The sequence below is a fragment of the Anticarsia gemmatalis genome, chromosome 16, assembly GCF_050436995.1.
Source record: "Anticarsia gemmatalis isolate Benzon Research Colony breed Stoneville strain chromosome 16, ilAntGemm2 primary, whole genome shotgun sequence".
Taxonomy (NCBI): Eukaryota; Metazoa; Arthropoda; class Insecta; order Lepidoptera; family Erebidae; genus Anticarsia; species Anticarsia gemmatalis.
Genome location: NC_134760.1, coordinates 12,265,263 through 12,337,351, shown reverse-complemented (window position 1 = coordinate 12,337,351; position 72,089 = coordinate 12,265,263). Strand labels below are relative to the sequence as shown.

The following is a 72,089-nucleotide window of genomic DNA, read 5'->3' as shown; positions in this document are numbered from 1 at the left end:
AGGCTATCATCACGCTACGACAAATAGGAACAGAGTAGGTACCTACCAGTAAAAAATGTCACAAAAACAGGGAAAATTTTGACCCATTCTCTCTTATGTGACGCCAGCGAAGTTGCGCGGGTCAGCTAGTTACAAATATTTCTAGGAATGGTAAACAATATGTTACTAATATATAAGCTGATGTATGCTGTTATAAACAGCTGGATGGAATGTACTTACTTACTAATATAATATCTATGTAACCCTATTTACTACAAATAAAGGTTTATTTATTCATTTTCTTAATTATATAATATTTTTAAATATATTCACTATAAAAGATGAAAAATTTCAACTTCCGCGTTCAGGAAATATTGAACTTTTCGTTAAAAACTACTTAGTTTGGTCGAGAAACTTAAAAGATTTAGCAAAATACCTCGGGCTTCATCTTTGGAAAAAGTCTGAAAAGGTTTCAACAAGTCAGCTCTTTTAGAAGTAATTTGTATAAAAATAAAATGATCAAATTGGTCCTAGTCCTAGATTCTCTATAAAACAATGAACCATTTGTTGGTTGGCGTCACCACGGTGTTTTTTAATGAAATATGGCCTTTTTGTTCTGAAACCACAACCATGTGCCCGACAGGTAGCCCTTAAATAATAATTTTACAATGACTCTTCAGTTATATTATTACAAAATTATTTCATTGTATGCTATAGATTCTTCATAAAGGTACAACTTTTGCCCTAACGACGTTACAAATAGTTTCCGAGAACGTGATTAATACACGAACTAAAACGATTCAGTTCCTCGAGTTTTCGATTAGTTGATTGTATTTCTTTGAATTGACACTATGGTCTATTAATTGAAATGACTATGTGTTTCTGCTACACTCTATGGCACGGTCGGTAGTGTACATACGACTGCTGATCGTGACGTCTCGGGTTCGGTTCTCGGGTCGAGCAAAGTTCTGTTGGTATTTTATAATTAAAATATTTCTGCCCCCTATAATCTCGCCCCCTATTACATGGAACTGACATTGTTAATGGCGAAACGCGGGTGTATTGCATACACTTTTGCTTACACCTTAGGATATAACAGTCGTGATATAATGTATGAAGGACTAGCCATAATTGTGTTCAATAGCGTTTTTTTATATGAATTTTAACGCTATTGAATAGATAAACTACCGCTAAATGTGCCTCAGAAACGGGGGGCCAGTGTTACAGTTATGTATGTTTCCATTAAAAGAGCTCCCTGCTAAGGGGCCAGTTAGGTGATGTAATAGTTAAATTTAAAAATATGTTTCATTAATAAAAGGAAAAAATACATTATGTATTAAACATCCTTTTATATATTACACTAAAACTTTTAGGGAAATACATGTAAATTCACCGTAACTGTAATATTATATTTCGTCATTTACACATAATTGTATATTATATTATAAATGACTATGAAGTAATTATACTCAGTTATATGGTACGAACAGTCTGTACACGATTCATATTTTTATCCAGATATGATCAAATCATTATTGGTATTTCAATTGTTTTTTTAAATATTACCATTTTTTTACTGTTTCTGTCCCACTGTAGGGTAAGGGACTCGTTTCAAACTAGGAAGGGGTTAGGCCTTGAGTCCTCCACGCTGGCATAGTGCGGATTGGGGACGTTGCATGCCCTAAATAAATGTATTAAACAAATTTTAGGCATGCAGTTCATCACGATGTTTTCCTTCACTGATAGAACAAGTGATAATTATTTCTAATACACATGTCATGACTTCGGAAAGTCAATAACCGGCTCCTGACTGAGAGAGCAGCCTCGCGAGGCAATGTCTCGATCCCGCTTACTTCGATCTAAAAGAAAAGAGACCTAGATATTGCCTCGCTCAGTCAGGACCCGGCTATTGGTGTGTTGCCTCGGGTTCGAACCGTCGACCATTTGCGTGGAAAGTGCCAAATTACACCACTCGGCTTGTGTATAAGTTGGCATCGTACGAGTTTTGTATTTTTATTACCCTAGATAAATAATAGAATAAATAAAATAAATAGCTATGTATTATCCCTATATCATCATAGTATTTAAAAGAACAAGGTGAGTTAGAAATAAAGGGTAATAAGGTAAAGGCTTGTGTCAGTTAGTCACGTGTTGCGTCAGTGCATCGTACGATGTGACGTCGATTTGAAAACAATAACTCCAGCAATAGTAGTGGTTCAAGACCAGCTATTTTTTTCTTTTGAAAGAAGGTTTTAGGGTCATAATATTAAGGTTGGCTGTACTCTTTTTGACTGGATTCTTTAGGTCGTGGTTATTGATGTATCTTGCCTTTCAATTAGCAAAGTTTTAGTTAAAATGTCGTTAATGGTTGCCATTTTTGGTTTTTTAACGAAAATATCTTTGGGATGTTTAGACCATATCAGGCTAAAGTTTAATTATCTTATAGAAAAGTTCAAATGCTCCGATTTTCGCCTATTGTTTTGTTTATAATTTGTATAATGATTTATGACTAAACTGCATTGAATTGTTTATCGAGGCATTAATGATTGGATTTCATCACGTCATGCAATTATCCATGTCGCCAATACTAAAGTTAAGTTAGTACATATTAAGTTAATTTTTAATTGCATTACTAGTGTATTTTATTTTTTACATACCCTGAATGAGGAAAATACACTCAAACGTAGTGTAACAAAAAATTCTTAAAAAAAAAATCGTGTCCCAAAATTCTTCAAATTATATTATAAATATTTTTTATAATTGTCAATATTCTAGGAAAAAAGACCTTCTTATCACCAATAAATATAATATCATAGGTATTAAGTATGTGATAGTAATACTGGTTGGATGACTCGCGGTGCCTGCCTGTCCGAGCGTCACTGCACCTACAGGGACTGTGTACCTAGTGGTCAATGATAAGATAGCTTGTATTTTTGATTAATATTCAATGACACTTTAAATTAAAATGTGATCTAAAAGGATGTAGACATCATTTGTTTTTTTGACCGTATTTTTGAAAATAAGTAAATACAGTAGCACAAGACAGATGATAGACCAAATGTTAAAATTTTCTTTTACGATAAAATTTTTGTCGGTTACCGGACCGGGGATTTCCGCCATACTATAAAAAGTAAATGCTGATTTACATACACACATACATAATATCACGCCTGTCAAACCTGATGGTGTAGACAGAGGTGTATGAATATAGTTTACACATAAATAAATTATCTGATGTAATAAGGATGTAATATTTCAGTACATACTTCTCACGGGAAACAAATAGTGACGTATTGTTTTTGAATCAATTTCAGGAAAACGTAAAAATGGAAATCCCTTGATCACCGTTATTTGATACATTGAACATTGCATCGCTGACATTAATACCTATCTTAAATTAATTATATTCATTTATGAAACCGCGTTTATTGCTAATTATGACATCACTTGGAATTTACAAATATACAAATCTGAAAAATAAAGAAATTACATATTTCATTCTCTCTCACTCCCTGTCTCTTCGTTTCATATGGTGGGGTCAGCCTTCCATAAACTCTCCATGCACTTCGCCCTATTGGTCACTGGAAGACGACGTCAAGGACACTTGAAGTCGTCTTCTTCCTCACATGCCTTCATATCTCGCCGCTACACTTCTGTCCACGTGGTCTTGGGTCTTTCTCTTGGTTTTTCATATGTCATTAATTTAGGAAAAAAAAATTATGAAACTCATTTCACCCCCTTCGGGTCTTTGGGGAGGAATTTCGTAGAATCCATTTTCAGTGCTGCTCTACACTTCCCAAGGAACCTTCATTTCAAATTTCAAAATTTTCCAATTTCGGCTGTATGTTGTCCATCAGTCACTCATACATATTGATAAAGATATAAAATAACTACGAATAATATATTATCACTATTCTATTCCATTTATTGTACCAACTTTTACCATTACCTAAATAATACCTATATTTGCCACGCCTATTATCCGGGAAACACCTCTAGCGGCTGACGCAATGAAACAAAAGCTATCGTATTGTCTTCACTGACTCAATGACTCATGAACTACGTCAAATGACATGACACCTTGCCGTATTGCTGGAGACTTAGCAAATTAATGACTGTTAATGGAAATGAATAAAAATGGGTTTTGGAAACATAGTTGGGTTAGTTGGAATTGTTTCTTTTTGTTTATTTAGGTCGCTATTATGTAGCAGGTACTTACAATTTTCATAAGCACAATTACGGGCTGGGTTACTATAAAAAGCGGGTTTTGGAAAATTTTGTGGTTGGCGAGGAAATATTTTTTTGGGTTTTATTTAAGTTACAAACAATAAAAAATAAGAAATGGCATAGTCGAAGTGCAATTTTCGAGCTTATGTATATGAAGAAGAATACAAAGTCACATTAATTAGCTTCTTGAGGTCACACTAGATGTTATATTTTTTGATGTTTTGTTCAAATAAGCTCAACTATAGGTACACTACCGTCTATAGTTTTGTAATTTCAATCATCTTGAAAGAGTAAGTTTAATGCGATATTTAAAGCGATACGTTTGATATTATTTAAAAACTTTTCACTTGAGTCGGGTATAAACCCGATAGTAAAATAAACTATTGCACCACAACTGGAAACAACTACAGCTACTAATGCTTCATATTGACATTCTCACATTAACTTTGAATATACTTTTTGTCAATATTTTTACTAGCACCCATTTATCTGCCAATCTTCTTGTAGGCTTTAAAAACTCAATTTACACATTACAAGAAAATTCTATCTAAAGTATGAGGGGTCAAAGTTAGTCAAGCTGCCCGAAGGCCTTTGACGTGGCTAAACAGCTGATTTAAATAGACAATTAAATAACCAGGATCTACTATTTACGTCCCCTTCGAAGCACGAAGACGCTCAATTGAAATACCTGTTTGCTTAACCCACAGATCGACCGGTAAGCGCAACTGTCTATGGGCGCCTCAAAAAAATCATACGATAATTTCTAAAAGTGATGCAACAATATAATTTTATTTGCCTGCCTAACTTTTGAGTCATGGTTTGTGAAAGTCATATAAACCTATGATTCATGTCATATGCACTACCACGTGGTCGCTTATCAATCGTGTAGGCTTATCAGTGAACAACTAGTTTCAGTTGAAACCTTGAAGAATTATAGGTAATGAGTGTTCCCGGAAGAATAGGTAATGTGATGCAATATGAAATTTTCAACTCTTCTTTTCCAGTCCAATCTGTCTTATTATGGAACGCGCTCCCTCTTGAAGTCAGGATGTCCACTAACCGTCTTACGTTTAAGAGCAAAGTTCGGGATCTCTTGCTAAAACAAGTTGCAGAATCGTCACACTTATCTTAGTTTGTATTTATGAGGTATTGTATATATTATAAGTATTATATTTAGTTTATTGTATGTCTTTAATATCATCTATTTATATAATATATTGAATTACTCGTATTTAATATTTTTATAAATGTAAATAATTATGTATGTATATACTCATCTATATTTATGTATAGTCACATGACCACATCGTTATTTATTTGTAAACCTTTTTCTCAACTAAATTTTCCTCCTTTATAATTTAAACACCTACTTCATTTAATCTCTGCATCACCCCAAGGTAGACTGGCAGAAAATGCCTTAGGCATTAAGTCCGCCTTTATACAAATTGTATAAGAAGTTTAAATAAATAAATAAATAAATATGACATTGTTATTGTAGGATTTTCCTTTGTGTCATTTTGAGAGTGATAATACACCTCTGGTAGTGGGTTCTATTGTCGGTTACTATATGATACTAGCATGATGTGGTTTTTGGAAATCGTTAAGACTACCGTGTTACTAGGGTGTGTGTACCTGGTTCAAAAATGACATTACTTGCTATCATAGAGGCGCAAACATTTGTTTATAATAATCAACCTGAACGTTACAAATTTTAATATTTGTTAATTCTAGCGACAATTAGATAAATTATTACTGCAACACGACTTTATTCAATCAAACATTGTAATTTGAAACAAAACTACCATAAAAAATGATTTCATTTAGAAAATCTCACAATAATAATATGTCACGTATTATCCCTCAAACATAATTCATAATGGTCACATTTCCTTGATCATTCGATAACATTTTATTTATCACATACGTACAATAAAACTTAAAACTGTTATCCTTATTGACTGTATCAAATACATCGGGAAATACGTAACGGATATTTCAAAAGATATAATGATTACTTACTGACTGGTCAGACATGGAGGTGCCTCAGAGTGATTACACATCAACTACCTATTTTAATTTTACGCAACGAAACATGAATAATAGAGTTTATATACCACGTGTCTGAAGCCTATTTTTTATGCTGTATATTATTATATATATAGCCGTTATAGCATAAAAAAAATTAATAACTGCTGAACTGATTTTGATACAATTTTACGGTGAAATAAATAAAGACAATGTTTTTTAAAAATCAACCTTAGTATGTCATATTCTCTTTATATTTAGTTCTCTCGGTTGTAAAGTAGTTCTTGTATATTTTTCCTTTACTACATGCGAGTGAAAACGTGTCAGTCAATTAGTCCAGTTTTCATAAGTTTCACGACGTCGAAAGGAAGAGTTTAAATAGTCTTAAGTTCATTACCAAAGACTAATACCAGCGACTTCATATGTTATTATTAGTCATATTTAAATCTGCAACAAAGTCAAAACGTACATCCGTATGACAAATCATTTACTTTTTGCTAGCTAGACTGAAAATACGCTGACAAGCCGTTTAAACAAGCTTGCGTATATTTTGCTAGTTTAGCTATATTTTGTGCTGATACAGGTTTAGTCATTACTTTAGTAAAGGAAGTTATTGATGACTTTTGTATGTATGACTCAAGGCGAAGGGTAATTTGATGAGTGAAGAATTTGTTCAATTTTAGTGTCGTCAATATGACTGGACTTTGTACAATGGAAATTATTTGTTCAGTTTTCCACTGGCAGACACATTTTACCTTCGCTAAAGATGTTTTTTAGACAACTGCAGACTTAAAATTTATCTTCTGTTACTGGGTTTCGTAATCAGACCCAAAATAAGCACCTACATATTTATTTACGGATTACAGAATATTTAATTTGAAAATCGGATCTATATTTAAAGATCGGAAAATATTTCGTCAAAAATCAAATCTACGCCCATCATTTACAATACTAACATCTTAGCCACCACGACACAAAAATCACGATAATCGAAACCTGAAATCTATTTATTACTAGTACTTCAAAAATGTAAGGACTTCCTTAGCCACTGTCACTCGTCATAATAGAAACTCACTATCTAAGTACTTCAACAATATTACCTCCTTAGCCACTGCATCACGAGCGATGACATAAACCTACAACAAGACCCGAGAAACACCCGGCCTCATTACCTCCAAATTTTAAAACGAACATCCTTCATTATTATGACGAAAGCTCAGGAACATCCTCAATTCACCTCACCTAATACATCAAACACTAATCTCATCTTAACGCGTCTAATTTTGCAAATCTTACTTATCCTACTAATATTATAAATGCGAAAGTTTGCGAGTATGTACCTATGTTTGTTACTTTTTCACGCAAATACTTTTGAATCGATTACGATGAAATTTGGTATGTAGGTAGCTGAAAATCCAGAATAACACATAGGCTACTTTTTATCCCGGAGTTCCCTAGAGATCGCGATTTACAAGGGTTTCTACGCGGACGAAGTCGCGGGCGGCGTCTAGTATTCCATACTTCATTTGCATGATGTGCCAGGAAGAGTCAGCCATTAGGGGCTATAACTCAATGAGATATGTGCAATAACCCCTACCCCATTAGGGGTTACTTTATCTCAAGGTGGGGTGCACCCCGTGTGATAGCTCATCTCAACCTTATGAGAGAGTTAACTGGTGTGCATGACGTAAAACTGTTCTTAATTAAACATGCTGATGTTGGTACTGACAGTGTCGATAATTAATTAATGTGTGGTATTTGGATGTGGTGCTATGAACAGGTGAAATTTTATGTTTGTAAAATTATTTCCTATGACGTACTTTACATGCAAACTGTACATGAAATAAAACTGTACCTAACCATCTATAATACTTTAGCTTCAAAATAGCTGAACTGATTTTACATTTTAGAATTTTTAAATTCGGACAGTGCGTTGAGAGCTGTTTTTTAAACTATCATGCTAATAACGTTGAAATATGGGGTTTTTCTATTATTTCTGTGTAAATTAATGTCAAATCTTTGAGATTTTTGTTAATAGAAAATAATAGATTTTCTAAACCTAATTTCTCCGTCATCGATAAAGGTGTTCTCATTTGTAGGGGCAACTAAACTAGTTTTTACAACTAAACCTATATTAGTTATGGTCCATATTTTATTCTTAGACGTAAAGGGCGGAGCAGTGAATATGGCCAGGGGCCATAGTTATAATTACAGAAACCGGATCACTGTGATTTAAGACCGAAACATTTCTTATTTATAATGGAGAGATAAAAATAGATTACCGATATACTGTTTTAATTATATCGACTATTAATAGAACTACCATTACTTAGATGAATATGAGCAGGTTTTCATATTGGTGGATAATTTTATTGGGACGAATAATTTTCTCAACTTGCATAAAGTGTATGGAGAATATGTAAAATCATGACATAATTTATCGATGAAAAGAAAATTAAGTAAGTAATTACACAATTGTAAAAGTTGTGTATAATAATAATATAAGAGTATTTTTTTAAATCTAAGTAGCCATACGATTGCAGCCTTTTTTTTATAATCAAAGCAATTTTTCCACATCAAAAAATCAAAATCAAATCAAAATCAAATCATTTATTCATTTAGGTCAAGTGCTGACACTTATGATAGTCAATGATACAGAGAGTGAATTTACCGCCAGTTCGGAAGGTAGGGCCAATGAGAAGAGCTGGCAAGAAACTCCTGGTCACTCTTTTTAATCGCCAAATGATTTTAACAATATTTATGCTGGTATAAAACATTGATGATGTAAGTAGCTGCTACCTACCAACACTACCGAACACACTTTGGTCATAAATTAAATTAAATCAATATATTAAGGTGCTAAAAAACAAGATATAAATAGTATTGGAAGCATGATGGGAGCATCTACCCACATAGAGTAATGAAATGAAATCATAAGAGGCATTTCAAGAGCATACTGTGGTAAAGGAAGTACAGTTATTGAAACGTAGTTACTTTAAAATTATGGCAGTCACCACACCCAGGACGACCAGTCACCCCAAGCAGCACCCGTTCACGAGTATGACGCGTGGACCAGCCATCACCCCCTTCGCACATATTAGAGGGAAGGGGGTCGTTTTATTCAGCTATATTTCTACCAATTCAAATATGAATTCATCAAAAGTAAATGGTGTGTGTGACATAATAAAATAGCGTGAAAACATTATCAAATGCAACGTTTGAGCGTCATCAATAACACTTAAATGATTTAGGGGGCGCCCCCTATTTCACTCACCAGTGATAAATCAATGAATTTGATGCTTAACTATAAATAATTTCGAAAATATGTTGACATGTACAATTTGATTTGATTCTTTTTGAAATCAATCGGACGAACTGTTTAGTGATAAATAATGTTCGAAATGTGTTTTGCAAAGTGTTTTGAATGTCCTGGGAAAAAAAATATTCAAAGTTAACGACTCAAAATATTTATACCAAAAAACATGTTGTTTATATTTGTGAATACACGATGATTTCCGTTGAGTATTTGGAAATATAAATGTTCATTTTCGGGAAATCAGTTGTTTGGTATTTTCTTAAGTGCTAAAATGTGAATTTTAAATTCGTTCTGCATTAATATATAATTTTGTTATTCATGCCTTTTCCTCATGGGAATAGGCAGAGCCCAAAGAACGCATTGCGTTTATCAAATAAAATAACAATCAAAAAATAAATAAATTTAACCCATTAATGTCCCACTCCTGGGCAAGGGTCTCCTCCCATAATGAGGGAAGGGTTAGGCCTTGAGTCCACCAAGCTGGCCAAGTGCGGGTAATAAAATAAAAATCTTAAAAAAAAAAATATGTGTTTATTAATGCTATATAAAAATCTTACTGACCTACAAATCTAGGTGGTAGGTATTTCATAAAAAAACTTAACTTTAAAATCAAAGTTACATAAGTAACAAAAACAGTTTAAAATTAACTGCCATTAATTAAATACAAGTCAGTTTATTTTTAACTCCCATTATATTAGGTAAGCGAGTTAATTTATTGATGGTACATAGTTATAGTCATTATATGTAAATAAGCGTTTAGATAATGTAGGTGAGGATTCAAGGACGACTAGTTTTTACAATAACACTCGTTTTATTAGCGTTTGTATCGTATGCCACGCTAAAACTAGTAAAGAATTTTGTTTGTTAAAACGGAATACTTAGTAGTAGGTATGTTGAAGATCTTTTGTTGTAAGTTAAGTAAATAAAGTTAATTCTACAAATATATAATAAATGCAAAAGTTGTAATGGATAAATTTTTGTTTAATTCGAATCTTTTACTTAAAACTTTTGAATGTATGTTGAAAATTAGCCACCTAGATTTTTACTACGGAAGCTCTTTTTGATAGTTTAGTATCATAAGTGGACGAAATTGCGAGTACACTGTGTGTTAGCTCATTTTGGAGTTAAGTTTGGTATACAAATGGCATAGAGACATTAAAGAAACACACATAAAGATTCTTTCAATCTAAAACTAGTTTCAAAATAACTGCATAGTAGCAACATTTTTCACGAACACGCTGAAATACTGGCAAAATAAAAACGAAAGGAAAATCCATAAATTACGGAAAAAAATATCGCAGTAGGCGAGCGCAGCCGTGGTACATCGCTATCACGCTATATACAGGATGGTTGGGAATAGGCGGGGTAATATAACTGGTACCGTGGTGCCACCTGTGCACAGTCGTAAATTCTCGAATCATTTGTGTGATTGTTGGATGAAAGTGTACAGACGAGCGGGATTTTACTAGCCATTCTTTATATCAAAAATTTAGCCTATTAATGCCTCACTGCTCGACAACGGCCTCCTTCCGTTATGCTGGTCAAGTGCGGGTTAGGGATTTACTCTATATAAACCTGCAAAAAAATCTTTGAAACAATTACCTATATTTGTACTATCAATTACTATCAACACTTGTATCTTGAAGACATTTTCGCTAATTCGAGTAACAAAAGGTAAGTTTTCATTTTCAATCAAAATCAAATCATTTATTCATTTCGGTCGAATATTGTCACTTATGATAGCCATTACAAGATGAACAAAGTGATGAAGGATTTAAAGAAATCTCAACTGAACTATGTATCTAACTAGTATACGATTTAACAGACATAAAGAACAATCGTTCCCTGAATCGAACCTAAGACATCGCAATGCTTATGACGATGGTAATTGATCATATTGTCTGCGCGCACCTTGTAAGGTAAATAGGTGAAACTTTTGATCGAATTCCTTATTTCAATTAAATAAAACGTCAATTATTTGTGGTTAAAACACGTGACTAATTAAAATAATTAATGTGACAAATGTCCTTGATGCGTCACCTAGATTATCGTTAACTTGTTGTTTTTTCGTTTATTTGCATTAAATTGCTATTCATTTAATTAGCATGTGAAATAATTTATTTGTAGGAAATACAATATATTGTGAAATAAACTAATATTGACTGATTACTGTATTTGCATGAAACATCACTCTGTACAGTACTAGTGATGAGACGAGCACTTTATGAGTTAATAATCTTATTATTTTATTTGTACCTAGATCAAAAATATGCTTTAGCAACCCTATAGAATATCGATAACTATTTTGACAACAACAAATACATTAATTACTAAAAATACAGTTGTTTTATTTTGTTTCGTTGTTAACAGAATCCAAATTTATCTATTTGGAATCGAACCCGAGACACTTAATATAATATTCTCTTTAACCATACCTACTTACATAAAACTAGTGAATCATTCTACTATTTCAAATCCGATTCATTGTCCCCATTTCAATAAGGTCACAAGTTGCATTTAACTAGAGCAACAAAACCGCAACCGCGTTTGACCCGCCCGTGTACGTGCTTTCAAGGGTACGTACCCTTAAATACCGGCTGTTCAAGCAGGCCTGATGATGCAATACCCTCGATATGAGAAGCAAGGAACAGTAATGAGGATCCTTCAGTAAGATGGAATTGTTTGAAAAAAGTTTCACTCACAAATTACTTTGGGATACTTGGAGAATTTTGAACTGGCTATTTCCAAATTGGAGTTGACCTGCGAGTTAAGTTTGTCTTCATATAATGAGTTGTTTACTTGAAAGATGTAAGAAACGTTTTCCTAATGAGTTAGATGCTTTTGATAATATAAGGGTAGTTGATTATCTGTCTTTAAGAAATTATAAAATGACATTTTCGTACGGCAATACGATATATTGACGTCAGAATTTCGTATTTTCGTTCAAATAAGTGTTGAGTGTTGAGATTATACATTAAATAATTTTCTGCCAAAATAAGTTAACGTAATAAGTGTCGTTCTTTGGTCTCTGCCTACCCCTATGGGAAAAGGGCGTGAATTGACGTGAACTCACGGCTTGCTCTTTTCGAATGTCAATATTTAAAAGTAAGGATGATATTAAAGATGTTAGTTTCACACCTAGAGCCTCTCGTAAACAGGTTGAGAGCTTACGTAGTGGTTGCACACACGAGTGACCCGGCGTGATCTCTAGAAAGTGTCCTGTACAACTAGTTTTTATATCTACTGTTTGAGCTAGACGTGAATACTGGAAATAGGGATGTAATGCATCGATGTCGAGGATGATGCCTCCATGTTTCGGAATGCACAAGAAAAGTCAGTCCCGGTTGAAAGTCCTTAATCCTATGTTAAGGAACTTTGGGTAGCTTGAATAACTTTGATTATAAATTAAACTTGGACATCGATGTTTTTCTAAGTGATGCAATGTTTTAAATGCCCCTTTATGGAAGGAACGATAGTCTGCTAATGCTATCACCTTAGTGACAAGATTGACGCAGAAAAGACGTGCGTGGTTTGCTTTAGAATACATAGGTTGTTTCTTTGTGATATATCGATATTTTTCATTCTGATTTGTGCATCCCTAGTTGGAAATGGAAAGTGTGTGCTAGGAAACCTTATTAAGAGGGAGTTATTTAAGGTTTTTTTCATTAGATTTAATGATGATGAAAGGTTTGAAATATTCCTTCTCATTTTAAGGATAATTCGTGTCTGCAAATAAATGTTGTAATTAACATCAGACCACCGTTTTATAAAACTGTATTATTTTTCATGACTCATCTTCAACAAGTGCTAATTGTAGAAATGCTAAGTATGACTTTTTGAGTAGCAATGTTTTACTAAATATTACATCTTTCAATCAGATTTCCAGAATATTCCTTAACCGCCATTTTTTACTCTGTTTTTTTTTTCTATTCTCTTACAAATATTTTCCTCAGAGTTCTCGAAGATTATTTTCCTCCTTATATACTAACACTAACTAGGAGGAGCTCGTGGCTTAGTTTACAACAGCCGCACGGATCGATCTCTGAGGTTAAGCTACGCTTGCCGAGGTTGTTCCGTGGATGGGTGACCATCCTAAACAAATCGAGTTTCTCCGTGTTTCGGAAGGCACGTTAAATTGTGGGTCCCGGCTGTCATTTTCGAAGATCTTTGACAGTCGTTAACAGTAGTCAGAAGCTTGAAAGTCTGACAACCAGTCTTACCGAAGGGTATCGTGTTAATACCTAAGTAACTGGGTTGTGGAGGTCCGATAGGCAGTCGCTCCATGTAAAACACTGGTATTCAGCTGCATCCGGTGAGACTGGAAGCCGACTCCAACATAGTTTGGAACAAAGGCTAAGCGAATATATATATATATACTAACACTAACTAATAATATAATAATCGGTAGGTCACACAATGACTCACCGCCACTTTTAAATTGCACCTCGAACATTTCCACACCTTGCAATATTATTATGTTATTTTTCCATTTAACCGGTTCCAAAGGAAGCTGTTTTAGATTATTTAGAAGTTATAGATAGTTTTTATTGTTATTTTATGTATCTTGTTTATAAATAGGATAAAAACCGTCCACCCAAAAACGAAATGAAGAACTAATGTCATAATATCCTTCTTAAATGCATAGGAAAATTCTTAAATAGCCAATAGTCAAGTAAGACTTTATATCATAGTTTAAGAAAACATCGTGTGGAGACTTTTATAGTTAAAAGGTTAATAATTCAGTCCTTGAATGGTTGTTGTCAACCAGCACTTGGCTAGGCAGGGAAGGATAATGCCTCCACGCCGGCTGAGTACTGGTTAAGGACTTTACATTAATTTAAGAACTGTGTTAAAGAATTCTCAGGAAAGCAAGATTTCATACGTTTTTCTTTACCGTTACAAAAGTGCTAATTTTTCTACTACATACATAACTTTGAAAAGACAGGTGTTGCTTCGGGTGCGAAGATCACTTGCCTGGGAAGTGCATGTTTAGACCACTCAACAATCACTGTTGTATCACGCATGTAATATCAATAACTACAAAGTATTTAATGCATTTTTACAACAATAGTAAATTACACGGCAATACGTGCCTTGCCGAATCAATTGAGATTCTTGACGTCAAACATTTGCCACGTCAATGGTTGATAAGGTGAAGAGAATTGTATAAAGGAATAAATAAAATTGTGTATGTTATCTTACGAGTAGCGTGCATTCGCGTCAATGATAGCGCGAGATGGGATTGTTTGTTCTAGGGTATGTCACGTGCTGTTTAAACCTTTTGTATTAAAAAGACAAATGGAATTAACTAGAAATAAGTTTTGGATAGAGAATTGTGTCACTTGTAATCAATAAGAAATCTACTATTGTGGGTGACGAGTAATAGAAAAGACTAATTGTGTGACACCATTTTCTGAGTGGTGGTAACGTTTAAAGAGTTCAAAAGTAAGCAGTCTTTCATGCTTTTTCCGTGTTTAAGAGACCATTATAATCGAAAAGACATTTTCCAGAAAGAGCTTTGAAAAATGGCGGTTATGGTTTTATCAAGACAGCAAGGCGTCACAGCAAAATAAGGTAAAGGCAAATAAGGTAAGGTAGATAAGGCTTGAATATCTTTGAAAATAGCTTTAACCAAACAACAGAATGAATGGTTTGGCAACTTGCAGTTAAATACTTAGGTGTCAAAATTGTACAAATTATTATGGCGGTAGGAGCTTTGTCTTCGTCAACCGTATTTTAAAAAATAACAGTTTTAAACCAGTTTCATACAGGACCTTCACGAGTTATCGTTAGTTCTCTCCGAGTATTTTCCTTGCTTGCAGCCTTGCATTCAGTTTCACACACGTTTTCCTTCACCAACTGGAGCTAACGTGGCGACTGTGACATTGGACTGTTGCTATGAGGATTAGAAATAGGTCTTAATAATGCACCAATTTACGAAATAAAATTGTCTTGTAGACTAAAACTATGTAACGTGAGGACGCCATATGCATCATCATAACATAGTCTAAGGGACTGTTTTAAGCTTGTATGGTTGCAAGGCAGTGAAAATGTATCCATGTAGTCCTTCATGCTAAAATTAGTAAACGGATTTTGATGATTTATGACATTTGGCTCACAGGCAGTCTGTAACTGTGATGAAAATATGTATAGGAAGGATACGTTTAACTTAAGGAGTCTTTCCAGCTAAAGTCATGGGTATAAGGTACCTAGTCTGTAAATAAACTTTCATAATATCGGTTATTAACGGTTTGTAAAAATACAGGCATATTATGTTTAGTCTTACTTAACGTTAATATGCTTTGAAACCCTTGAAAGAATAGACTAAACAGTAGACAAAAGGAGTCACAGACGAAAGTGAAACAGGTTAAGTTGTTATTAAAATTCCGTGCACCGTCGTGAGGAGGCGCGAGGCCGCGGTAATATAACAAAAACACATCCACGAGTATCCATAAATGTTGGTACTATAGAGTGTTAAGCGTTTGGCACAGATCAGTTTTTCCTATAAGATAGTCGATAGCTATACTATTATTGTCGCTAGGAACAGAAAGTCGAATTTTGGATAAAAGGTTATTTTCGCTACTTTAAGAATAGTAAGTACTCTTATGCTAATAAATTTAAAGAATTAAAATCTGAAAAATTGTTGAAATGTTTACCCCATATCGGTTTCTATTGCTTGAAATTGATGCAGAATGAACAAGATTCTGGTCATCAAAATGAAAAATTATGTAGTTCTCTTATATTTTCCTTAACCTTAGTCCAGTGGGCTGCATGAATATTTTGCGTTAAGTGACTATTTCACAGTTCTGACACGATTATAAGACACAAACAACTACTTCATCTTTAGACTTAAAACCTATCTAAAATACCTTCTAAAGTTAATTAAAAGTGTCAATAAACTCATGTTTTACCAACCTGTTGCTGTACTCTTTCCTTCGTGCCCTGGAAGGTCCTCATCTAGCAAAGTATCAGTAATAATTTAACCATTCAACGTATAAGACTTCACGTTGTCAAGCAGCTGATCTGACCGCCAGTGAGTGATGTGCAAGAACAATGTTACAAAACATGCTCTTCCGAGAAGCGTTGTTATGTAAACGTCACGGCAGCCGGTTCAGTTCTCGGTAGTAACAACTGTTGCTAAGTGTGGAAGGCTTGAGAAAATTCACAGTATGGGAAATTGAGTTGCTTAAAAAGATAATGATTACAAAGTTGTTTTAACAGTCTTGGTAGAAAATTTATTGGATTTACTGTAGCTCAATCGATTTCCAGATTAATGTGGACGATTACTGTCCCACTACTAGGCAAGTTCAAAGTTAGCTTTTGGAAAGAAAGGTCTTCCGGAAGTAGACCCAATGAAGACCCTTGACTCTACTTTCAGAATAAGGGAAGCGTTTCATTGCCGTCGCCAGTGTGGGCACTGGCCAATTAATAATAGTAATATGTTTTCCCTTAATAAATGTAAACATACATACATAAGAACACGCTTTTCTTCTCATAAGGGTAGGTAGACACTGAAATACACCAATACGATCCGTACAAACTTGTCTTGCTTTTTTCACATCCAAACATCGTGTCATACAAAACTCTCGGACAAGACAAAGAGGAAAACTTTCAAATGAAATATAATATTTCTCTATTATCAAGTAGATGGAATAAACGGAATTTTATATTACCCACTCATTCTTAGTAATAGCTCGGATATTGGAAATGTCAACGATTGACCTATCACTGATATCAGCTGTACATTTTTATTTATTTTACGAAATTCCCCAATTATTAATCCCCTGAATTATTATACTTATATATACCTAAATTTTATATATTATAGTCATACTTGAAGATGTAGGCAGGTGCATACCAATACAATTTATTTTAAAATTACATACATACATAGCTGACCCGCGCAATTTTGCTTGAGTCACATATGAGAGAATGGGTCATAATTTTCCCCGTTTTTGTAATATTTTTTACTGGTACTCTGCTCATATTGGTCGTAGCACGATTTTATATAGCCTGTAGCCCTCCTTAATAAATAGGCTATCTAACACTAAAATATTTTTTCAATTCAGACCAGTAATTCTTGAGATTAACGAGTTCTAAAAATAAATTAACTCAGCAATTTTATAGTATTAGTATAGATACACAACAATGAAAGTCTCGTGTAAAAGGGGGCGAGCCTTTTGTTCTTTACCGGACACGCTACCAAACTCCAGACTACTAACGAAAATCTAATAACTAACTAACTAAACTACATTACAACAGAATTATATGATATCATGACAATAAAATTCGCAAAACGGAAATGCCCGGATAATGGCGAGTTTTCCCGGATACTAAGATTTGTGCAAGATTGAAATGATTGTGAAATATTTATTAATAGGTACATGTTTCGACGTGCTATTGTTACTATGTGGCTTATCAATATAGGTACAGCCGTTTATTACTAAGGAAAGTAGTGTGGACATAACTTAGTTAAATTAAATGTTTTCCCTGAACGGTTATGGATAGGTGGTTAATACATTTAGTCAGTAATATTTTTGGAATTATTATATTGTAACGAGTTTATACCCGCGACTTCGTCTGCGTGAAAAGATTCCTAGAGGTCATAAACTTATGTGTTAATACAGGTTATAAGCGATGATTATTTTATATTATTATTTTATTGAAATCCGTCCAGTAGGTTTTTGTAAAAGAATAACCAACATTGATCCATACTTATAAATTTTCACATTTATAATATAAGTAGTACTTATATAATAACTAGCTGACACGGCGACGTTGTTTTGCCATAAAAATAAAAAAAAGGGTCATTTAGGGGCATGAAAAATAGATGTTGGCCGATTCTCAGTCCTACTCAATATGCTCACAAAATTGAATGAGAATTAGTCAAGCCGTTTCGGAGGAGGACGGTAACGAAAACTGTGACGCGAGAATTTTATATATTAGATATGTAGGTGTAATGGTAGGAGGTCAATGCCCTTTTGCCTAATGTGTCACCTAAGTTTAAAAAGGACTTCTTGTCATTTTTAGCGACCACATAGCTACATTTGCACTGGTTAATATAAATATAGAGCTGCCTACTTTAGGGTACATGACTCATACAGAGAAAATATATATTGCAATATTGCCATGGTTTTTCAAATTAAAATGGATTATTATACTTAGTTTTTACAAAACTTAGACTTGAGTAAAGACACTTTCAGTTACATTTTTTTTCCAAATATCAACCCTTAAACGTCAGAAAGAGGCAGAAACATTGTAGACGAGTAAAACCACGTGGTTCTGCTAGTTCTAATTAAATCTAAGAGCATAAAAGATATTGCCGTTAAAATATTACTTTATCATACCTACCTACTTATTTCTTCTTTTATCAAAATACTCCGGAAACAAAAAAAACTTATCAATACAAAGTTCCTTATTATGTCTACTGTAACAAGATAATAAGAACTTTCAAGAATTATTACGTAATATATGGCCGCCCCTTTTTAATAATTCGTCATTATTAATACATTATTATTGATAATAGTCGTGATACCTATATTATTACTCATGGTCATAAAATTTTATATGTTATGACGAAATATATGCTTAGATATAAGAGACGGTTATTTGACGCTTAACGAACAAAATAACGGTCGTTTTGCCGTGTTAGTTAGTTTCAGTAGATTTTATTTTCATTTTCAGTAAAAATTATAAAAACACTAAGACGGTTGTATCATACTAAAGCAGTCCAATTTCAGCATTTGCAAAGTTAAACCTTTCTTTTTAAAAATATTTTTTCTACTACACGAAGAAGGTTTTTAAAACTAATGGATAAGTAGTAAATTTAATAACCTATCCAATGGATAAAGAAAGGCCCACATTTAAAAACATCATCCTCTCATCATCATCATCAATCCATTCATTTCAACACTGTATAAGTGTTGAAATGAATAGTGAAACCAAGTTTCAGTTCATATTCCATTTGATAACCTCCCGCTATTTATCCAGAAGTAAAACATACCATTAATGAAAAAATCATTAATGTAGGTATGATATATAATTATCATCCATATTGATAAAGAACTGGTATAATAATCGTTACAACCGGTTGACGACAGACCCAAGAATCCGTTACAAATGACTCATTTAGACATGTCGGGTCATGTCTGTTTTATTATAGCTCTATATTCATCGTGGTACAATGTTCGATCCCCGCGTGAAGCATTGTGACTGACTCATAGATATTGTGAAAGAATTTTCACTTGTACGTGATAGTGTAATTGTAGTACAGTCGTTTTACTTTTCGACCTAGATTTTCACTTTAGGACTTTTTCAGACCTCCATTTGAATAATAGGGAACCCTTTCTAATGCCTGAATTAATTTCACTTCGGGTTGTCAAATGCTTTGATGTAGGTGTATTGCCTGAAATGTAAAAGTTTGATAAAACGAATCCTACGATTTAAATTAATTTTACAAGATAACACCTGAATAAATATGTAGAACACCTTTGTCCTGAAAACCATTGAAATGAAAGTCAGCAAGAGCTATAATGAAAATAATTACTGATTCAAAGTTTCAGCTTCACTTTCAGGCTGTCAAACGCCTTAAGTTTGATTTCAATCATAACTGAAAGTATATTAATTCTCGTTAAAATTGTGTTCGTAACATACTTATTACTAATCACCGTGTTTGAAGCGCTCTTACTAACAAAATCACCCACTTGTGGTGGTAATTCAGACTGATGCAATACTTTCAGTTATGTCTACAACTGCAGATACACTTGAAGAGAAAGGCGTAACACATGCGGGTACAACACGTGCTCCTTTCATCATACGAAAGGAATGAATAGTCAATCGTGGTACTTGACTATCCTAGTTTTCCATATTTTGTCTCTATATATAGAGTATGTAGAGACAAAAAGTCGAACCTTAAACCGCTCATATTTTTTATTCACGATAGTCATGGTCTATGACCATTAAGGAGTGGTGATTCCTGAAAAAGTATTGGTTTACATAACAGGCGAACTGTTTAAAATTTTTAATTTTATATTTCTGCGGTCACTTTACATTTATTCATAAGCTGTGTGTTTATTAATTAGTTAGTTATGTATTCGTTTTTGAACATAGAATAAAGATATTTGAAAAAAAAAACGACTATTCATGCCTCCTTAAGTCTCTATCTTTACATGTCTGCTCAGAATTGCAAAATAATAAAAACCATTCTTCTCAACATACTGCAACAAACGTAAATACTTTGTCCAATACGGGCGCCCTCATATGAGCATAGTTGTTAATACATTTTATAAGATTTATAATAAAATTTTTTTACAATGTTTATTCCATATTTTTTATTTATTTCTGCAATTAATCCTTCCCTAAGAAATAAGGTAAAAGTTGCAATTCTCAATTTGCATTTAAAACAGCAATAAAACATTCCAGAAACTGACACTTTTGACACTTAAAACTGACTATAATTACAATATTAACAAATAAAACCAGTAAATCATGAGATATTATATCTAAACTAGAAATAAATGGATTCAAGGCAATTAGTCCAACTAGTCGATCACTAATGACTTTAGACTACGTGACTAGTCGCTTGTAGTTCTTTGCTGTAGGAAATGGACTATTTATATCGAGTTTAAAGAAGCCAAAATAACAATAGGAACCCCCGCGGAGGGGTATACGTGACTACTAGCACAAGCATAAAACGATTATGCGACGGCCTGGATAAAAAAATGAATAACCATTTTAGACATAGTTTTGGTGGTTAGGAAAATTGCAAAAAAAAGCTTTTTATTTTAATTGTACAGGTTAAGCTATGAATATTAAACTACTTATTTATAATGTCCGTAGCCCTGGTCTTGTGATTGAGAGGTTGTGGGTTTGAAACCAAATGATTACACTGTCGATGTGAACTGACTCTTTCTTTTCGAACTTGCCTTAAGATGTTACTTATTGCTAGTATTTCGTATCGCTAAATACTAGAAATCATTTATTTTTATCAAAAATATTAACAATATGCATTACAATATTGAAAAATACTCTGAACTATCATTATTAAATAGAGTAACAAAGAAAAAAATCAATAGTAATATGTTGTAATAATCTCTCAAAATGATGAAAACCCACATAACGATGACAAATTGTCAAACAATTTAATTCCTTTGCCAAGTTTCCGATACATTTTATAAAGACCCTCGTCATGCGCTTACTCTAAAAAGATAGGTAAAAGGATGTTAGTCATGCTCGTTACAATGACGACAGATTCCTACGTCAAGGGTTTGTTTGATATTTATCATAACGACACTATCGTCATTGACTATCGAATGACTATCAAGTAACGGTGATGACGTAAATAGTAATATTTAAATTGTATATTATTAATAGAGAGTTTTGTTTTTGTTGAGAAATTAGAATAAATTATTATCATTCGAATCTTTATAAAGTAGACTAGCTTTCTGCCCGTGGCTTTGACTACTGGAATTTCAACTTCGGGGTGGAATATCCAAAAATTATCTTTTAGTGCTCTTTCTTCTACACTCTCTTATCTTTATCATGAAAATGCCAAAATTCAGCGTCTTGTGGTCCGTAATTTCGGCTGTGCGCTGTCCGACAGTCAGTCACTTAGTAACAGAAGAGTGTTATCTATACAAACCACTTGCATTAGTGATAATTTATTTATTTATTTTAAACTTCATATACATGTGTATATAGGCGGACTTAATGCCAAAGGCATTATCTACCAGTCTACCTTAGGGTGATGCAGAGATTGAAAGAAGTAGGTGTTTAAAAAAATAAAAATAAAGGACGTTAAGAACCAGGTTTACCAATAAATAAAAATACGGTCATGTATGTACGTGTACTTAAATATAGATAGGTTTATACATACATAATGATTAACAAATAAGAAATATTAAATACATATATATACCCATATACATAAATAAATAATAAAATAAACTATATACTGAATTATACAATATATATATTATGAATAATAAATATACATGAATAAAAACTAAGACGAGTGTGACGATTCTGCTACTTGTTTTAACAAGAGATTCCGCACTTAATGTTAAGATAATCTAGCCCGATCGGACCATAATATAATATATAAAGAACTAAATGTTAGTACATTTTTTTCTCTCCGGGGGAAACCGTCCAATAAATTAACACAGCTATTATTCTAACAGGTCGGACAAAAATAAAATTACATAGACGTGTTTCCCCATTCTAAATTAAATAGATTCTTACATTTTTGTACACTCATAAAGAAAACGTGGAAATCCCGATCTCGTAAGTTCGGCAACGTTCGGCAGTATTCGGTAATGTTCGTGAATTTTCGCAGTTTCAGTGTAATGCTCTCACGCATAGCAACAGTGGAATGAGTCAATGTTTTACGTCATTACACGTGTAGAGACTGCACCTAGCACGGGTCTGATACGAGTTAAGATAGCGATAACGAGCATGATTATTACTTAAATTTTATTTTTGCTGATAAATGCTGCATTTTAGAGGCCTTTTGGACTCATTTTGTTTAAGGTATATAGAAATGAGTAGTTTTGAAAAATATGCTTAGCAGTTGGGCATTAAATGAAAACTTTTTTATGTTAATTTCTCGCCTGAAAAGAAATATATAAATACACGTGTTTCATTTTTTAAATAAATAATATTTTAAGTGTTAAGCTGTTTTGCCCCCACCAACTTTTCAAACACAGCACTTAACTTAATTAATTAATTTTGTGACATGTAATAATATAGTCTTATATGTTTTAAAATTGTAGTGAGCATTATTTTAAAGATATTCTATCGATTACTGAGATACATCGCAAATTTGACGAAACTGTTACAATTAGTCATCACTTGAACCGTCTTCTTTGTCATGACTTCGTACAATTTGCACACATGACTTTCATGTTATAAAACGTGTGTCATCAGCTTTTTAAACTGAATCTCTTACCTACTATATATTTTAAGAGTCATTTTCCAAACAGCTGCAACAAGCAAATTTTAACTCAGCATACACATTAAAAATATACTTGCAATTGATATTTTGAGAAAAAAGATATTCTATCTTTTGTGTCTTAGGTTTTAAGAAAGAAATTTAAACAATTAACTTGCCAATAAATATGTTCGTGACTTCATAACCTAATTGTCCTGGAATATAAGTTGTCACTGTGTCAAATTTCATCCAAATTTGTTTAGCAATTTAGCTATTCAAGCGGAACACACCAACTGGTTTAATCCCACATTTATGGTTGAATTGATTATAATTTTAATCAGGTTCTACAAAAGTATATTTATATTTAAATACAACCTTGTATACTATAATTAAATATTAATATAATATAATATATAATTATTTGTCTGTCTTGACGTCATAATACGGTATAATTGCGTAAGTATTTCAGCGGTTAATTAGTTATTTGAACAGATGTCCATTTGGGGTTGTTTTTCACCAACGTTTTAATTAAGATTGAAATAAGGACTTATCTACGGAAGAAAATATATCATTAAGTTTCTGATACAATAAAAGTGCGCAATGAATAATGTTGTCCTTGGAAAACTGACAGTTTTTCCAACTAGGTATGTTTTTGAAAATACTTTGCCAGGTGAATAAATTTACAAACTGAACAAATACAGATGCAGTGGGATTTACCCGTTTAAAGAATAATACGAAAATTTAATGCTTTTTCCTTTCCTTGAATCAATTTTACTAATTAATTCCAACGGAAAATAAACCTCTCTGGCTTGCCCGTGATTTTGCACAATAAAATATTTTTCTACCTCTTTCTGCATATGTATAATCTATTGCTCTACAAAATTTTAATCCTTATCGGTTGAGCAGTTTTCACGTATTCTACGTTTTGAAAAAATTCGTACTACTGAATATAATGTAGGTATCACTTCACAATTTTTTTAATCCAAATTGGCTAACCCGTTTTCACTTAAAAGTACAAACAAACAAACACACATTTATTAAATTAAATACAATTTGCTATTTCAACAAACTACTTAAACGGTAACAAGTATAATTAAGACAAACTAAGTACATGACTAATTGCCATCACGTCGGTAACTTTCATCATGTTTCGTCACGTCAGTCATCGAGCGAGCATGACGTCATGACGCACCGTGTTGCTAGGCGCGAGTCGCGCGTCAAGCACGCGCAGACCGCGGGCCGAACGTCATGCTCCACACATGGGCGACACATGCCTTTGTTAACTGCAGTTTAAGGTTAAGTCATTATGATAGTCAGCTTCTTTCATTTTTATTGGAATTGGTAAATTGCTGTGTATCTAAAATATAATAAGAATCATATCATTCTTGAAATTTATTTTTTCTTTTGTAATCAGACTGTCAAGTGGTATCTATAGGCATTCAAATCTTATATTAGGCAAATTGTATAGGATCCGGAACCTAGGTAACACATTAATTATCGAAATATAAGCCGAACCCCTCCCCGATATATAACCCTGGTCCAACAATAGTTGAAAAAGCGTATAAATAAGAAATTATAATCCTTTGTTTTAACAAAGACGACAAACAACCAATGTATTTACATAAGAATACAAAAAAATATCTTATTCAAATAACCAAGACTCAAATGGAGTTAGTGCGAACCTATATAAGATTATGTTACTAAAAAGTCTTAAGGGAATTTTAATGTTCCCTACCCAACCAGAAATTGATCAGCAGCATTAATTCAAGGCCTTATTCTATCTCCATCTAAGACGACACCTTTGCTCAGCAACATATTAAAAACAACAAAAATGTTGACTACATATTATTTTCCGATAGTACTCACTTGCGAACAGCAACGAATGCAACTGAATAAAGGTACTAAGTTAACGTCTCATTAAAAACGAAAATACCATTTAAAATCTTGTTTATTTATCATAATTAAATAAGTAAAGATTAATGGATTCATATCACATTCATGACTGTCAGTCTCACAAGCTTTTTCATACAAATTGATTGACGCACGTTGAAAATTTGGCACACAGTTACTTTGACGTGTATGTTGACTAAATTTAGTGACATAAATATAGAAAACCCTTTGAAAATTTATACATAATTATACCCTTTTGTCGACGTTGACGTGAAATTAAATGTCAGCTTTTTGGCAATGACATTACGTCAGAATTGAAAACAATTTTTGAAGTATTTATAATCTGTTGCCATTGCAAACCAATTCTGTTAATAAAATAGTACGATAATTACTTACTTACTAACTGTTCTTACAAAAATGTACTAACTGTTACTACATTTTTAAAAACTAATTATATATCACTAAACTACTAAATCAATGGCATAGAAATGAATCAACTATCGTAAAGATCTAAAAAAAATAGCTATATAAGCACTGAAACCTCAATTTCTAGCAACATACGTGATAATGTATAAAATATATATTTTTAAATAACGCTAAGGTTTTCCGAAAGTTGAACCGAAAATAACTGTGTTACCAAAATAGAACAGTTTAAATCTAAAATGTACATAATTAACTGAAAAAGTAACTGAAACGCTGTACACATGTATATTTAACATAGTAAATGTATAAATATTTGAATGGCACGAGTTAACAATGATCGCTTGTATTTCCTTCTACGATAGGTCAGGGCTATCCACCTGCTATATTTGTATGAATATTTAGAATACTGTTTAATATTTCTTTTTAAAAATTAATTTTGTAAAAAGTTTGTTTTATATATTTTATTTTGTCTCAAGATATAGGAATTTTGATGTCTAGTTAATTTACACTAATATTATAAATATGATGAAATACGTTTGTATGGGTGTTTGTTGCTCGGTCACGCCAAAGTACTAAACGAATTTTGATATTTGATTTTGATATATTTATTTTAGCTTATAACTTTATATTATTAAGCATATGGAACACTCTTTTCCCGGAAAACATTTTCAAGCGAATGAAGTCGCAGGTAAAATCTAGTACGTTACATAAAAATACGACTGAATAAGTTATATAACGTAAGTAATAATAACGTCACTGAAATTTAAGTAAGGCTTAGCAACAAAACTCTTCAGTTTTATCAAGGATTGAATTTCAGTGTTTGACCATTTGACACTTGGCCGTACATATTGAATTAGTTCCTTTTACGTAATCCAGGGGCGCTGCTTACGTTCTCATTTAATTTTGTAATATTAATATGGATACCCTAGTACTATTTCCTATACTATTGTGCTTTTGTGGTGAGGATTTCACTTTAAAAATTACGAAAGAATATAGTGCCTTTAGAATATGATAAGGGCGCCAATATTTTTTTTATGTAAAAAATGGATAGAATCAATATAGTCAATTTAAAGTAAAAGCAATAGTAAATTTTCCATGCAATAAATCGCAATAATTACACAAAAAAAGGCCTTATTACTCTCGTAATTTGTAGTTAACTAAAAATACGAATAATTTAATTTTGACCTCACGCGAACCAACATCTACAATATCAACTATATACTCGTATTTTAACATACAAAGCGATACAGCATGTCTTAACATTCGCCTACACTTTCGACCACGACTATTTATACGACTAGTGGTATAACACAGGGCCATCTCAAGAAACGTAAATTCAACTTAATAACGTAGCTGTAAAATTGAGGCGTTACTCAAACAGTAGCTCTGTGAGGTTTGAGTACTAGTTGTGAGATGCAGCGGATGACATATTACGGAATTCGTTTGAAATGTAAGATGAAGATAAACTATGAATGAAGAAATGTTAGTTTTATTCAGAACTGACAGGCTTAAAAACTTAGACAATTATCCCATCCCAACCCCACAGCTGGGAATGGTTCTTCTCCCGAGATAAAAACGAATTGATTTAACAAAAAAATTGAACTTATTTTTGAAATAAAAAAACAATTTGCCAAAGACCATGGACCAAAGGCGATAGCAAAGAAACTGCCAAATGATTGTCAATATTAGTTATTTTTTTTTAATTTTCTAACTTTGGTCTTAAAAAATCGTATAAGAAGCTAAATCTTGATTCGAAAGCACATGAAAAAAATTACCCTGAAAAATCTTACGACAATCTGCTGATCGAAAAAATGCCCCTGTTCTTCAACTCGCTTATCCTCTTATCTTGTACCACAGTATCAAGTAGGCGGTATTTGTACGTGGTTTTAGTGTAGTATGGTCCGTTAATTATACAAGTTGGTGTGGGAAGCTGGCGTCGAACCCACTACCTTCAGGGAAATGACACCGTGACACCACTCTCTAAACATCACTCCCGAATTATGAATTAATCTTGTAACTCTGTGATAGTTTTACTGGCAAATAAGCAAGCAAGCATTTACATAGAAGTGTATGTACATTTGGGGCTTTCTTACATTAAGTCTTTTGATTTAATGAAATATAGTATCTAGGATAAATCGTTCATGAAAATACCTCTACCTGTGCCTGTACTATTCTGACCATAGTACGTCGTGAGTAATATCATTGTTATATTATGTACGTAGGTTTAATTTAGTACATAAATCTAAAGCTTTTATGATTCCTTAAACAACTTAGACACTAGATCATAAACCATTAATATTATTTGCTAAAAAATCTTTAAAATGACAAGCCTATGTATTAAAAAATACATAATACCATGAAAGATTATAAGAATGTTAAAACAATATTACAATATAACAGATATAGGTAGGTCAGGTAGCAACAAAAAGTTAGAAAGCTAGTATATAAAGACCTGCCATTTTATAACAAATAATTCAAGCAATAGGTCAAGATAAACTGGACTATATTCGCCAAGTAATTGACCTCAAGTTATGTTCATTACCTCAAAACTAAGGTATTTTATTAAGTTTATAATTAAAGTAAAGAAATGAAGACTATGTAGGTTTCTAAATTATTTCTACATATCACTGCACAGATATTTAGATATTTTGAGAAATTTTTGTTGCTAACTTCTTAGTCTAGGTGGAAACGTGTGGTAATTAGGTCTCGCTTTTGATTCCCGAGTAAAATAGAATGGCATAGATTTTTTTTCTTAGTACGTGGAGTGTCGAAATCATTTTTGAAAAATTTTCAATCAAAATTTTTACTTTACAGTATTCTAACTTATTATATTTCTTTACTTAAAATTTCGATCTTTGGTAATCGTCACCATAATTTAACGACTTTTATATGAAACACTCCTCCCGTTGGTAAAAATCGTAAGAAAATCTGTCAAGATTTATATAGTTCGGGCTAAAACGGAACTTTAAACCATTTAATTAAGATACAATAATTTTGTGATATAACGATGGATGATTCAAAGCGATCTTAATGACGTCATACCTACATCTTGAAATTTAATACTATTAATATTTGTCACAATAAACAAAAATAATAATCTGACCTAGTGCGAACTCAGAATCACAATATTCAAATGTCGCTCCACTTCACACAACTGGGTTACTGATAACGAATTAAAACCAGATATATCCAGACACAGCCGGTTCTATCCAGATAATACCAGTGATAAGGCGAATGTCTTCTATTTCTTATCAATGTGTATATGGAACTGTTTCATGACTGATTTACTTCAAGTACTAAAGCTTTGAGATTGTTATCAATTTAGGTTAATTTTCGCACGTTTTCCGCGTTGCTATGGCAACGGCCTATCATTTTTTGTATAATTGTCACTAGGATGCTTTTCACGTTGCTATGGCAACAGGCTGATAAGTTATGAGTAATTGCTAGTAAGAACATCTCAATAGCGCAGTGTTAGTAAGTGCGACTGTCGTGTATTGGTTGCGGATTTAGCCCCCGGTTTAAGTCAAAAGTAATAACGACTTTTTCTATAGATAAATTCTTAGTTTAGCATTAGAAATTTAGAATCAAATCAATGTCATCTTACCTTCATGGTCATTTGGAGCTAGTCCTTGCTGTAGCTGCTAACTTTAGCCACTTAACAATTTATAACACTCACGACTGATACACATAATATTATAATGCAACGAGTCTTAAACCCGATTGAAAATTAAAGGTAACGATACCTTATTTGTTTACCCGACATTTCGATCGAATTACAACGACCGTGGTCACGGGCAGACTGATGTAGCTGCTAAGCGTCGTCTGCTTGTGGCGCGAGTTTCTACGACTACCCTCACTTGATGTCCTCAATTTGAAACGTTCGAAACATCGAGTAAAAACAAAGGATATAGATACCATTAGTTATTGATTGCGTTTAAGACCCGTTGGCTTATAATTATAATTATAATCTTATATAAAGCAACTAAAGTTTCCTATTTATATTATATTCTAATATTTAACGCTGTTTCACCCGAAGTTGGCTAGGTTACCTACCCAATATCGTGTTAATATTATAAAGACAAGACAAAATTCCTTATAATCCTTTGTCTCACCCAGCAAAGGAACTTGAATGTCGCGACAGACGGCCGTATACGCGCGATATTTACAAGTTTGACCTAACCTAACGTAACTGTGTATTTTAATAGACACGTTCGCATACTAACGACATATTATCACTATGACGACAATCACGATTAACATAAACCTGATTTTTTATAACGTTTTTTAAATAAAAACAACCATTAGCTAAATAACTACTGAATACTGAATTCGATGGTAAAGTTAGTGTCTTCTTCTCTCTTATCTTATAGTATGGTTAGTGGTCAACCTAGTGTCAAAGTTGTTCAAGCCGCGTAAAAGGCTTGTTTAAGCCGCCCGAAAGACAAAAAGTTTAAGTTAGACTACTTTTATTGTTATGGCAAACAATAGAACTTTAAAATTTTATGTAGTCTTACTTTATGGTTTTTATTGTTATTTCTGTCACAACCCGGGCTTGGTATCTAAGACCCCCTGCACAGCAGCCGTTCCACAAGTGATGTGTCACATAGAATGCAATATTTCAGTTCATAGTAAAATGCTTCATACTCTTTAATCTATTATAGGCTAAACATTTGTCTTCCCTACATCAAATGTACATATTTCTCCACAAGCAAAGTCGCGTGCAAAACCAAGTGTTATATAAAAATATCATCAAATTCAATTCCGTTATTCTCGATCGGTTACTATCTATAGAATTACGAAATGATTGTCGAAAAAATCATTTCCGTAGCTTCGAATATAATTGTTGGTTACACAAATCGATTTTTGTAGTTTCCCGTTATTCGTTAGGCGAATTAGTTTGCTTAGCAACTGTTATATTATTATTATTTTATAACTGCCTTCCGCCTGCGGTTTCGTTCACGTAAAATTTTATGAAAAAGTGATTTTATAGACTGTCATTTGCCACCCACACAGCAAACTTGGAAAATCGGGAGTCAATTCAAAATGCTCACATTGGTTTTTAATTTGGCTTGGCTTCTCCTATACTCCTGATCCTTCATCAGCAGCGCGATTTAAAAGTTTGACCTTTAAAAACTACTGCAAAAAATTGTTGAGGCGCTAAATAGTTTTGCATACAAAATCTCTTTAAAGATAGCCGGTTGTATTTAGCGAATATAAGATATTGGTCATAGAAATAAGTTATTTTAACAGAGATCAAAAAATAACTTACGTTAACTTGCAAGTCAATGTTTCAGTCAAATCCCGAAGGCAATGCGGTATTCATAGTACATCAGAGTACTCTAATATTTGTCATATTGAGTTTACGTACAGTACGTCCCATAGGAAAATAAAAATATTATGATCGTCAGCCTAGCCTTTCTTCTAACTATGCTGAAGTCGACTTCCAGTCTCATCTGATGCAGCTCAATTCCAATATTTTACACGGACCTCCAAGACCCAGTTACCCTAGATCGTGACAATAAAAAGAATATGTAGTTTCAAATGAAATACACAAGATTTCATCAGAACAGAGTACGTGACAAAATACAGATAGACATCTCGACTTTCGTATTCAATGTTAGATGAGTCATATTTACACTATTAGTGAAATGCCGCCGGCTGTATATTAAATAATTATACTTTATAAACTAATTTAGTTCGCTAGTAAGAATTTAGAAAATTACTTTTTAAAGCAAGATACGCTGTTCAATTTAGTTTTTGTTATTATTATTTTGAAAACGGTTTTTGGGTCCACTTAACTTAGTTATAATTAAATATATTGGCTGTATATAAATAAATAAATATCATTGGACAACTCACACACGGTTATTTGATTCCAAACTAAGCAGAGCTTGTACTATGGTAACCAAATAACTGATAAACATACTTATATACTTCTAAATACATACTTATATAGATAAATTGACATCCAGGCTCAGAACAAATACTCGTGCTCATCACACAAAGATTTGTCCCGGGTGGGATTCGAACCCACCACACGCGACGCTACGGTTGTTGCGGCGAGGTGACCGCTTAAACCACTGCGCCAAACGTGCAGTTAAATTATATAAAGATTCAAGTTGTAATAATTATATTTATTTTTAAGTTAACTTATGCTTTATGTGTTAGCCTTTGTCAGCCCACTGAAATATCGCCTTTTCTATATAAAATATAGACAAATAAACATAGTTTAATGTTTATTACTCGGAGTAAAGATAAAAGAAAAAAGAAAGACATCAGGTAATTTTCCTTATAGTCGTGTCTTCAAAGATCTTCGACTAGGACAACTTTGACTTTAGTGACACTGTTTTGACAGGTGGCTAAATGTCAGTTTTGACAAAAAAAAAATGTCCGGTACCTACTTTAATTATCGGCCAAACTGATGACTAATTTGACCTCTGAATAACACTAGTTATGTAGTTATAACAAATTAGGAAGGTCAGGCGTCGTTTCCTTAAAACAACATATTTTAATTACCAAGCAATTTTTACTAACAAACGAATGCAGTTTATTTTAAAACGATGAATCATTCCAAATATAAAAATTCAAATGCTGACATGCATTCGAAATTTAAAATTAAATAACGGCCAGTAACTAAAACAAAAATATTCGAAATATAAAAACTATAATGCATTCCAAACTTAAGCGGTTGAAATTTAAACAGACCCACCAAAACGTCAATTCGAAATAATATTCGCCGAATAATAAACACAATACCCTTCTTTGCGCTGCGCAGTCGGGTAAAAAGTATACTTTCGTTCTCGCATAGCAACAGTAACATTTTTTATTGTATAATAGGGTTATTATTGCGTCAGTTACAGCTGTCACGTACTTATACGTAGGGCTGTCACAGTTGCTAGTATTGCGACCTTGACTGCCATCCTTGGCAACGGTGGAAATAATAGGGTGAGAATACATTAGAGTAGATGTACAATGCGTTGAGCATGACGAGCGGTATTTTAGTGTAGAAAATATTGGTATTATTGCTTTGCGTACTACAGCTACTATTAATCATAGGAATTAACTGGTTAAGTTCAAGACTAGCCAAAAATTAAACACAAATTGCAAGGAAGTGAATGTAAGTATGTAATAAATTTTGCATAAAATATTTAATATTTTTACTCACACACGTTGTAAATTCTAAGTGTGTCTTTGCTAATATTTATATAAATTAGTTTAAGAAATAAATCTAACCAAATTAACCATATTTTCTGTTCATTCCTTTGTTGAAATGCTTTGTCTTTAAACTCTTTCGTTTATATGTAAGCCCTGCATTTTTTAAGAAAGAATATATCTAAATCTAAATTACGTTCATCTACCTCCAACGTTCTTTTAATTCTTAGCCTGATTGAGTGTCACACTGCTGGGCAAAGGCCTCCCTCCTTTCCTTCCAAATTCCCCAATCGGGGGCAGGATCCGAACTGTCCTTCTTAAATGTGTCCAGGTCATCCCGCTTCCCGCATTTTCGTTAGCGTCTGCGATGACCATCCCCAAACATTCTTACAGTGAGCAAAGTATAACAAAAAGCGCATCAAAATTCACATAACAACAGTCTCTAATAAATTTTAACCTTTGCTCAGCTCAGTTAATGATTCTTAATGCTTCGTTGAGTTAGGAAAATTACTGGATTATTGCCATACATGTACTCTCGTTGCTATGAACGGTATGTACCTCATGTAGTTAGGTAAGTAGGTTTTAATTGGGGTATAACTTGTTACTAGGGGTAAATACCCCTTGTGGTATGAATAGAGAGATTAAGTTGTGAAAGGGAAGATTTTTTTGTGGATCAGTACTTTTGTAAAAAAATAAATAAAATAGTACATTTTTTGTAGGTTTGGTTATGAGTGCACAATTTAAGCGTAATTATAAAACTACAATTGATATTTTTCACATGAGTTTAATGAAAACTTTAGTATTATGGCACGATTTTTCGACATATAGGTATAATCGAAGATAAACTGTGATGTTTGAATACGTAGATCCAGAAAGCAGAACTTGTTCAAAAGAATTTCTTAGCTTCTTACATAACATTTTTTTTTCTTAATCTTTTGTGACACAGTGCATCCAAATAATTTGAATCAAAAGTACTCGTAAAAGTACAGTATATAATTTACCTTAAACAAAAAACACATTAAATATTTAGCGAACTACTATAACAATATCCAAACAGCTATCTCTCATTAAAAATAAAATACATAATCACAAAAGTTAATAAGAAATACCACCCATAAATATCACACACAAAAATAGCAACATGATTTAAAATGGCTTTACCATTGTTATAATCATTGGATACCATTAAATCATTGAAATGAACCATCAAGGTACTGCCTATTATTGACCGTTGCCCTTTCAATGGTCAATTAATGGTAATTGCCGTAGGGATGGTCACAATTGATCATTGTGTGCTACTGATCAAATTGGTCATTATTGATCAAGGGCGAAATTAAAACTTTCTATTTTAGACCAGCTGTTTTGATAAAATACTATTAAAGAACAATAATATTAAATTACTATAAAATAGTTTTCAGGTTTCGTCATTTATAATACAAGCGGCATGTCCCGGCTTCACCCGGGTTAACCTTAAAAACAATTGCACATAAAAAATATACTTACAAAAAAACTTTCTTCGAGGGTCACTCTATCTATTAGTGAAAACCGCATGAAATTCGTTCATTGGGTGGGACAGACAGAAAGACAGACGCGATGATAAAATTATTAATGCCTTGTAATAAAGAGCTAATTCAGACTACACTATTGTCAATATTTCAACCGAAATTAATAAAACTCAGTAGACCCGGAAATCAAACCCGAGACGTAATCAGCAGCCACATTATTACTAAAAACAAATATAAAATCCAGTTTTTTGACTTCCGATGACCCACCGATAATAAGCACTAAGTAAAAGAAAGAGATGCAACATACAACAACACACATGCTAAAGAGAGAGAGCATGATAGATTTTGACACGCGCCTACTGGCGAATCGGCCATTGACCTTACCCTACAAAAGTCTAGTTATCACCTAGTAAACTCGGTCGTTAGTGATAGTATGAATCTGTGACGTAATACTTGTTTTGTGTTAACTGACAATATAATAATATGTCGAAGAGATATTTTAAGATACGAGTCATACTATTTCAAAAAATAGTTATTGATAATTTTTATGTGTAAAGAACTTTTACCCTCGGATTCGTTCGAGTAGTTGTTTTGTTGAAGTGTCTGTCGTTTCTAGAATATGTACTATCAATATAGCAAATTTCATCAATATAAGTTCAGTAGTTTAGTCAAAAAAGCTTGACAGACTTAAAATTCAACAATATAATGGTCAATACATACATACATAAAATCATGCCTCTTTCCTATAGGGAAAGGCAAAGAACAGAGAATGTATGGTCAATATTATTATTCGAAATGTTAAAAGATGAACATGCATCTTACATACAGAGTTCTCTTATCACTAAGGCAGTCAATTCGCAACCCAAGTTAGTGCCGAAACGTCAAGCAAACCGAAAAAAAAACTACTCGAAATCTGCGTAATTTTACATATTAACTTCAAGATAAACAAAGAAATACCTAAATCAGAAATAAACAAAACTTCTCAAAGTAAATAGACCTATAAAAGCCTTATTTCAAATACCTAGGTATAAAGTAATCTTTATTTTATATACTGGTACATAAAATAACGTTTATATTCAATCAATTCAATGTTATTCTACACCTAAGAAAGTCGGAAAGCAATTTCCAAGTTGCAAATTGAAAGCCTAAACGTAGCACTAAACGTTCAAACGATTTAATATTTTGTTGTTTGTGAGGTGACTATGTGTATATGTCACTTTATAGGACAACTATATATTTAAGAAAAGTTGTTTTATTTTTTTCAAAATTGCTTTTTCTTTTGCTGTTTCTGATTTATTTTTGTAGATATACTTTCGGGACTATTTTAATGTGTTCTTTTCCAAAATGTCTTACCTAAATTTTGTCCTGGGTCGAAATCAATTTCATTTTTGTAAGATTAAGAATTCTTTAACAGTTCTTTAAGAGATGCAAAGTCCCCGACCTAGATTTGGTCAGTTTGATAGTTTTAAGGCCTAACCACATGAGGCAATTCTGTGATGATATCTCATTTTTAAAGGACCCGCATTAGAAATGTAAGTGTATTGAAAAGTCAACATTCTTAAAGTCGAATTAATCATTTCTATTCTAAACCCTACTTCAACCTTGAAACCCTATTCTTGTCCCATAACTTAAAATATCAGTTAAACCCTATTCCTGTCACCCCACTTTCCCCCACCCCAGTCCACACCGCTGCGGGAGGTTTCCACCCCTCCCCCCACCCCTGATTGAAGGGCGTTCGGGGACAGATGCCAGTTATTTTTTTCACGCAACATTTCCAACAGATTGATATGAATATTTAAATAATTGCTGTTGTAACGCTGGCTTTTGAAGTTTTTTTCTATTTATTTTTTTCGGTTAAAAGTTGGTCAGCTGTATGAACTTACGACACGCCTAAATATAATACAGAAAGGCTCATAGTTATTACTAGCTGATGAAAAAAGAACCTGCGGTCTTATCACGTATCTCAGCTGACAGCTAGTGTACGTCAAATCGATGGTCGCTATTCAGTACATTGCTGCTTTGACGTAATGTGTTAAGCACTACATTTTAAGGAAGAAAACGATGTACAGCTTAGTGGTTCTGAAATAGTTGTCAACTGAGATACATAATAGCCGCTCAGGTAAGTTGTACCTATATCGCACTTATGGGCAAGGGGTTCCTATCAAAATGAGGGAAAGGTTTGTTTTTGAGTCTCCCACTTGCAAAGTAAATAGCAAAAGACCAATCCATATAGGAGGACCTTAGAGCCTTCGTGCCTCAGAGAACAGGTAAGTGTACGGTCTTTATTGTGTTAATACACAGCGACAGCATTCTTTAAGTTGACAGTGGTCCTTATAAAGAATAAAGATTTTTCCTTCTTTATCAACAATATATGAACAAAGGAATAATGGAGTTTGAAAATTTTGTATTTCGTTATAATTACATATGTGGCTCGAAGTCAATTCGACTTGTATTTTTAAGTTTAGTAAATCTTAACTTACTTTATTTAATCACTTAATCGAGATTTGACTACTTAACAGATCAACTTAAAAGACAAATATTACAATCATCCACATTAAAAATTTCACCAAATCTTTAAAACAAAGCGGATCTAAAAACTAAAACACTATGCGAATCGGTTAAGCAGTTTTCGAGATCGTGTCGAACAATAGAACAAAGCACAATAGGAGGTCTTTTGTTATAAACTATAATTCCCAGCTTTATGTCAGTATATAATGATGCAGGGATTATTGTTTGTCTGCATAGCAACAGTAAGTAGTTACTATATACATTCTAGTGTCACTTTCTTAAGATTAAGTGCTTTTACGCATTAGTGCATTTTTCTTGTGATTCTTCGTTCTGGATTACTTAAGTTTCTGGTCGTAATTGTATGGTTTGATAGATATTTATAAGTGATTTCTGTTTTTTTATGAGTATAGTCTTTTTAGTCGATATATTTCGACTACGGCGATACATTCAATTATATTACCGCTATTGACGGTATAATTAACTTCCTTATACAGTTTGTCAAATCGAAGAAGATGTAACTTTTTATTCTTTGTCAACAAGTCAGCCATATTATTGTGTATGGTCGTTTACTATAACGTAGTTACTCCCGTTAATATAGAAATAGAATATTATAGCTTTTTTTATAATTTAGAAGCCTAAATTCGATATAACAATTTTTTCTAAGTGTTCAATACTTTTTACGTAGGAATCTAGATAGAAAATTTAGGAGCCTAGATACTACTACATAGATTTTTTAAAGGTTTGAACACTTTTCACGTAGAAATGAAATAAGAGTATTAATTAGGTCAACCATCAAATTTGATAGGTAGCTTAAAAACAGCAGTTAAACAGTTAAATTATTCTCCTTCATAACACTATCTCTTTCCAACCAAGCAGCAAAAGAAGACAGAACACAAAACCAAAAGGCAAAATATACCGAAACGGCACATTTCAACGGTTTCCAATCACCTTTAAAAGGTCGTTGTTATTCCAAAAACATTTGCCGTTATTTAATATTAACAATTAATTGTGCGATAGTTTGCGCGTGTACAAACATCTGTCAACACAAGGTGCTCGGCAGATCTGTGCCATCCATCATGAGCCAAGGTGTGAACTGAAAACACTAACAACCTTATTTAATTTATATCTTATGTTAGAAGAAATAGAGTTGAAATTTGCTTGTGTGGTGATGGGATTATTTTAGATAAGATTAGGTGTCTTAGAAATTTGTAGTATTCTTGTTAGCTGCTAATATAAAAGTAGGAAAGTTAGTAATTGATGGGAACGAAGTGGTGACCTTACTGGAATAGACGTTTTGTAAGAATCTATTTACAGCTTAACTTTTAGATGTAATTTTATAGAAACTTCGAACAGCAATCGTAAACCTTGTCGTCGGATTTAAGACCCGTTTAGCAATTTTATATAAAAAAAATATCTGTTCACATTTACTGTTATTCAAAATAAATATAATAATATTTGTTTTTGTGCAACCCTGAGCTTGTCAATATATTTAAATATCGAACATCAATTTATATTCGCTAACTAATACAAAAACACACAAGCAACTAATAGAAATAATTTAAATTTCGAACACATTCGGCTCAATACACACACGCACACACACATGCAGTGACATGCATGTGTGAGTGAACAATAAGCGCTAAGGTTGTCACCAAATTCGCAAATCGATATTATTGTACATTACCCCTACCTTTTGCACCGTCATTGGTTCGAGTCGTGGTAGGGGCCGTTAGCAACAGTAGCCGCGCTCTATTGTCAACTGTTTGTATGCTTTTTTGTTTGTCACTCGTGCGTGAAGCGAGTTCGTTTCGCTTCGAATCGACGATTTTGATCCGTACCGTTTTAAATGGTGCCATTTTTTTGTTACCTTTGATATTGAATTATAACAAAAAGTTGGCTAAATTATGAATAATAATATAGTAAAAATTATTTTTCGTGTAACAGTTTTTTGTGTACAAAAACATGTTTTATTATAATAAAATGACTAACAAACTGGTTTTTAGTTCTAAGAATAGGTAATTTACTTCCCGTACATCAGCTAGTCACGCAACAATACAGAGCCAAAGCAAGAAAGACAGACATACTACACAAAATGTTATAATGCAACGGGGCTTAAACGCGATTGAAATCTAAAGATACTATTTTATAAATATAGCAGTAGGTACACTAAATAAGTTTAATATTGGTACCGCCAAATTGTTGTTCAAAGTCAAATTCAAGCCGCTTTAAATCAAAACTATACTACACAACTAACCTACATTCAAAATGTTCTTCAAAAACGGCTACCCATCTAACAATCACTTACGTAAAACTGTTAATCTCAATAATTACTTACCACCCGGTGAGTTTCACCCCTTTTCCTCCACATTCATACATACATACATACAAACATGATCGCCAGTTGCGATCACACCTGGCCTTTCAAAGGACATCACTGATAAAGGACAATTTCTATAAAGTACCCCCTCTGATAAAGTTTGTTGCATTATTATTTATGTAAACGCAACTCGTGAACAGCTGAACCCATTTTGATAAAATTTGTTGGATAGATTAACCTTGGAGAAGGATAATACTGTTCTATGTGAATGTTTCGTACATTCAGATTTAAATATAGACACAAAATAACGTTATTTATTTTTTATATAAAACTTGGAAATCGGTCCGATTCAAGTTAATTAGAAGTGAAATTAAGCTTAAAAATCCGAGCGAAGTTATAAGGCAAACTAATATAGCACAACAACTCAAATTACACCTCATATCAGATACGAACAATCTTACAACTTCATACGTTACCACCCGGGAACCAAACCCAACACAAGCATAATTATAAATCGCTTTACTCCAATACCTTAATGGGCGCAAAGGATATAATTTGAACCGTAAATCATGAAATAACCGAAAATGTTAGTAATTTTCAGCCATTGGCCGTAGGGGTTGTTTTTAGGGGATGATTTGACCACCCCTTTAGCAGGGTGTCAAATCTGTGTTAGGCAAATAAGCGAGTGTCCCTGTTGCGTATTGATTTTGTGATTTGTGGTTATTACGGTATTGCGTCACGCTTTTTTGTGTGTGACAGAAATTATTGCACACACATCTTATTTATGTGCAATAAAACGGCTGTTGTATTATCCTGGTATTTGATTTGAGTGCTTTTGGAAAAAACTTAAGTAATGTTATGAAAAAATAGCTCATTTCAATACAGTAGAATTTTCATATTAGAGTTACACTATGTGTAGCGAGTTACGACTTAACAAATAAACAAACATCATCCAGACTTTAAACAGACTCGAATTTATTGTCACTCGTAACTCGATTTTAAATATGTGTCACTTGTTACCAGTTCTTTGAGTATATAGTCCAGTATATAGAAATTAATAATATAAATTAAATATACATATAGTTTGGAAAATATATATAGGTATATATACAATTATACATATGATACTTATTATACCAGGCAAACGCGACGTAAAAAGTGCATATTCTCAAAAATTACATTTGCGATTACCCACTTTAAAGGACTTCTTAAAAGCAATATGTGTATTAAAATTGTAGATATTTTATAAAAGTTTCAATTTCATTGTAATATCGAGCAGCCCTACATCGCTAGTGAACGATTACCCTCACGTTCGGTGAAATAATTCGATTTTAGAATCAATTTTGTTTTCAATTACCATTCGAATTGGATACAAAGCAGATTTTACAGTGTGCCAGTATTTTGGTACATACTTTTTTTATTTAGTTTGTTTTATTTATGAACCCTTATTCGATAATAGTTGAATAAATATGTTATGTAATTTGTGTTCTTTTATGGCCAGTTACGAACCTGAATTGAAAGTAAACAAAAATAAAAATTACAGTTAGGTTAGGTTAGGTTAAAATGCTAACTGTATTACTTTACACAATAATGTATAAAAGAAAATATTTTGCTTTAAACAGCAAGATCATCAATTTTGCAGTTCACACCCAAGTGGTTTAGTAAATATTACTTACTTTAACATCTTCAAATTCAGACACTATTTTAAGACATACTTACTCATCCATCAGTACCAATAGTAAACTCCAGTATTTACTAAAATTAAACATTCATAGAATCACACAAACATCACAGGCGATAACCGATTAGCTTGTAAAATATTCAGCAGTGAGCGTTTGAAAATAAACGAATCAATAATGGTGAACAGTTTACGAGTCTCTCAAAGGGTGAAGGGTTGTAGGGTGGGTTATTGCCAGTATAATCGTTTCTGCGCCAATCCACGACCCTAGCACAAACTCGATTCAAAAACTCATTCCTAACTTCTAGTTGCTGGTGTTCATTCAAATTGCTCTCTGATTGCTTTTTTGAATTTTCGAACTGAAATGAAAACATATTTCTAAAAAGAAAATATGCTTGTTGTTTATTTTTTAAACACGAAAGTCAATTCCTAATTACATTATAAATCCGAAAGTTTGTAAGGACGGATGTATGTATTTACGTTTAAAACTACTGAAAAGATTTTAATGAAACTTGAATGCTTATAACCTGTTTTAACACATACAAAGTTAGTATTAAATATTATAACATTAACATTTTAGTTGAACATTGTTCCTGATAAACTTATGAATTGTAAATGTTAACCACATAACATTAATATTAGCTAAAAAAATATTTAGAAATATTATAAAAATTCGTTCCACGATTTAAAGAATAAAAGTCAAAAGTTATTTTTTGTTAATTCTTTCTTTGTTCTCAAAGGCCGTGATCTTATTTGCTTTAGAATACTCTTATGGAAATTAAACATACTATTTGTACTAAAATAAAAAAAATAAGATCATTAAAATTTATAAATTCACAGTTTACAAGAAGTTTAATCAACACCTAGAAAATTCTGACCTATACCTAAATTTAGAGATTCTGAATAGTGTCATTAAAATATCCTTACCATATAATTTTGTTGGAATGAATCCATTCCACATTCCATTATGCATGTCCAAAGATCGTTTGTCGAGTGGACGTGAAACCTTGCACACGCAGGGATTATTCCTTCTTTGTCACTATGGCCGAGCATGGGCGAGATGGGCGTGTCCGGCGAAATCTGAATACATTCAAATACCAAACTGGAGTTGAAGAAAAAACTATCAAAAGCATTTAGTAGGATTTAGATAATCTTGGACACAATATACCACAATTTGCCATACTTGCAGGTAGCAAGTCATTTCAGGTTATAGAATATTCTTAATAACAAAGAAAAGGAGAAATTCTAATACATAATTTTATTATATTTTATTGTAAAAGTTCCTTCAACTGAAAGATACTTACTACTGAAAGACTTTAGTTTTTTGGCTTCTGTCTACCTCCGTAAAACAAAGGCGTAATATTAAATTTGTATGTTAGTATCCTTCAGTATCTAGTAACCATCTGTAAATTATATAATAACCTCAGTAACTTTTTTTTTTTCAAAAAAAGCAATACTTAACCTTAAAAATGTTATATCCAAAACCAATGTTATTATCTAAAGCTCATCACTGTCCATTTGCAGTATCTAAACGAGTAAATAGTATGTCACGGCGTGCCATAATGACCTGAGATAAACAAGCAGATACCCCATATTTATATTTATATATTTTATCTTATTTCTTGTTCTACCGTGAGATCATCGTTTTAGTAACTTTTTGTTCTTTAGATTATTATTTACAACTAGATACATACAGACATAAAATCACGCCTCATTCTTTCTGGTCTCTGAAAACTATGAGTTCTCAGAGACCAGAGACTTGGTACGATCCCTAAAAACTTCTCTTGCTGCACTTACATCCATACATCATGTCATACCTATATAAATAAATAGTAATGTAGATGTATGTAACTCTGGTTTATGCCTACATTTGCTTTCTGACTTAATGAGCTTCTAAAATCTTCCACGTACTTATCTGAAAGGAAGCAACCCTTTCTAAAAAACTGACTTTTCTACAAAAAAATGTTCTTCAAAATTGGTCGAGTCTTTTCTGTCATTACCCCTGCATACAGACTTTAATATAAACCTCTTTATAAGTGCAGTTGAATGTATTTAAGTACTTATTTATTTTTAGTATCAATTGTTCAGTAAGTTCATTGTTTTAAACCATCGGCACTTGACATGTTTTCTTCTTGAAATAACCTATCGTAATGGAATCCACTTTCCAACAATAATTAGACCCCACTTGCATACTTAATTATTTATTTATACATGTATTATTTATTGTTCATACTTACTAATATTGGTCTTCTTATCCTATACTTATAATTCTCATGTCCTGGCTTGCTGTGTAAAGATTTCAGAGTGAAGTTTTATTACACATCCCTTTGTTAGGATGTATTCATTTTAAGCACAAAACCCAGCCGAATCTTTCAGAGTTATTTAGTCTAGTTGATCATTGATTAGTTATTTTTTCAGTATGCCAGTAAGACTGATTAAATTTTCTAAGAATTTCTGTTCAAAACTTATAAATGTACTTTATTAAGTTGTAAATACTTCAAATACTATCCAATAAAGTTAATTTTAAATCAACAAAAGTTAAACGTTAAATAATATCGAACATTAATTAAACATCGACACAAAGGATTGTTTTCAATGAAATTTGAACCGTATTGTTATGGAACGAAGCGCTAATTTAATCAATGTAAGCCTTCTTGTATATCTTAGTGAAGAAAGACAAGATTTAATTATAAACTTCAATAAAGACTGCTCCGTCGGCCTCTGTGGCGCAGTGGTTAAGATCACCAACAGTACGTCGAGAGGTTGTGGGTTCGATTCAATAGTTGTACGATCTAAAAAAAGTTGTTTCGTGTCTGGTTATACTTTGTGTCTGTTGTTTGTATGTTTGTAAAAAGACCCCGCAATACAATCAATTCTTAGTGCGGGAGTTTTCTTCAAAAAAATATGAGAAAGACTTTGTTAACCGTTGTTCTGTTCGTTTACTTATTCAGGTATTAACTATACAAATAAAAACACAGAAATCCGTTATACAATCATTTATTTCTTGTTAATTTTTTTACAAACATTTTTTTCCTAAATTGAACAATAAAGTTGAATAACCAACGACCGGTCGCAAATTGAACATGCAACTAATACACATACAACGAGTACAAGTAAATACAGAATAATGGCCGTTGTCGTGTGCGATGCTTATCATAATGAGACAATATTAGTGTTTAGATAAATTTAAAAGCTTTCAAGGCCAACCTGTACAAAAACAAATGTAGTAGGTATGATACAATAGGTATACAGACACTGTATAGTTGTACACACGTGCACACCACTCACATAAACACAGAGATATATTAAAATTGCTAATGAATCGTTGCCTAAACTTGGCATGAAGTATGCACGAGCGTGGAATACTGATTACAGCAAATATTGGTCGTATAAATCACATCCAACCCGACCGAATGAAAATGTTGTTGATACAAAGCATTTTATTTACAAACTGTGTTATACGACCGCGGCAGAGTTACACAAATGTTGGACGAATGTTTGCAATAGTTGGACCACAAAGAATAATAAATGTACGTGGAGCATTTTATTTTTAATTCTACTTTATTTTCTTACTAATGTATTCACTTGTTTTCGTTTAAATTGAACACCAGTATTATGAGTGAGGTAAAAATTAACATTTAATTGTAATTGAATGAACATTTTTAGTTAAAAAACAAAATATCCAGAATATTCTGTAGAGTGTAGCGAGTAGTAAGTAGTGGTAGGGACTAGTGGGAACAGGTTGGGACATGTTAGAGATACACGCGTAAGGCTAGGTCCATTGTCCCTTTGTTGAAGGGATTGTAAGAATAAGAAGGGAATAAGGGCTGTATTGTGTGGCGGCGGGAATCCCGCGACAGGTTGCTCTCCCTTTTAATTTCCGTTGGGTTTTATTTAATCTTCCTTTTAACATAGACATTCTCCCTCATATCTTTTTTCTAAGGTTTTATATCTTACTTTTTCTTTTGATTGAACTTATATATTGTAAGAATGGTGAGATTGGAACACTGTTATGTGTGCACGTCAAACGTTAATAACGTCTCTTTGTGGACTTTTCTAGAAGCTTACCGATATCGCATGAATTGAACATGTTAAATTCGGTAGACAAAAAAACATAAGTTGTTGCAACAAAGAAAAAAAAATCGTTCATAAAGGAGTAATTAAGCATTTAAGCTGTTTAACCATCATTTAGATTTATCTAGAGTAAACAGTAATTTTAAGTGATTATTTCCAAGGTTTTGAACGACGCAAGCCAGACGAACTTATCTCAAAGATACTTTATACAAACACTAGTTTATTCACCAAATCAATACACAATGGCGGCGCACACAATGTTAATAATAATCAGTACGTTTGTTTAAACAATTACATCATTATCATAATGTAACAAAGATACGTCGGCAACATAATGAAACTCTTTAATTTATCATTTATTTACTTTTGTGTGAGTGCTAAGATAAATTATGTGCGGAAGAAGAAACGATAACGGTGACTTTATTAACTCGTTAAATACCTCATTCATGATAATTGTACAATTGGGCTCCAAATTTATACCACGAAGATAACCTACCGAGAACTTTAGTAAAAAAAGATCTAGTGAGCCACGTCAATGATGAAATCGCTCAGGAACAAAAGGAGCTACGGAATGAGGTGGTGAAACCAGTTCGTACAAACATAAACAGATCGACATCGACCCGTGAACTTTGATTAGATATGAATTGGCATTAACGTTAGAAGCATAGAGTTATAGTCACGAACATGAGCGAGCTAGTGGCATGAGCGATTCGGCTCGCTTGTCAATCGTGAGTCATGTCCGTCCAAGGCCAGCGAGCCGGCCGGCACTGCTTGGCAACACGGCCAATTTTTTTTTCCATTTCTTTTTGTCCAATTGTTTTTGTGCCTCTCCAGTTATTACATTCGAAATCGTTCTGTTTTCTTCGCTTGTATCGCTACCTTTTTTAATCATGTTTTTACTTCTACCTACTTTTTCTTCGCTGTGATAAAAATCGGTTGAAACCGGTAAGATTGTAGAAATATGTTTGCCGTTTATGCAAAACGTTCGTTGAGCGATAACACACGCGATAAAGTCAATCTCTATTTACATTAACATTATTTTCATATCAACAATGATGTTTTGCTTTTATAAACTTCTAGCGCAGATAAGGTTAAATAAATCACTCTGTGAAGTTAAATCGGAAGAAACTTTCGAGAAAATACTTGAGACATTATTACCGATTTGTGACGGCAATCCCGTAAGAGGGGCGATTTTTTTGTTCCGACCTTTTTTTTGCAAGAGAAATTGTCGGCCGGCGTTCGGCTGATGCAACTTTATCTGTGTCTGCATCATTGTTTTTACATTAGTATTGAGTGTTTATACTGCCTTACCGGTGACTATGCTCCGTATCGTCTGACTTAAACTCTGTAAACAATTTTATTACCTCCTCAATAAACTATCTGGAATCTATTTTCTATTAGTAGTGTAAGCAGTTCTCATCCTTTTTATTGTATTTCATTAGCCGGCTTGTAAATCATGTCGTCCTATTGTCTAGCAGTGGACGGATCGTCACGTACGCCACTTTTTACACTCGCTGGATTTAAATAGATTGCTGATGCGTTAAAATTCAAGACAACTCTTCGATTTCAATTTACATGCATTACTTAGTGAACCGGCTTTTTGTGATTCCTTTAACGAGTCACATCGAGCCGAGCGTTCATTATAATCATTTATATGTCTTTATGTGTTGTTGTTATAGCAGGTTTTATACATTTTGTTATTCAAGTAACCGGTTCGTTTTCTTCTTTGCCTAGATTTTTTTCTTTGATAGTTAATTTTTATAAGTTTTGATGGACTTTTTATGTGTTGTTCGTAACGTTATTCGTTATTTGTCTTTTTATTTGATGATTCATTTCTCTTTGAAAAGTTTTTTTAAATTGTAATTGTAGATGATTGACGATTTTCAAATATCGCTCTGTGAAGCTGCCAAGTGTCTAAGGTTTTGAAGATTGTGATCAATCACATGAAATGTTTCCTGACTTTTTAACTATTTATTTGTACAATCTTAATAGTTTTATTGTTCACAATATTCGGAGTTTTATTTATTGTGATGTTTATAGGATGTTTTATGTTTTTGAAAATTATGAGTAATCTTTGTATAATAAAGAATTATGCTTCTCAATTTTATAAACGGTCACTTTTTCTTTTTGAATATTCAAAAAGTCGTTACTTTTCTAACATTAGTTCGATTTCGTGTGAGTTTTCAAATTACCTTCTTGAGCGGTAGCTGTCGACTGCAGACATTATCTTATCGTTAACGAATGAGACCACAAATTGTTATCATCATCGTCAAGTTATCTTCAGACAAATTGTTATCTGAGATATTGTTACATTAACACTGACTAACATTATGAATCATTATTGGGACTTGTAAAATTTTCAAAATTATATTTTTTATCTAAATTTTTTCAAGCTAATGAGAATGATCGCGATCACCAGTATTCCACACTACTTACCTAATTACAATAGATTACAATACAAATACCATACAGCAAGGAACAATACACAAAGATTCACAGTACAAGAACAATGAAAGCCTTATCTGTCTGAAGGCTTTATCTTATGATGTAGAGAACATAGTCTGATCATATAACAGATATCAACCATCTTTATAATCTATACAATATTCAGTTACTGGCTACAAGGTATAATTCTAGTAAATTCTGAAACTGACAATATTACAAAACAAAGAAACCAATACAGCTAAAATGAAAAACTTAATGTAACGCACTGATTTTAAACGATTTAACACTTGAATATCGAAGAGACCCGAGGAGCCCCATCGGTAGGGCCCGAACAAAGAAGCCGGCCGGCTCGGGGCGGACGCCGGCACGGAGCGGCGTGGAGACGACCGGCTGGGACCGCGACCCGGCGCAACTGGCGGGCGGGGCCCCCTCTGCCGCCCGCGGAGCGTCCCCCCGCACCCCCGACCGCGGCCTTCTATATAAAGTGCGAGAGCTTCCCGATATCGCCAGTCCGTCACAGAGAGCGACAGGGTTGGGTGGGTCGTACAGTTAGCCGTGGGCGAGTGACGAAGCCCTATGGTTACGAGATCAGATCTGATGCGGTCGTGAGCTTCGGACGTTTTATCAATTTCCCATCGATCTCTTCAGGATAACTAGTCGCCGGTAGTGTCGAGCCGGTTGTTCAGTGCGCATTCGCAGTACAAAAGAGACTTGTGATATTTTTCTAGTAATATTAAGTTCCGCAGCGGAACGCTTTAATTTTTTTGTCGTTTTAAAAGTGTACAATATAAGTAAAAATTTGGAAAACATGGAGATCCTGCCGGTCACGAATCAGTTTGTCGGATTCAATAGCGAAAAAGGTGAGTTGACTTTCTATTCGGAGCGAGGGAGGGAAGTGGCTTTCTAACCGGCTGATTGTTGCTATGCGGCGCGCGCAGCCGCCCGACACCGGCCGAGCTCGGCTAGAACACACTACTTAGTCTACTTAGTGTTACATCAGAGCACCCGGGCCCCGGTGTGCAGCGAGGTGCGGCGGCACCGGTCCCGACTCAAACGTCAAGTACAGCTGACGTGTCAGCTGTTTCGCTGCGCCGCACTGCCCGCCCTTGGTTGCGCACTACTACTTATACATTTGCATTAGATTTTGCTCCAGTTGACATTGAATTCAGATCTTATACATTTAAACCTCTTTCGTTCTAGTAAGTTCTGCAACTTAGGTTTTTGACAGGACTTGAAAAAAATGGGGTCTTGTTCTTTACGGTTTTAAGAATGATGTGTCTAAACTGTTTTTTCTTTTGTTATAGCTTGGAATGGGCCTACATGGCGGGAAGCGCCGGTACCGGTGCCGACGGAGGCGGCGCTGGCTCAGAGGCTCGAGAGAGAACTTCGAGCGGCCAAGGGCGCCAGCGAGCTGGCCACCGCCGAGGTCTTAGTCCCTGCGGAACTACTCGCCAGGGCCTCCAGACAAACCCTCGCGCTAGCCGAGGGTGAGCCCTGCGGGTCCCGGGGCGCGGCTGTCATAGTCGACGTCGCGGGGAGAAGATTAGCAGCTTTCAAAATAGACCCCAACACATTAACCACGCACGAAATACACTTACATCTGGAACACGACGCCACGAACTGGACCAGCCTGTTGCCGCAATTCTTAAAGTAAGTTCAGCTCAGTTATCGCGCGGAACACCGCACGTTCGATGTTGTTGCGTCAGCTTGACAACAGCGGCCTCCGACTGCCGCACCACGCTACACCGAGCGATACTAACGGACCTTCTCTATTGTTACAGAAACTTAACGCGAGGCGGCACCATCATCATCAGCCCCCAGTTCACGATAGAAAAGAAGAAATTGTTCAGGAGCCAGGCGGAGTGAAGAGGCCTGTGATTACCGCGTGATGCGAGCGAGCCGACTGACAGCCCTCCTCGATATCTACGTATCGTTATTTTAACAAATATCATATTATTATATATTATATTAATTATTATATATTTTTAATAAGAGAAAAAAGCACAGCGTGATATGTAACGTATAGTAGTAGTATAAGCGCGCGGAAGAGCGCAAGGTTTTAACTGTTAGTTGGTTGGCGGCGTCGGGGGCAGGCGTCGATCTCGCCACTCGGCCGGCCGCGCGGCTGGCCGAGTCCGTGCCCACCGCTGCGCCCGCCTCCCGCGCCGCGGTACTTATGTTAATCATTGTATGATCATTGTTCGTATTTTATTATTGGATATTTGAATGATGTGAGTCGTGCTGGATGTAGGCGTGAGTGGCGCGGCGGCGTCGTGCGCCCCCTGATCTCAGTCGCCGCCGCGCGTGTGATACTGATACCCTGAACGATGTAGTCTTAGGTATTATTTTTTGTTTCGAGTTCGATTCTATTCTGAAGTTGTGTAGAGTTGGTATTTTCATGTATCGTAACTGTATTTATTAGAGGCGATCTCTGTAGAGGTCCGATATGTGTACGTTTTCGTAATTGTACTAGTTTGTACATTTGTTTGTGATACTACTTTTGTAATGTATAAAATTTAAATGCGAGAAAAATATTACTTTTTATGAATGTGAAAACATGAATGCAGATTTATAAATATTAGAGATGTGTATCATAGAGTGGAGAACGTAGGGAGGCAATAAGGCGGTGGGGCGGCGCGGGAGGAGGAGGGGGCGAGGAGGGAGCCCTCCCTGCCCGCGCCGCCTCATGCCCTGCAGGCTAAAGATCTCAGGTTATATTATTGATAGTTATTAAAAGTATTAAGTTATTTAAGTTAATATAAATTGAAATGTTTTGTAAGATTATGTTGTATCGCCGCGCGAAGCTGCGTTACTATAGTCCAGTGGGTGATAACATATACTTTTGTACTAACAGTACATAATAATATAAATTGACGAGATGTTAATATTGCAGAATGCATTTTCTTCATCCAGTGTAATTACTACATTAAATGTAAATCAATAGACTAACCGTTTTTAAACGAAATTTAAATGTTTGTAGGGTCCAGTGTTTTGAACGCACAATATCATAGTACTAGAGTTCACTTTCATCGATAATAAAAAAAAAGATTTTAAAAAGCTACAAAAACATTTTACTTGTAAAACTTGAAATGTCGACATATACAAAAACTAACAATAATAATAAATGTATCAATTGTTTATAATTGATATTTATTTGATAGACCGTAAAAAAGAAAATGTAGAAATATTGAAGAAAAAAAAATACATAGTTTCAAAATGGATTTATTTGTTTCACTGCCTCCATCCTTTCCAAAACCAGAATCAAACACATACACACACACACACACACACACACACACAGCTTTATAGCTAGACAAACAACACATAACATATACAGCGCCTAATAAAGAAAATTAAATATTCTACAGAGATGACAATAAAAAAAGAAAACAGAACATCGTTTCCATACATTTACATAAATTTGAGCTAGGTAAAAACAAGCTGACGGCCGGAGTAATATATTAATAAGACCGGTTGAAGTCGTGTGTGCCGGTCACACCGGTCCCCGCTAGAGATTGGTGCAACCCCATCCTCGTTTTTTCTACAATTAGTAACAACTACAAGACCAGTCGGTACAGTTTTCTATGTATGCCTCACCTACCCGCCACCCATGCATATTGCATGAGGGGCCAATCTAAATGCTGACGATATGTAGATGCGAGATAAACTAAAATGGTATATTTGTCGACGATGCCAAATAGCTTCGATGTGCAACGACAAGAAATATTAGCTTAGATATCGCTGTATTTGTACAATCATTCCACTTTTACAATGGAGCACAATCAACCTCAATATTTTTACAACAGGACTGTAGATAATCGTTTTATAAACAAGAGGTACTATATACCCTCGCCTCGCTAATTGTTAATTTAAATTGTGAAGTAATCGTCCAAACTGGTAACTTGTTTTTCACATTTTTATGGACTTGCCAAAGATTTTACGCTCATATGTGAAAACATAAAAATAAATTCGTTTCGTTCGAAGTAAACAACATATAGAGAGGTCTTTGTATCGACTATAAGAAATTGGACCAGTCGAGGTAGCAACAAGTTCTTGAATAAACATACAACTAATTATAACTGTTAGTGGTATAACATTAAAGGTGAGAATCGCTTGTGTCTACACATAACTGGATGTTGTTGCCGAATTTAAATTATCGCCTTTAATCTGCTAAAAAATGGCAATTCTACTTCCGAATGTGTGACCAACGAATTATGCCTCGTATTGTATTGGAAAACATGTTTACGAGTCGAGAGTTAATATATTTGACAGGCGAACATGTAGAAACTAAAATACATTTGCCTCTGCGAAACGTAAGATAATTTCGCAATATAACTGCATTTAAAGATAATCAGAAACGGATAGGAGCCATTTCAGAACCATCTAATAAGGCATAATAACATTCGACTCGTTGAAATCCCGCAATTTGTGCAATAGTTAATTTTATACAGAAACAAGGGTTTATTTCACTTTCTAACCACAAACGAACGACATGATTGTACAAGTATCGTGATCGCCGAGCACCGCGGCCGCGCCGAGCGCTGAGCAGCGCAGAGCAGCACAGAGCGACGACACACCTCGATACTGTGTATACTAGCACATCACTAACTAATTATCTTCAATTAGCCCGATATTCATCGTACATTACAAACATATAGATTAAAGGTACGCAAACGAATATAAAGTCGATTATCCATTTAGGTTATTGAAGGTGAATTGCGAAGCACTATAAACAAAAATCAATTCACAAAGAATTGGAAAACATTGATTATTTCGTGTTGCTAGGCGGGCCGGCTCCAGGCCTCCACTCGACACTACTAACGCCATCTCTTATTATTTACGAGAACTATTCGACTTTTGTACGAACCTTCTGAAATTGTTTACCGTTATTCTTACAGAAACGGAATGAAATTATCGCATAACATTATTGAAAAATATGTGTTCATAATAACTGATGAAGGTGCGATGAAATTTGAGCTTAATTTCGTGTGTAATTGGTATGATTTTGGCGTGATAATGTGAAGTAAAGCTGTTCTGTTTGGTTGTTGATACAACTATATCAATATTAGTCCAAGTGTTAGTTAGGTTGAACTATTTATGTCGATATCATCATAATCACATTATTAAATTATTCCGGTTTTTTCTACATCTATTCTTATACCTACTTACATACATCATATGAGTACAATGTCCGACCGATTTCTTGCGACAAGACAAAAGGTACTGTGACAACATCCAGATACCAATCTATAGTAACCAGTAGTTCTAACCCCGATAGTAAATTGAAAATGGTCATAAGTGGATAGAAATAATTTCATAGTCACATATAATTTCTATGAAATATAAATCAGTTTGAAACTATATCCTTCCTGTTTATTATGTCATGACTAATCGCTTGTTATTTACCTTATAAGTACATAGAAATGTTACATAGTAACAGTTATTATACATGTCATATTTTGCTAATTGTCTATATTTAGTATAGTGGGGGCCTAACTCACTGTCATTTTCCCTAGACGTAAGACTTACTATTAAGTATAATATAGGTACCAACAATTTGATCAAAACTGGGTATAACTTATATATACTCGTAACCTTTTTTAATTTAGACAAATTTCATGTATATACAAAGGCTAGAGAATATCATGGAAGAAAAATTTTGCGTTTTCGTTTTTCAAGAAATTTATTGTAAAGCGCTAGATTTGTACCTCTAATAACTTGTCTCTCCGGATGCATGCAAGTCTGACTTCACTTCCACTTCATATGGGATTCATAGCATCGAAGAGAGAATAAGAGAGAGAGAGACAATTGCCTCGTCATATCAAGCCAGCTAAAAATTGATTACATAATTACTCTATATCAATATTTAGGCCAATTTACTCTTAGAGTTTCTGCGGAACCTAAATATAAGTCTTCAGAGTTGGTACGAAGTTTTCAAATTAAAACAAATTGCTTTACTTATAAAGGCTTACCGACTAGTCATTGAAGTTGCGCCTCTAGATATTTACTTTGTAATTATTTTACTTGAACTTTGAGGAAATTAGTTTCTTGTGTCTTCGTTAATTAGTAACTTATTACATTTATATTGCTACCTATACGAATACTAGAAGGCCTGGTACAAGTCGATTCAATTGTGAATCGAAACCATGAACGAACTCTAATCTATACTAATATGATAAAGCTGAAGAGTTTGTTTGTTTGTTTGTGTGTTTGAATTGAACGCGCTAATCTCAGGAACTACTGGACCGATTTGAAAAATTATTTCAGTATTAGATAGCCCATTTATCGAGGAAGGTTTTAGGCTTTAGGCTATATGTTATTACCCTACGACCAACAGAAACAGAGTACCAGTAAAAAATGTTATAAAAACGGGGGAAAATTTCACTAATTCTGTCCTATGTGACGCAAGCGAAGTTGCGCGAGTCAGCTATTATACCTATACAAAAGAACATTAGAAACATATGTAAGCCCTTGAAGAAATATTCCTTGCATAGGCCCGTACAGACGAATTATTTACTATTCATATATTATTATTATGCCACTAGCCTCTGCTTGCGACTTAGTCTACGTAAAAAAAAAAATTCTTGCAGTAAAGAATCACTTATAAAAAAAATATAATAAGTATAACTGAATAATCGCGTTCATGAAGATAATTCCGCTCCAATAAAGCATATAGATATTTTTTTATTCAATTCTGACTAATAGTTATTAAGATTATCGCACTCAAACAAAAAAATCTCTTCAACGTTTAATATTATTATAATGTTTTGCTTACGTAGTCCATTCATCTACACAATTATGTTTTAAATTAAAAACAGAGTAACCGGATCTATCGCAATTATATGAAAAACAATAGTTGCTTTGATAATGTTGTTTTTGTGTAGCTTTGCCATGCGTTAAAGAAACACAGGATTTTTTTTGTGAAGTCCATTAAAGTGACTGGGGAATGTTAAACTTCAGGGGTACAATTTTCTACTAGGGTCTATTGACAAATTTTGAAAGAAAATCTGATCAGTGCCTCTAACGCCCGTACTAGGAACTATTTTTGCAATACACTTTAGCTATCAATCTCTTTAGACCCGATAGTACCGTATGTAGATAATCGTGCTACAGTATCTAAAAGTTATACCTTATGCTTACTATCAAAAAACATGGGTACCTAGCTAACGGACCCACTCGGTTCCGCTCGAGTTCAATGCTTTTTTCCTATATTACAGACATTTAAGGGCCAATTTTTCACTATCAATCATCAAACTACTATTCAGAATTTGTCGTAGCGATATCTCATTAGCGCCTCTAGCGTCTACCAACGGAACTAATTCCCTCAAGTTAATTTAAAATCTTGATTCCGTAATACCAAGTGTAGGATATTCTAGAAGTAATATGGCTACCCTATATTCGCGTAGTGTGTTTCACTCGACACACACGTGGTGAAATCTGATACGTACGTAATCCCGTTGTTAATCTTTGATTTTAGTATTGTTAGCCATCGGTAATGAGATTAAAGTAGTTTTGTTGTGTTCATACACAATTTCACTGACACGCTTGTGTTTTGTTCAATAGCTTGTCGGTTTTAAGCTGAGCTTTACTTGTATTTAAGGTTTAATCAGATTGGCTAAGGCATGATCCAAAAATAGTTGGAGCAAGTTTGGCCGTGTTTCAGATTTATTTTTTTGTAATGGCCACAGAGATACACGATTACTTTTTAGTGAAGGAATAGTCTTTTAAAAAAATTGGTTAGTAATCCCAATTGAAAACATAACTTTATTATCGAACGGCTCTATTCTCTACATACTCTACTATCGACAACCGTTTAGCTATCAAAAAAAGTATGAAAATCAGATTAGCGCCCCTAGCGTCTGTCACAAGAACTAATTTTCTAAAGCGCATAATTTGAAATGACAAAACGCCTGTAGAAAATCGCGCTACACGACTAGAAATGATATCATTGATATTTTAATGTGAAATCAAGCCTTATTGTTTTAATAACATACTATAATTAGAAGAAATCGCAATACATCATTCTTAGTTCATAAATCAATCAATCGTTAACAATATTCTCTTATAATTGAGCTATTAAAAGTTAAATATACTCAGTTATTAATACAGCAATAATTAACTTGGTTGTCAAAACTATATTCTATCAAAAAAAGGAAATAACAACTAATATAATTCGCGATCAAAACAGCTAAATATTTTCCTCAAATCTGTATAACTACTAAAATTTTACGACATTAACTAAAAAACATACCTAACTGTTATTAGCTGTTCTTTTTAACAGACAACTCTTAACAAAGAATTGCTCTTGTATCGTGGAGACACAACATACAAACAACGGACACAAAGTAAAACCAGATCTGAAACATCTATTTGTGGTTCACACATATAATTGTTCCTTGTGGTAATCGAACTGACAACTCCCGACACAATGCTAGTGGCGTGGCGACCTAGACTTACCACTGCGCCATGGAGGCAATCAAGCTAACTAATCTCTAAGAAAAACTGCTGCCATACGAAGAAGGTAAAAAAGCAAATATTTCTTCCTAAATAAGTTCGTAGATCATATTAATTTGGTAACTACACGTCTGCCCTCAATTGCCATCATAGTAACAATTTTTTCCATACACTTAACAAGCCCACTTGTTTTTCTAAATAGGAAAAGTAAATTGGACCTGCTCACATAGCAACGAGCTAAATAAGTCTACGTGGTAACACAACGAAGGACTTCTACCACACACACGGACACTGTGTCGAAAATAACCTGAGGAATATAGACACAGTGTCGGTTGCTGGAAAACGCTACGTCGTCAATTGAAACTCTGGGCTTAATTGTGTTGTTTACCACAAGCAACTGACAGCAGTCTGGATTTACTCCATACCCCTGTACTGTAGATCAAATCCTTTTATTATAACTGAGGAAATTTCAAATTGCGAAACATACATTGCCGATTTTGTTAGGACAGTATCTCTAACAATGTAAATGTACTCTTCAATGGATATGGAAATGGGTTGCTAAGTGTGATTTTGGTAGTGGTACTAACGTGTTATATTGTAAGCGTAAGACAGTCTGTTATCATTAAATTTTACAATGTTTATTCGTTTATTTCGAGCCCAAAATCTCTCCGAATGGAGTCTTAATTCGGAATAATTAATCGAAATCGAGCGAGTCTGATTTACCGAGTAAAAAGTTGTTTTCTATCTAGTTTCTTGAATCAAAAGATGTTTTATTTTCGCTTCGATACTTATTTTTACAAGTGGCTTGTTTATTTTATTATACAGACCGTGAATAAAATGATTTTATTAAGTTCTTTGCGGTAGTTGTATTACGATCAGACTGTAGTTTCTGAAAAATATTTGTTTAACATTGAAAAATGAATGGCTAGTTATATTTGAAGATTTTGAGATTAGATAAAATATCCGTAAAGTTATTTTGAATGTTCGTAATAATATAAACATCACTTTTATAACATCACGCCGTATTCAGAATACGTCTTAAGCAGAGATGTATCTGTCACACTAAAATTAGGAACAAGTATATTTTTGACCCCATATTTTACTTAAACATTAACAGCATTTACCTAAATTAAATAATTACTTCTATAAACATACTAACAGAAACATCCAAAAGCAAAAGACTTAACTCAGGAACCAAACCTGAAACCCCGTTATCATTTACCTACACTATCACTAAGTTCAATTGAAAAAACATCAGAAGTCAATCCCTACCACTATCGAGAAATATTGTATGAAAAATCTGATTAGCGCCTCAAGGGGCCGTCATAGAAACTACTTTTACAATTCATTTTAAAATGTCAAACTCTCAATACTCGATAGTATCGACTGTAGACAATCGAGCTACATCAAAAAAAAGATTGACCGACTCGAGAACCGAACCCAAAACCCCTCAATAAATATTCCCTACCACTACCGAAAAGCATAGCAATGTATGTCTCCTGAAACATGATTACATATTAATGTGCAATATTATCTTACATAATTATCATGTTCTTAATAAAGCCATATTCATCACGATGTATGAATATTATGAGCAAATACATAAGTTCAATATTTTTCAGCTAGTTATGAAGTTAACCTGCTAATTGATGATTCATGAATTTGCAGGCTAGTGACAAGTATTCAAATTTTTTGTTCCGTTAACAAAAAGTTTGAAAAGAACAGGAAAACACGTGTAAAACTAGACAGATTATCCTCTTTTGATGTTTCGGGAAAACTGCACCTGAAAATAAATAGAAAAGTTACAAGAAAATCTGCATCATTAACCCCCGTTTTCTGAGGTTCATTTAGCGGTAGTTTATCTATACAATGTCGTTTAAACTCATGTAAGAAAAACGCTATGGAAAAGATAAACTGCCGCTAAATGTATTCAGAAATCGGACATAAGTCGTTTTGAATATAATATATTACATACATGTGAAGGTGATATCTTATTATTCCTATAACGATGTTTATTTCCTCAAACTAAGGAGTTGAGTATCAAGTAAGTATTGACATTTTGAATATGAAATACTGATCAGCGTCCCTAGTGTATTTTGAAAGAACAATTTTTACCTACACGAAAGTTGATTCTATTAACTGTTTTAGTTTAAAGGAGTTCTAGCTGAATGCCGAATTGTACTAATAAGACGGTATTCAATAACGGGTCCATCAGTGGGACATTAATAAGCTGATAACCAAATCTTTACGTATGAGTTTCTAGAATTATTTTAGTGTAAAGTATATTTCCAGAACGATATAACTTGTCCTAATTGACTTGGACGTAATGAACGTTGGTGTGACTGATCCTGACCTATCCAGTTCTGTCAGAAAATACTGGTCAACAGATGTATTTGATTGCAATAACAATCTAGTACTTATTCAAGACTGGAATAGAAATAACACACTGTAATTTCTTCTGGATCCAATGCAAAGGTGCATAGTTTCTGGTGAAGAAAAAAAAACAATGACTATTTGAATGCTAAAAAAACTAAACTTGATGCTACAATGAAGCTTGTTGCTTCATAAGATCGTGTATTTGATGCCCATTTTAAATAAATTAACAAAGTAAAAAACTACCTACATTTTCTCTATTCTAGTATTTCTCATGCTACAAGATTCAATTTGGGAAGAAGAATAATAACGTAAAACATCCTAGGAGGCGAAATGAAAGCCCCAAACTACAGGTTTGTACTAAGTTCTCCCACAAAGAATAAAACTAAAACGACCTATCTAAAACCTAAACGACTCCATATTCAACAACACTTGTAACCAAACTAACAAAATAATTACAAAGGAGATGAAAATAGATTTTTTTATTGTGTGCAAGGTTAATAACACTGCTTGCTTTAATTCTACCTAACACGCTCTAGGCCCACTAATTCAATCTGACGGTCACACACACACAACACACGACACACACAAACACACACACATAACCACTCCTAAAAATAACACTGAACATGAAGGGCCGTATAATGTACTTACAAATTTACAAACGTCACTTGAACAACACAATAATAACTCTTATTTTTTGGTTGCTAAAGTTCAATTTTCTTTGAGTCAAGTGCATGTATAATTTTGTTTGTATGAACAATTTTATTACGGCCAGTTAATTTATCTGTTTGTTCGTTGTCGTGACATTATGTATATATGTATGTATTGTATAGTGCATGTAATAAAATCATTTTAGAGGCTATGATATTTTGCTGTTTTAACTAAATATAGGCAAACACACACGATGTTTATTTTCTAGGCATTGTAACAAGATGATCATTTAAGCTGAAAAACTAAAGGCTAGATTGATTAAGTAGTCGTACATGTAACTGCTGAGTGCTGACTGAACCTAGGTTTGATACCGGGTTGGGCAAATCAGAATAAGAGTTTTCTGCTAAATGTTTTCAGAAGCACTTTAAAATTAATTATTGTTTCTTTTTAATGTGACGTAAGCCATGTCATCTAAGCAAGCTGAGTTGACGCGAGTTTGGGACTGCGAATTTATTAAAGTAGAAGAATCTTTGTGAATTAGGTATGCATAGATTCTATCACTGAAACTATTGATGGTTTACACATGGGTACACAATAATTTGGCTAAGTACTTTTTAAACTCTCACTTTAGCAACAAACAATTGATTGTTACGTTTCCATGCTTCAGAGGGCACGTAAATAGTCGGTCCTGGTTGTTGTCAATTACGATAACAGTCATTAAACCATGTCAAAGTCCTTTCCACCACTAACCATACGCTAGATAGACTAAACAACTTATCATCTGTACCTGCATACTTCAAATCGCGTGTATTAGAACAATAACGCCTACTTATAACCCTTCATAATAGTAATATAGTCCACAATGAAACAGTAGCGTTGTCCTTAATTCAGGGCGTAATAGAAAGCTCACCGAGACATAATTGGTGTTAACACGATCCTCCAGTCTATTTATATCGGCGCAATTAGCCAATCTGCTCTATCTGGCCAATTGAGACAATAACCACATCGTTGTGGACTGTTAACCCGGTACATAGAGTATATGGCATACAGATGGGTTATATACTGTAAGAGACTTCAAAGTGGAATCTATACTACCTTTACTATCGTACTAATGTATGATATAATAATATGTCTATTTCAAATACTTTGTACGGAGTTGGTTGTTGTACAAAATAAATGTATTTTCTTTTATTTATCTTTTAAATAAAGGATATTTAGAATTATGCTAAAACTACTTAACAAACGTTGATGTTTGGTACACAGATAGTATTTTTTTTGGGTTATACATAAAGTTTTCTAGCTTTTAACTGCAGGAAATATTTTCTCGTGGCTGAAGTGACAAGTAGAAGTTAGTAAAATTTTAAATATGACTAAATCATTGAACAGATTTTGATAAAAAGCCTGAAGGACCCGTGATCAAATATCACCGTAGCTGCTGAAATAGGGTAGGAAACTGTGTTTAGTCGCAATTATATGCAGTACTTAACTATATGAATTACAAATTATTGATGGTAATAACTCGTTAAGACAAAACACACTCAATGGCAGACCTGCACATCGATTCTCTACCACTATCGACTACAGACTACCGGTTAGCTATAAAATTTTGACATTTAGAATCTACTGCCAAAATATTTCCTACGACACCCGTCAGAGGCGCTGATCAGATTTTCATACAAAATTTCTCGATGACAGTTCGGTTGTCGGTAATCGATAGCAATCGAGCTACTGACCTGTCTTATCACAAAGATGGCTAGTTCAATGACTTTATAGATGTCAAAATGTAGCCTTATGTATCTTTAACCTGCTGCCAATTCTGAAGGGTCATAAATAAATCATTATATCATATTCGATTACAATTGAAAATTGTATAATCAAATTCCCATTGTCACCTGTTGTCACTTTGCAAACAATTTAATCGATGAGGTGATCGCACAGGGTGGGGTGTGGGAGGGGGTGGGGCGGCGCGGGCGGGGGCGGGGTGCGCAGGCGCATGGCACAAATAGATCTTGGCAGGGGCACACACCCACACATGGATACTACGTGCATACGGTCACCACAAAATACTTAATTTATTAATTTTCAATTATTTTTTAAATCAATTACTACAATTACTTTCATTGAAACTAGCTGAAGCGTTTGCGTCAGGTTTATACTTTTTTTAATATATTCATGGCATTTTTTTTCTCTTCAATAAAGCCTTCCCCGTTTCTTAAAGAAAATATGATAAGTTTAAAAAAATGGATTTGTGTTAAATATAAATTGTTAGGGGATTTACCATTATTTAACCAGAGTAGACCATGCTCTAACTAGAATGCTTACGTTAAATATATTTCCAATTAGAAAACAATACACTTTAAGGTTCCATCGGTAACTGCTGCACAAGATATAGTTAAATGTGGAAACACTAAAGCATAAACTGTATCCTGAAAAATACAAAAACCCTGGTTACTGAAAACACAGGCGTGTGTGAGTGAGAACACCCTCAAAGCATTATTATTCCTAAATACAGTTCAATGACAAATTGTGATCCGATATGATTTAATATGATTTAACGTGATCGAACATGATGTAACAATGTTGGTACGCGTTACTTAATTGTTGTGACACGTTCATGTAGTTCTTAAGTAATTAGTCTAGAATTTTCTAGGACTTCGATGTCCATAACAGTTTGATTTTATTTTCTATAAATAGCAATCAGCGAAAATTTGGTTTCGAAATCTTCATAGATCCTGGACCATTTTAGGAATACACTAATCCAATGCCAAAACGGATATACTGAAGAGGTTTTGATGAAATTTTGAAAACAATGTAACGGATATAATGAAACAGTAAAAAAAGAGGATATATTTCATACTATGAATAATCTAATCTACATGTGAATTACATGGTGATTTTTTTCAAAATTGAGAGCTACTTTAATTACACAACACATAAAACGATTAAAAATTATAAATCGATAAAGTATTTACAGTAATTTTGGTCTAATTTAACCTAGTTTTTTACTAATTAATCAAGTATTTTTAGATTAACCTATTGGTATCGTGATATGGCACGTGACAATTTAATTCTTACCTATGAATTGACCCTTACAACTTGAAACTCATCAAAAACACAGTATTTGACGGTCACGTGCAGAAATAACAAAAAAATCTATTTTTATTTCGCTGACTGTCTTTGATTACTGGTTGTAAGCAATTATAAAAATTTACTACTATTTAGAAAGTTGATTGAGCTGTGTTGTCAGCAAATTAGATGTCTGATTGATTAAATATAAAAAAGCACGTGACATTGAAAACGTGATTAGGTATTTTAATTGCACGTTTTGTACAGTCCAATAGATAAATTTTGTAAGAATTGGCTGGTTCCATTATTTTTGTAGATATGCATCGATTAGTTAATTTAACTGGTGGAATATTGGCAGATTTTTTCTTATAATTGCTTAACTCTATCTATTGGATAGGCTATCCAATACTTATTAATAAGCCGAGAAACTGGCTCGAAATCTTTTTAGGAAAATATTTTTTTTTATATTTGTAAAGCTAATGCCGTTTGCTGTAGATTTTTTAACAAATCACATAAGTTTGTTTGTCAATTACTTTGGATATAAGATTTTCGCACTTGTAACTTTATTTATATAGGTTTGGCAGTTAACTAGCTATAGCATAATCCTGAAATTTGGTAACGTGTCAAATATATGACAATAGGATCGTTCCCCTACTACATGGGACCTAACATTGAAAATAACGTAAAATATTTCTTACGCCTCTGATCTTGGTCTTTTAGTTTCCAATGTTCATTTTATAAACAATAGTTTCAGTACTTTTCATTTAAATGACATTTCTAAATAACAATGACACAGCAGAAATATTCTTGCAGATTGTTAATTTTGGTTTTGTAGTTTTTAAATAAAAACTTGTTTTGAACAGTTACCTAACTAAATAATATGTACATATTTTTTGATAGTCATGTCGACCTGGGAGTGTGTTTAATTAACTAAAGTCTTAAAAATTAGAATTTTAATGATCGTCCATAGTTTAACTTTTATTTCTTCAAGACATTATAATCTTGCTATAGCCATCGAGAATTTTTGTATGAAAAATGTATCCAGCGCCCTTAGCGTAATATTGCGAGAACTATTTCTTTCAAAGGAGTCATTTTCTAAATAATATTATATGTTGGAGTGCACTTTGGGGCTATTTGAAATTCGAATATTGAAACCAAATATTTTTAATTTAATTTAATTATTAAAATACCTAACTTATTTTGGATGTTTAGGAATATGAGGCTGTATGGGTATTGTTTCCTTTGCCTGCTTCAACATTAGTTTATACGCAATTGTGCCAATTAAATTTAATTAAAGAACAAATTTCAGAACGATTTTTTGTTTTCTTTTCTGACTGACGTTAAATGTCAACTTGTGGATACTTGATAGTTCGCGATTCTCGGCCGGTTTTTTGACGAGTAGCTCGATAGCACATCGATAGTTTTAAAAAGTTTGCGGGTTGGAGTGTAGCAAAGGGTGTGCAAGGCGATTAGGACTTAGAAAAATTTTCACGATTTTTGAAAAATTCATTAATCGTGTTTCTTTTGCTTTTATCGTATAGATTGGCTAAAAATAAGCACTTTTTGCCCCCTGAGTTTTTTTGATCCGACCCACCGTTTGCCGACAAAATGGGTTTGAAGTTCTCTCGTTACTATAGGAAGCTGGACTTAGAAAATTTTTCGACGAAAATTAAAAAGTCTCAAAATGTTGCTGTTTTTGGTTTTTATCGTATAGATTGGCTAAAAATAAACACTTTTTATCCCTTGGAATTTTTTGATCAGATCAACCGTTCGCCGACAAAATCAAAATGAAAGTCCAAAAACGGAGTTTTTGGCAAGCCGACATGGGTAGGTTAGGTTAGAAGGCTGAGGTGGGAGCGAGCGAAGCGAAGCTCCCACCTCAGCCTTCGTGGTTATTTTTTTTTAAACCACCCAGAAGGAGGAGCCCCGCGAAGCGGGGCTCCGGCGACATCTTCACAGTCCCATTTATTTACTTTTCGTCTCTTCTGATATTACAGCATGTCGCCGGAGCCCCGCTTCGCGGGGCTCCTCCTTCTGGGTGGTGTTAAAGCTATTTTAGCACTTTCTAGCTATTTATTTATGCTTTTTTGATAAAAAAAAACAGTTGAATCGAATTTACGTACATACTCGAGGAAAAAATCAAATGTAGGTAGTTGTGTAAAAAAACTACCTAACTTAGTAAACTGTGTAAGGGTTTTGCGCGTAAATCCATCTAAGTAAAGATTTTGTATTTGTTGCACTAGGTCTACAAAACGTGGTTCGTTAAATTAAAGTATAACTTGAAACCAAAATCTGTTCTTAAATGGTCATAAACTTATAACTATGTAATTGCGTAGTTTATTGAATTTTTTACTCAATACCGATCTGAAGACTTCGTAGAGAACCTAGGTTATAAGATTCATCTAGAATATCATTGAGGTAACGATGTCTTTGAAAAAAAACATTAGCCGTTGGAAACAAGCAACTGTCCACTACATGACGTAATTAATTCTTAATTTTGTATAATAATATGTCTGCCACCCGCGTACCCTTTCATACAAGGCTAAGTTATATAGGCTATAGAAGTACTGTTAAATTGAAAATAAAATAATAATTATTATTTCAATACTCTACATATGCGTATTATATATTCACCAAAAATACATCCACACAACTTCAAGACAATAAACTTAAAAATAACCTTTACAAATGAAAAAGTGCATCACAAAGGGCACAGCAGACAGCACACGTGCAATAAATTAAAAATACATACAAATTATGTAATTGATTGTACACTCACACACACACACACACACACGCACACATGCACAGAGAGTTCATTCACACGGGACCTTGACACGATTACATTCAATGATATTTAGTTAGCACGCACACATGCGCACTATCGTCTGCATGTATGCGCGTGATTGGGATATATTTCAGTCAGTGGGATGACTTTTTCCTTAACTGAAAATACTTTAAAGTGAAATTCAAAATACACTGGGCAAAAATCTGGAACAAAGTATCATGGGCCATGGCCAGTGACCATATTAAACGAAATTTAAATCACGCACTGAAATTAACGCAGTTAATGATCGGGTGTCACCTCTTTTTTACCCTGACAATTTATTCTTTTGCTGCACTTTTCTTAAATTTACTTTTTGTCATTTATTACAGGGCTAGGTATGAGGACATTTTAATCAACTGCATAATTTAGGCACAAACGTTGCTAAAGACTATAAAAAATAATCCCTAATACATATATTTAAACCTTCTGCAACCGTTGCAGACTGCACTTTACATGGCTTTGTTATGTAAATGTTTCACATAATACCTTATTAATATCTATTTGTCATTCCTTTGTGCACAAGTCAATGACTTGTGCGGTGTATGTATGTAACTAAAACGTTAGTATATGGGTTGCGGTTATGACAAATTAAGTGCTAAAATAATTCCCAAGACACGACGATAAATATAGACACAGAAGCTCGGGAAAACTAGTTAAAAGAGCAATTAAACCGCATTTTCATAAGTATGTATCTACTGTCCCGTATGAGTTTTGCCAGAAAAATACGCTTCGAATAAAAGAAACGGCTTAAAAATGAATGATTAAGCTGAACTTAAAACCTGCTTATAAGCCATCTGATATTAAGCCACTCTTTATAAATACTTTTTACAAAGAGCCGCGGGAAAACCATTAAAATTGAGAATAGATGTTCATTCAGGCTGAAACCTACGCGACTTGAAAGTGCTACATACAATACTTTTACTACACCGTGCGTAAGATTTTTAAATAGATCTGTGAATTAGACCAGTGAATCTGATCTGGCGAGAAAAATTGTACTAGCCCCAGGTTCACCACTTTTAAATACGAATTAGTAATTATATTCTTAACTCATAAAACTAGCCTGTTAATGAGTATATCGTTTTACTGTCTTTCAAAAACACAAACAACGAACACAAAATATTGTCAGATCCTACGGCGAACGTCAAAAGCTATGTATGAGCTTTATCAAACTCTTGACTTCGACTCCCAGCTTAAACACCATTAGTGCAGTCAATTAAGCTTAAATTAGGTAAGAATCTCGGAATTCGAGATACCCAGCTGTAAGTCTGTAAATACTTGTATATTGACACCCTAAAAGTTGTCTCAAAACCTACATATGGTAGGGTGTACGCAACTATAAAATTTCATGGTCCAAAGTCCCAAAAACCGGTTATTTGAGCTTTTTTTGTAAATATCTCATTTCCTATGGAATTTTTGCATTCGTATTCATTACCAATATTGTACAGTATAAAATTCTCTACAAATTTTGTTTGAATTTTTTTTTTTACGGTGAACCGTTTTCGAGATAGAGGGGGGAGAGCGCGCGGTCACAGGATCATTTCAAGTCAACCGGTGCCTCCGGTCGAAGATGCGCCATATATATTATAGTTGATGAACTATCGATAAATCAATGATTAATAAATATTTGTAAACTATTACATTATTTTTTATCATTTTTTTCATAACCTATCCACTTTTTATTCAGTATTAATTAACTTATCAACACTTACCTGCCCATGTAATTGCAGAATTTTTCATGAAAATATAGGCACTATATTTGAATTTTAACCTAATTAATATTAATAACTTCTTACATGATGAAAAAAAAACAAATAAATCAGTATTATTGAAAAGATATAGATTTAATATAATTATGAAGAAAATGATGACACCAATGACTTTTCGAAGTTATGTGTGTATTAGAAATAATTGTCACATGCTCCAACGGTGAAGGAAAACATCGTGAGGAAACCTTGCATGAATAAAATTTGTTAAATACATTTATTGAGGGCATGCAAAGTCCCCAACCCGCACTTGGCCAGCGTGGTGGACTCAAGGCCTAACCCCTCCCTCATTACGGGAGAAGACCCTTGCTCAGCAGTGGGACAGTAATGGGTTAAATTTATTTATTATTATAATCATTGATTTATCGATAGTTCATCAACTATATATGGCGCATCTTCGACCGGAGGCACCGTTGACTTGAATTGATCCTGTGACCGCGCGCTCTCCGCCCTCTATCTCGAAAACGGTTCACCGTAAAAAAAAAAATTCAAACAAAATTTGTAGAGAATTTTATACTGTACAATATTGGTAATGAATACGAATGCAAAAATTCCATAGGAAATGAGATATTTACAAAAAAAGCTCAAAAAACCGGTTTTTGGGACTTTGGACCTTGAAATTTTATAGTTGCGTACACCCTACCATATGTAGGTTTTGAGACAACTTTTAGGGTGTCAATATACAAGTATTTACAGACTTACAGCTGGGTATCTCGAATTCCGAGGTGAACTTACTATAATGACTGGACTACATACATTTTTTATTATTTTTCTTTCATTTCTCGTTCACTAAACGCCCATTACCAGTGATCTACATAAACAGTTATACCTGTGTGTAGCGAGACAACCTTACATAAAGAGCACGAAGCCTTGAGCGGAACAGGAAAATGACAGGAAAGGCTACGGCAAGAAAAACAGCGTGTGCGAATATTTAAATTAAAATGTTACGTTTATAAGACAATTATTTAACCTTTTTTTCAATTAGAGTAGGCGAAATATGCCTTGATAATATCCTTAACGTAATTTTAAGGGATAGGAGAGGCGCTCACAGCTAGTTTCGCTCGCCGGTTGGTAAATGACTTTTGGGTTAAATAACCTCTGGCACGGTTATTCCACAGATAGGTGACCATTTAGAGGTAATTTAGCTGGGCGTCTCCGTGCTTTGACAAATTGACGGTTGACCACTAACCATATTATGTAATTTTTTTAACATTTAAAATGTACAACTTAGCATCTATTCAATTAAATAATATAATGTGTCAAAAACTAAGCAAAAAATAAAAAAAATGCCTACTATTAACTATCATTAGTACCACTTACATCAGAAAATACTTTCCGAATTCCGGTCTCTCATTGATCAATCAACAAAGAATCTTTTTTTCTAGCAGCTAGATTACTAATGATCTAATCTATCTAGGTACAGACAATGACCTCGATCACATACCTAAACGGCTGAGTTTATCCCAAAACCTCTTAATGTAAGACAATTGCTGACATTTTTCTGTAGTTTTTACGTCAAAAAGCTTTTTGGCTTCGTGTCCAAACACTAAGAGACTATTCATCTTGTCTAATGGGTTTGTTCTAGGCCTGAATTTCGATCTAGGCTGCGTTATTTTCTAGATTAATTTAGGGATCTTTGCAACACAGGAAAGACGAAATAAAAAAAATATTTTTATTTTCCTGCAAACCAGTATTTGTTTGCTGATCCCTACTATGCCTGGCCGCCATTTTTTTGTTTCCATCGAGTAAATATTGTGTTTTTCGAATAGCTAGAAGAATACAAGTTTTGAGTATTAATTCAAAGAACTCCGGAATTAAACTTGTGATGGAAATTGTTACAATTCCCCTAATTTTACAGCTAAAATAATTACTATGGGTCTATTGTGTATGGTAGTTTCATCTGTAATCAAATCATGAAAGTGAGGATATTTTAAATGTTAAAAAGATAATACCAGTGTGCAACTGGTTAGTCATCAAACATAAATGACCAGTGAACAGGGTCTTTAGTGCAGTATCGCAATTATTATAATCAAATACAATAATAGCTGGCCTTTTCATGCATAATTGTACAAACAGATCTATTCATCTAAACATAAGGTAGGTATATACTCGTTTACCTAGAGTTTGAAAGTGAGGGAGGAAGGTCTCTCTACATTAACTAGAGAAAAACTCCAATTTAAAGACTAAATACTAGACAGTTATATATATATTTTTGATATTATTCAAATTGTATTCTAAACTTGGATTTTTTTTTCTGAAAACCCGCAGTTTTATGTGCAGAATTTTCGTTAGAGGCACATTTTATTTAATTCAGCAAAAAAGATTACTTTACATCATTTTAACAATTTTTTCACGCCTAGCTCACTCCACAGAATCTTTTAAACGGTGATGATTTCATAATTAATCGACCGACAAAATGCTAGAAACTTGGCTAAAAAGGAAACATTTTTATAGCCACTTCTGCTCCACTGCTGGGCAAAGGCTTCCCCCTCAGTTTTTTCTATATTGATAACTCAAAAATAAGAAATCACTGCAACTCTATCAATACTCGTATGAGTACACGTTTTTGAAACATTTTTTGTCATACAAAGTTCACCACTATCATTGAGCTAGCAATATATAAAAATACGGAACTGACACACGCTATTATCGCGGACTTGGCAGAATAGTAACATTAACAGTGATTATTGCACTGAACAGAAAAGAGTGAGTGAAATGGTCACGTGTGTGTGTCATTGACATTTTAAATGCCAGTACGAGGTGTGTGTGAGCTAGATTTGTAATATTAGTACCGATTTTTTGTGTGATTTTATTTAGGGTTTTTTAATGTTCATTAGGCAGCCAGATGAATAAATGACCTTTGAATTCGAATTGTCGCCGATTAGAACCCTTAATAAATTATAGTTTTTTTTATATAAGCATTTTTTAAATATATTTAAGAGACATAAAAATGATAACTTTCCGAAAGCAAAAGAAAAACGTTATAAAATTGTGTATGCTTGAGATTTTAATAATAGGTTCAATAATTTCAGGTATATAACATAAAATGCCATAATGGAGTTTGGTATGACAGCAGTAGGCTCGCCCCCTTTTACATGGCACTAGTATTGTTAATGGTAAAACGTGGATGTATTTCATGTACCTCTATCTACAGCTTCAGGAGCATCATTCACGATGGTACAAATATTAAATATCTTAAATATCGTGAAACACGTAAAGACGGACATTACTAGTAAATATTGATTGACAAACGAAAATAGTTTCGTTATCAGTGTGTTATCATAGTTGCGGTCACCGAAGTAAACCGGCTATTTAGATAAACTATTTATATTTTTAGCTTATACCAGTTAAATATCAAATCGTTTGGGACTAATATTTACAGAATCGTTTATTAATTGCAGGTTAGTTTAATTTACTAGTGGACTGGCCCGACTTGGTTCGTGTATATTACTATTTTATCCCGTTGATTTCGTTCCCATGGGAATTTCGATCCCATCGATCCCTTATAAACCTTGTCCTGACAACAACAAACATATTAACAAAATGATTATCCAATTTGGTGCAGTTGTTCTCCATTTTTGCGCTAACTTTCGTTTTTATAATACATTTTTATTTGAATAGATTTTTTAATAATTCGATTGCTTTACGACGATTCAGGAGGCGTTGTTTAAATTATTTAATAGAAAAGGTTTCAAAAATATATGAGAAAATTCTGTACTTACCCCTTTGCGTTAACCGGAAATCCCAGAACCTTTATATGACTTTAATATATATGTTACCGTAAAAGCCCGAACTGTGGCAAATCCTAAGATTTTCCGGTAAAACCTAAGATTTACCAACTCTCAATGGTAAAAGTCCGAACAAGCCGGAGTTTAAAAACTATGTTACGGTATATAAAAAAATCCTCCTTCATAACTATGTTTATAACTATTTAACCACCCAGTAGGAGGAGCCCCGCGAAGCGGGGCTCCGGCGACATCTCGACATCATCAAGTGAATAGAGGTAAAAGTTCGAAATAAAAGAATTGTTCGGACTTTTACCATTGCGAGTTGGTAAATCTTAGGTTATACCGGAAAATCTTAGGATTTACGACCGTTCGGGTTTTTACAGTAACATATACATTATGCTAGCTTTCAAACCACAGAACCAGTTTGAAGTTACTCGCAATGAAAAAAACTTATCCTATAATATCTAAATAGGCATAACACAAATCAAAATCTCTTGATAATTCTAATCTTAAAGATTGCAAATCGCTTCTGTCTCAATCAGGAATCGAACTACACGTGATCATTATATTATCTCTCACGTCAAAACTACGCAAGCTTATCTGAAACTTAAGGTATTAGCACTATCTGACGGTTTTTGTGTCGTGTTATCAGTGACCATTGTTAACTATCGGTTAAAGTAAGTACAAAAGTAATATTGAATGTAGGTCAAAAGTTTTGTGGTCATAGTAGTGTCAAGAGTCATACAGGTTGGTACATGCAAGAGGCTGCAGGTTCGGACCCGTGGCAACACACATACGATTTGTCGAACTTATGTGTGTATAAGGGTGCTCCCACACAAAAGTTATGTAACGCTTTACAACATTGTGTAACACGATTAAAAAACAATTTTAATAAAATTTAAAAACGAATTTGTTTAAATGTTATAAGTTTCTAACGTTATTATACGTTATATAACTTCTGTGTGGGAGCACCCTTAGAAATAATTCTTATTTGTTCCAACTATGAAGGAAAACATTCTGACCAACCTTCCATGACTGAGAGTTCTTTAAAAAGTTGTTGAAGGTATGCAAAGTCCGAACTCACCCATTTATTACTAGTGTCAAAGTTTTAGGTTTATTAGTGTTTAATCAATTTTAATCATGATTTTTAAGTATTAAGCGCTACTTTGTACTTTTCTTTTTATTATTGTACAGAGGCATAATTCGTTGTCTTATTTTTTTATATATCGTTAAACATCCCGTACATATTCAATTAAAAACTCCATCTACTTCTACTTTTGCTTTTTTCAGGGCTTTAGGCCAGCACCGGTCAAAGTGATGACCTGATCATATCGACTCATTTTAGCAGAGTAATGACATAAAAATGTCGACGGAGACAGTGCCGTTTCCGATCGATTGACGACTAATTCTGCAAGCAGTGACATTAATCTTCACGTGTTCTTTCACGTGATATGAAGCTTGCTTATATTATGCTAAAACTGTAGCACTCTTTTGTATTACTTACTAATTATTATGTATCAAAATGTAGGTCAAATAGGAAGACGTCATATACCATTTGTAACATATTTAAAGCAGCACTTTTTGTGAATTATATGCATTTTTTATGGATGTATGAACAGACAATTTAGCTGAGGCAAGTAAAGATTATACCTCTATAGCCTGGACTTCTCAACTGCTTCTTCTGGTGCGCTCTATATTGTATGCAACTGACGCGCAGAGATCTCGGGTTCAAACACTTCCACGGACCACGGACTTGAG

General features: G+C 33.7%; 1 protein-coding gene across 1 annotated transcript; it reads left to right on the top strand.

Annotated features, from left to right (window-relative positions):
• The first annotated feature begins 47,968 nt into the window (after positions 1-47,968).
• On the top strand, positions 47,969-49,358 carry LOC142979488 (protein charybde-like). Its single transcript, XM_076124417.1, has 3 exons — positions 47,969-48,326; positions 48,771-49,116; positions 49,248-49,358. Exons 1-3 carry the CDS (start codon positions 48,275-48,277, stop codon positions 49,330-49,332), a joined length of 483 nt encoding a protein of 160 aa, XP_075980532.1. The 5' UTR covers positions 47,969-48,274; the 3' UTR covers positions 49,333-49,358.
• The last annotated feature ends 22,731 nt before the right edge of the window (positions 49,359-72,089 follow it).

Bases quoted from the DNA above. Each gene is read 5' to 3' on its own strand.
- LOC142979488 (XM_076124417.1), top strand. From the start codon at position 48,275: ATGGAGATCCTGCCGGTCACGAATCAGTTTGTCGGATTCAATAGCGAA. The intron at 48,327-48,770 runs GTGAGTTGACTT...CTTTTGTTATAG, and splicing joins CGGATTCAATAGCGAAAAAG to CTTGGAATGGGCCTACATGG. The intron at 49,117-49,247 runs GTAAGTTCAGCT...CTATTGTTACAG, and splicing joins CTGTTGCCGCAATTCTTAAA to AAACTTAACGCGAGGCGGCA.